This window comes from Mytilus galloprovincialis, chromosome 6, assembly GCF_965363235.1.
Source record: "Mytilus galloprovincialis chromosome 6, xbMytGall1.hap1.1, whole genome shotgun sequence".
Taxonomy (NCBI): Eukaryota; Metazoa; Mollusca; class Bivalvia; order Mytilida; family Mytilidae; genus Mytilus; species Mytilus galloprovincialis.
In genome coordinates this window covers 40818271-40890359 of record NC_134843.1, presented here as the reverse complement: position 1 = coordinate 40890359, position 72089 = coordinate 40818271, and the positions used below count along the sequence as shown (strand labels likewise).

The 72089-nt window shown below is 32.4% G+C and overlaps 1 protein-coding gene and 1 long non-coding RNA gene across 2 annotated transcripts in view; both read right to left on the bottom strand.

The window, feature by feature from the left end:
• LOC143079576 (uncharacterized) overlaps positions 1 to 2481 on the bottom strand; it is a 5418-nt gene extending 2937 nt beyond the window's left edge. Inside the window, exon 1 of the long non-coding RNA XR_012979436.1 lies at positions 2318 to 2481. This is a non-coding gene — a long non-coding RNA (uncharacterized LOC143079576). The remainder of the gene's footprint in view (positions 1 to 2317) is intronic.
• Positions 2482 to 37904: 35423 nt separating this feature from the next.
• LOC143079575 (bestrophin-4-like) lies at positions 37905 to 59647 on the bottom strand. Its single transcript, XM_076254987.1, has 12 exons — positions 59383 to 59647; positions 56055 to 56189; positions 52656 to 52822; positions 51354 to 51508; positions 47943 to 48020; positions 47146 to 47298; positions 45741 to 45821; positions 44791 to 44942; positions 43602 to 43733; positions 42451 to 43077; positions 39101 to 39316; positions 37905 to 38741 (listed from the first exon to the last, which is right to left on the bottom strand). The coding sequence occupies exons 1-12, from the start codon at positions 59559 to 59561 to the stop codon at positions 38660 to 38662; spliced, it is 2157 nt and encodes a 718-aa protein (XP_076111102.1). The 5' UTR covers positions 59562 to 59647; the 3' UTR covers positions 37905 to 38659.
• Positions 59648 to 72089: the final 12442 nt, after the last annotated feature.

The following is a 72089-nucleotide window of genomic DNA, read 5'->3' as shown; positions in this document are numbered from 1 at the left end:
TGAGTGGTGCTTTATGTTTGAATCTTTAAAAAAATTTGGTTTTAAAAAAGAATTCATAAAATGGGTTGAAACTATGTATACAGACATAAAAGGATGTATTTTACATAATGGATGGGTGTCTGCCCCCTTCAATACATTTCGTGGGATTAGACAAGGATGTCCGTTATCCTCGTTAATTTTTGTATTGTGTGTTGAAATAATGGCAATAAAATTAAGAGAAAATAAAGAATTAAAAGGATTTGAAATCAAATTAGATGGAAAATCTTGCTCACTAAAAATATGTCAACTGGCAGATGACACTCAATTGTTTTTAAAAACACGCAAAGATATAAGTATTGCCCTTAATATCATTGAAACTTTTGGAAGCCTTTCTGGGCTCAAACTGAATAGAAACAAAACAGAAGGCTTATGGCTTGGCAAATTTAAAAAGTCAAAAGATAAATTTGAAAATATAAACTGGAAACAAGACCACATTAAAAGTCTAGGAATATACTTTGGATACAATTATCAAGAATGTCAAAAATTAAACACAGAGAAACAAATAGATAAATGTGAAAAATTGATTCAAGGATGGAACAAACGAAACTTAACATTAATAGGAAAAATTACTGTAGTAAAGTCACTAATTTTACCAAACCTAACATACACAGCATCATGTATGATAATAACACATGAAATAAAACAAAAGTTCAAAAATTTAATATATAATTTTATATGGAGCGGAAAAAAGACAGAATTAAACGCTCTATATTATGTAAGCCATACCTTGACGGAGGATTAAAAATGATTGATTTAGACTCCTATATAAAATCCTTGCAAATTAGATGGGTTTCAAAACTAATAAAAAACGAAAATGATAACTGGAAAATTATTCCAAGATTTTATCTTAATAAATTTGGGAAAGATTTTCTTTTATTCAGAATGAATTTAACAAATGTAAATTTGCTTAATAAAATAGAGTATAAATCCTTGCCAGAATTCTATAAACAATTAGTTAAAACTTGGGTAGAAGTAAAAGGAGGTCAAACTATCACCCCTAAAAACTTTCTTGAAGTTAGAAAACAAATTATATGGGGAAATAATCTTATCAAAGAAAATGGGAAATGTCTGTTTTTCAAAAATTGGATTAGCAGTAATATTTTGTACATCAATAATATAATAGACGAAAACGGACACATCTCATCAAAAACTGTATTAAAAAATCTTAAGAATAAACAAGATTGGATTAGAGAATTTTCTTTAGTTAAAAATGCTATACCAAAGCACTGGCAAAATATTTTAAAACAAGAAAGCTCTTATAAAACTGATGTCAATATAAAGAAATCAGTAAACTTAAATATCCTACTAAAACATGAAATTTCACCAGACTCGAGCAACAAAGAAATATACACGTCCCTACAAAGTCAATTTACAAATGATAAACCAACAGGAATTTTAATATGGGAAAGAATTCTGCATAAAAAAATGTCAACAAAATTTAAATCCACATTCAACTTTATTTTTAACTACCTTGAAAACAACAAATTTAAAATGTTTAAATGGAAAATGATGCATTATATATTAGCCTGTAATGAATTACTTTATAAATGGAAAATAGAACCGAGTAGTTTGTGCTTCCATTGTAAACAACATGATGATTATGAACACTTCTTTTTTTCCTGTTCATATAATGTTCAGAATTGGCACAAAGTTGAACAGCTTTTAGCATTATTAAAAGTTGAAAAGCATATATTCAGTCTTGAAAGTTTAGTAACTGGCTATAAAATTGAAGATGAAGATTATTTTGATATGAACTATTTATTAACTATAATTTACTTTTCAATTTATAAAGCATATTACATGTCTGACAAGAAAGACAAGGTCATTGATATTTTTAAAATATTCCAAAATGAAATCAAGGACATAATTAACATAAATAAAATTAGAGGAAAAAAAATAAGAGAATCATACTTAAAACTTTGGAATATATCGAATTTCTATAATTGTGAATGAATTCAAGCTGTGACCTAGTTAGTTCATGACTGCACATGACATGCATGTGTCGGTCAGGTGATACAATTTATGCATCAAATGAAATTCGCTATTCTACTCTTTTATTATGTTTATATATAATTTATCATATCTATTATAGCTACACTGAATTAATACTGTTATTAGTTTACACAATACAATGCTTGGATACTGCATTCATGTATCGTTAATTATACCACGTGTACTTTCGATCTTTTCTCTTGATCTTTGGTTTGATCGCAAAAAATACCATTTACTGAAAAAAATATGTTGTTCAAATAATGTGTGGAAAAAACAACGGTCTTACCTAATCATTTAAGACTCCTTTTCATAATTACACGGAGTAAACTAACAAAATATTTCGAAATTCTACTGTCGGCTGAAAAGTCATGCTGTCAGTATCAAAGATCATCATCAATTTTACGGTTCAGTGAAGATTCAATAAATAAATCATATACAGTTTAGGTTAAGAAACGTACCGTATTCCGGTATGAAATTATACTATGTAGAACTGCTATTATGTATGTAATAAATACAACTAACTTTATAGATATACTTATTGAATATTTTTCCCTAAATATTCAATGACTAATTTAAGGGATACTTAATTGAAGCTGTAGATTGAGTAAATTGTTAACAGCAAAAGTGCAATAAAACTTTGATTAATTAAAAAAAAAAAAAAAAAAAAAGTAATATGATTCTACATTGGCTGTCTTTGTAATTCATTACGCCATGACGTCATATATTGAAAGGCGTCATTATTTGGCAATGGAAAAGTGTAACGCAACGGTACCCAAATTGCAACGAGTACTCTAATTGCACCTATTTAACAAAAATAGCAGCGGAAATCTTACAAGATTCCTAGAGACTAAACATTTTATGATTTGATGCTATGCACATCTTTCAACATAAGTAAAAATATTTAGATATGCACAAAACATTCATAGTATTTTTCACAGATGAAGTGTTTACTGAAAAAGCAAAATGTACTGAAAAGTCACCATGCGACGTCATCAAAACGTCATCTTTTTAAAATGAGCAAATACAATATGTTGCAAGTATCCTTTTCTTAAAAAATGAAGAGTAAGCATGGACTTATATCCAATTGTTAAAAATATTTGAAAAAAAACAACAAAAGCTCTGTTATTAGACTTTTAACGATGCCAATTTAAGTACAGATGCAATTTGGGTACTCCTCATTTCAGAATCATTGATGGTTTGGAGGTCAGTTTTAGACCAATTTTTCTATGATTCGATATGGATTTAAAATTAAATTGGTGAAACCATATAATAAATAATGATACATCTACAAAATAAACATGTAATGAATACTTTTGTCTGAAGTATGAAAAAACGTAGGTTAAAAAACTGTCAAAATAGGTGCAATGTGGGTACCCTGACGTAATAGTTATTCGGTATTCAAAAGAATGCAGCTACTACTCGGATTTTGTAAAACATCACCAGTGTATGTGTAGAAAGTTGATGAACCAGGCCCAGCTTGCGGTCATAAAACTTGACTCGACTCCAAAGTAGTTCCCATACTCCTTGCCCGAATATATTCTCCATTGAGATCGTTCTCGAATCGCGGTCATAAACTTCAGTCCAAGAAAGCTTTTCTTCTTCGTAAGGGGCCTTAATCCGATCCTCTTATTTCCGGTTACTTTTTTGTTTAATGAAAAAAAATGATTAACACACCATCTTCACTGCTTTTCCAACTCTCATCACGCTAACCCCCATCAAATCTTCAACCTCTCTATAGAAGCAAACTGTGGCAAAAAATCGTAGACAGGTCAAGACTTGTATTATTGGTGTTATGGCTTTGTTCCTCTTTGATTTGATTAAGGAATTGTATATTAGTAGTAATGTTAATGATAGTATCTGGCCGATATCTTTCTCGAGAAAAGACCTCCTCTGCTGACAGGGATTCCAATGGATTTGACCTATCTGCAAAAAATCGCGGACGAGGTGCTAAGCGTCTCCTTTGTCGCTTTCTTATGTCTCTATGTCCGGCAGCGGGCATTTTTGCTTGAACACGAGATTCGAGACAGATGCTTGCCATTCTCAATTTTATGGAGTATACTCAAGTCTTAAGCACGATTATCGTACTCCCAAGTTTATTACCCCATAAAGTTTGGAGTACAAATTAAGGCAACAGTAGTATATACCCCTGTTTGAAATTCATAAATTGATTGAGAAAAAAAAGTCCGGGTTACAAACTAAATCTGAAGGAAACATCAAATATAAGAGAACTACGACACAACTTTAAAATGTAACACACAGAAACCGAACTATAATATAACAATGGCCATTTATTTTCGAGTACAAATTTGAATTTGGAGAACATATTTTGTACTCTGAGGACTGAAAAAGCTTGATAACCGCACGGCCGGTGGTAGGTCAAAGAACGTCTCGTCCTATTTCTTAAATGGTTTATTGAAAGGAACCAAGACCTTGTTGATAAATATTCCGTTTCTCATTTTACTAACGTGTTTTATTACTTTTTGGTGGCTCTGTACTTATACATCCCGTCATTGTTTTATTGTTCTTTGATCATGTTTGCATTCTTGCCATTTATGTTTGCTGAAATGCTCTGTCTATATACCTTTTTTTCTTCATTTCTATATCCCGTCATTGTTCTTATAATTTTGTATTCTGGTCTTTCTTTAATATGTGTTTTTCAGTTACAGATGACGTTGCTCTGTACTTAGGCATATCGTCATTGTGCCATGTAAATCTTTGCTTACACATTTCATTGATTTTATAGTGATTAAGGTAATACCACTGTTTTTCTTTGACATTTTTACATATTATATTTGTTTGATTTGTTCACACATTTTGTTATCAACACAATGGACGATTTTTGCTATTGTCATACAGATGAGAGGTTTAGCTAGCTATACAAACAAAGCAGGAATATGACAGTTGTTGTCAAGTCCTTTGGTGTGTTTTAGCTTTTAATTTTGCCATTTGATTATATACTTTGCGTTTTTGAGAATTTACTATTTTTAAATTGATACAAGATTCGTGTTAATTGAAAAATTCGCTGCATTGTTTACTTTGAGAGATTTTCATTTGGCCACTTGATAAGGGACTTTCCGATTGAAAGTATATATTTTAGTGTCGGTATTTTCTCATTTTACTTTGTTTGCATAAAATATATATATATACGCGAGGAAACTATGACATTTCAGTGTTTTGAATTATTATACCTGTTGGGATGTATAAATACACCGCCACGTCTACGTTAAATTTGACGCGTTGTGTAAATATTACTGTACCACGTCATGTGCAGGCTAAAGGTAATTTGAGGGAGATTAAATAGTTAATTCCTTTTGCTACTGATGAATGAAGAATTTATTCTAAATTGAGCAACTTCTTTTGGAAAGCAGAATTTAGAGCACGAAAGTGTATAATAAGAAACATTTTCATCCAGATATAATACATTATAAATATTTGATAGTTCAACAAAACGTTTGAATTCAGGGATGCGATAATAAATATTTAAAAAAATGAATACTTGAAATTAATTTCTATTCGAACAATTAGCTTCTAGCTTATTACTGATGGAGAAACAATGAGATCTCCATACAAATAACCGATTAAGTGTAATATTGACGATTTAATATTAGGAAACCATTGATCATGCATGATTAACTTTTATTAGAGAAACAAAAATGATCACGTCAAAATGGTTTGACTACAGGAAAATCATACTTGAAAAAATAATTGATGGTGCTTGCTTAATTTTCAATCGCAATTTGTTAGTGTATGTTAAGAATATATAAAATTTAATTCTGGTTTCTATGATGAGTTTATTTATACATCCGCCTCAGTCAAATGGGCGGAACTGTAGAGTATGACTGACTCGTGTATTGTAGATTATGATCCACACTGTTTTTTTTTTTATCAGATCAGAATAGAACAAACTGAAGTCACTACATGCGATTTTTTTTTTATTTAACTTCATTCAGCCAAACGTATTAACTAACGTATTAGAAACGAGAGATATCAGTGAATCAATGGGTTGCAATGTATAGTTAAACAGACGAAAGTAAAGTAACAAATAAACCAATCTCCATGGAAAAATTCAACTCGAAAACTCTCTTATCAAATAGCAAAATCTAAAGCTTAAACACATCAAACGAATTGAAAACAAACTGTCATAGTAATTCCTTACAAGATACAGGCATTTCCTGGTGCAGAAAATAGTGAATTAAATCTGAATTAAAAGCTAGTTAATTCTGTCATCAAAGAAAATCAAAATAGTATTTTGACAAAGCACATAAGAATAAATGATAGACAACATTACAAAAAATTACCACACAGCACTAAAACATTGACGGATGCATAAGTACCGAGCCTCACACAAAGGATAATATCAATGAAGATAAATAAATTCCAAAGACGTGGGTAAAAAAAAAAACCCAAAAAAACAACGTCATTTCCTAGAATATATTCTTACACATTTTCATGTATTAATTGGGAGTTGATACGGAATATTCATCAAAAATGGTTTTTTTTTTGTGTCGATAAATATTCCGTATCTTCCAATTAACTTTTTTTGAAAAATGACGGGACGTTCTTTGACATAACCCTGGTTCATCAGCTTTTTGTTAGAAACTGGTGTAATTTTATAAAGTCTTGGTAGCAGATGCAATTTCTTGAATATCGAACAACTTTGAAATGTATATCCCATATGCAGGTGAAGTTTTGTCTTTTGCTACTAAAAAGTAAAATCACAAAATTACTGAACTCCGAGGAGAATCCAATCCACCATTTTCTACATTTGAAAATGCCTGTACCAAGTCAGGAATTTTAAAATGTAACACACAGAAACCGAACTATAATATAACAATGGCCATTTATTTTCGAGTACAAATTTGAATTTGGAGAACATATTTTGTACTCTGAGGACTGAAAAAGCTTGATAACCGCACGGCCGGTGGTAGGTCAAAGAACGTCTCGTCCTATTTCTTAAATGGTTTATTGAAAGGAACCAAGACCTTGTTGATAAATATTCCGTTTCTCATTTTACTAACGTGTTTTATTACTTTTTGGTGGCTCTGTACTTATACATCCCGTCATTGTTTTATTGTTCTTTGATCATGTTTGCATTCTTGCCATTTATGTTTGCTGAAATGCTCTGTCTATATACCTTTTTTTCTTCATTTCTATATCCCGTCATTGTTCTTATAATTTTGTATTCTGGTCTTTCTTTAATATGTGTTTTTCAGTTACAGATGACGTTGCTCTGTACTTAGGCATATCGTCATTGTGCCATGTAAATCTTTGCTTACACATTTCATTGATTTTATAGTGATTAAGGTAATACCACTGTTTTTCTTTGACATTTTTACATATTATATTTGTTTGATTTGTTCACACATTTTGTTATCAACACAATGGACGATTTTTGCTATTGTCATACAGATGAGAGGTTTAGCTAGCTATACAAACAAAGCAGGAATATGACAGTTGTTGTCAAGTCCTTTGGTGTGTTTTAGCTTTTAATTTTGCCATTTGATTATATACTTTGCGTTTTTGAGAATTTACTATTTTTAAATTGATACAAGATTCGTGTTAATTGAAAAATTCGCTGCATTGTTTACTTTGAGAGATTTTCATTTGGCCACTTGATAAGGGACTTTCCGATTGAAAGTATATATTTTAGTGTCGGTATTTTCTCATTTTACTTTGTTTGCATAAAATATATATATATACGCGAGGAAACTATGACATTTCAGTGTTTTGAATTATTATACCTGTTGGGATGTATAAATACACCGCCACGTCTACGTTAAATTTGACGCGTTGTGTAAATATTACTGTACCACGTCATGTGCAGGCTAAAGGTAATTTGAGGGAGATTAAATAGTTAATTCCTTTTGCTACTGATGAATGAAGAATTTATTCTAAATTGAGCAACTTCTTTTGGAAAGCAGAATTTAGAGCACGAAAGTGTATAATAAGAAACATTTTCATCCAGATATAATACATTATAAATATTTGATAGTTCAACAAAACGTTTGAATTCAGGGATGCGATAATAAATATTTAAAAAAATGAATACTTGAAATTAATTTCTATTCGAACAATTAGCTTCTAGCTTATTACTGATGGAGAAACAATGAGATCTCCATACAAATAACCGATTAAGTGTAATATTGACGATTTAATATTAGGAAACCATTGATCATGCATGATTAACTTTTATTAGAGAAACAAAAATGATCACGTCAAAATGGTTTGACTACAGGAAAATCATACTTGAAAAAATAATTGATGGTGCTTGCTTAATTTTCAATCGCAATTTGTTCGTGTATGTTAAGAATATATAAAATTTAATTCTGGTTTCTATGATGAGTTTATTTATACATCCGCCTCAGTCAAATGGGCGGAACTGTAGAGTATGACTGACTCGTGTATTGTAGATTATGATCCACACTGTTTTTTTTTTATCAGATCAGAATAGAACAAACTGAAGTCACTACATGCGATTTTTTTTTTATTTAACTTCATTCAGCCAAACGTATTAACTAACGTATTAGAAACGAGAGATATCAGTGAATCAATGGGTTGCAATGTATAGTTAAACAGACGAAAGTAAAGTAACAAATAAACCAATCTCCATGGAAAAATTCAACTCGAAAACTCTCTTATCAAATAGCAAAATCTAAAGCTTAAACACATCAAACGAATTGAAAACAAACTGTCATAGTAATTCCTTACAAGATACAGGCATTTCCTGGTGCAGAAAATAGTGAATTAAATCTGAATTAAAAGCTAGTTAATTCTGTCATCAAAGAAAATCAAAATAGTATTTTGACAAAGCACATAAGAATAAATGATAGACAACATTACAAAAAATTACCACACAGCACTAAAACATTGACGGATGCATAAGTACCGAGCCTCACACAAAGGATAATATCAATGAAGATAAATAAATTCCAAAGACGTGGGTAAAAAAAAAAACCCAAAAAACAACGTCATTTCCTAGAATATATTCTTACACATTTTCATGTATTAATTGGGAGTTGATACGGAATATTCATCAAAAATGGGTTTTTTTTTGTGTCGATAAATATTCCGTATCTTCCAATTAACTTTTTTTGAAAAATGACGGGACGTTCTTTGACATAACCCTGGTTCATCAGCTTTTTGTTAGAAACTGGTGTAATTTTATAAAGTCTTGGTAGCAGATGCAATTTCTTGAATATCGAACAACTTTGAAATGTATATCCCATATGCAGGTGAAGTTTTGTCTTTTGCTACTAAAAAGTAAAATCACAAAATTACTGAACTCCGAGGAGAATCCAATCCACCATTTTCTACATTTGAAAATGCCTGTACCAAGTCAGGAATATGACAGTTTTTGTCCATTCGTTTTTTATATGTTTTGTTATTTGATTTTGCCATGTGATTATGGACTTTCCGATTAGATTTCCCTCCAAGTTCAGTATTTTTGTGATTTTACTTTTTGCTACTCTAATTATCTTGTTTTAACAACTCAGAATCAAATGAAAATAAGAGGCCTAGAACGAGAGGCGCATAGTTCATCGTTCTCGGACAACTTTTTGAAAAAGTCTACCTCCAATTTGAACAAATATCTGGTCAATAAAAAAAATCAGGCATATTGTTGACCAGTATCTCACTTCTTTAGGAAAACTTTTGAATAAGTAACTGAATCGTTACACTGTTTTTATTTCAGAATAAAGATCAGCATTAAAAGATTTAAGAGCAACAGTTATCAGTGGTTAACGGGCTGTTTAATAGTTACTGGCTTTGTCTTTTCTGCTGCTACATTTAATTTTTTTTTACTTATGACCTTATAAAAAATCCTTTGAAATGTCTGAAGTCACTTTGCCATTTTAATGCCTGGTATGATATTTGAGTTATTCCGTTACGATAGTCGGAGCCGTTAAAGGCTACTTGGGCCATTTGCCAATTGGCGTGCAGATGTTCTTTATCCAAGTTAAACGTAATTGCTTGTAAATCTACTTTTGAACAGTATTTTGGAATTTTGGATCCTCAATGCTCTTCAACTTTTTACTTGTTTGGCTTAATAAATATTTTGATATGAGCGTCACTGATGAGTCTTATGTAGACGAAACGCGCGTCTTGCGTACTAAATTATAATCCTGGTACCTTTGATAACTATTAGTTGCTTCTCCGCGTTTCTGCTGGGCTGTATATCACCTAGATATCTACACCTGCGGATATAAATTGTAATTTTATTTATATAAAGTTTTTTTGTGAAATTTGAAATATAGGTGACAATGTCAATGTTCCTCTGACAATCCCCATTTATTACCAGCAACGCCTTCAACCATTAACTGTGTTCGTACTTTTTTACACTTGTCCCGCTTTCCCGGTAATGGAGTTACTATAAGTCTTGCACAAGCTGTATAATACGGTGTATATCTTAATATACCTTGCACTCTTCTGGATATTTACATATTTTACTTCCATTATGTCTTATTTTTTGTAGTTTTCTTTTGAGGTAGTTGATTCCAGTCTGATCTTTTTGTTATATGCAACTTCATATTTTACTTTATGGTGATATATGAATTTCCTTTTCATAAATATTTTAAGCATGAAATGTTTTATTGGCTGTTGTATTGTTACAAAAAATAGATTTCCTTTTTGATTGTTTTTGTTTAAAGGGTTCGCATGAATATTATGCATGGTTTTTTAATGAGTTAAGTTTGCGTATTTCTTTTTACATATATTACACTTTTTCATTTTTCCCTTTGGTTTTGGTCCGCTCCGTTGGTCTGTTTTTTACTCTATTTGTTGATTTCTTGCAAAACAAAATGGGGGTATTCAAAAAAACAAAGCCATTAAAACCTGACGTTGCTGCGTATTTATGCATCCAGATACAACATTGTACTTATTAAACTGATGTTTGCTAAATTACATTTAAATTTAAAGTCCTGATGCGAATGTCGAAAAATAATTTGTAATCGGAGATGATCAAAAATTGAAAAGTGTAAATTGAAATATAATATAAATAAACTCATCATAGACACCAGGACTAAATTTTGTATATACGCCAGACGCGCGTTTCGTCTACTATAAATTCATCAGTGACGCTCGAATCCAAAAAAAAAAAAAAAAAAAAAAAAAAAAAAGCCAAATAAAGTACTAAGTTGAAGAGAATTGAGATCCAAAATTCCTAAAAGTGTTGCCAAATACAGCTTAGGTAATCTATGCCTGAGGTAAAAAAAGCCTTATTATTTTGAAAAATTCAAAATTTTGTAAACAGTTAATTTATAAATATAACAATATCAATGATAATTCATGTCAGCACAAAAAGTATAAAAAGTATATTGTGAGAGCAATGAACAAGAATAGCGGGGTTAGGTTTGTTTCGTCATGGTTCTCAAAATGATAAATTTGCTGATCACAGTTAACAGAAAACACATTTATTTAGCCAAAAATTAACATAAAGAAGATGAAAACAGGTGAGGATCAAAATCCCAGCAACACCTCTTTTAAATTGTGTCCGACCGATTAAGCGTTTATCCAGTAATTATATCTTGCAAATTAGAACCTTGCATAATTTCTGCTAATTATACTTCCAATGGTGTTGGGTTGTAATAGCTATGGTATTTTGGCACACTACAGAAAGTGCTAAACGCTTAGATATTAACAGATGTTATCTGTACCCGTTTCCTCTAATGAACCAATTGCGGTCTACACCTACTCGATGGGTCAATATGAAAATGAAAACCTCTAAAATATGGTTCATATAGGCTGCCAAGATGAATCATTGATACATAACATACCCGTATAACCATGTTGGACTTGCGGATCTGGTTATTTTGTAGCACTTTACCAGGAACCAGCTTACGCCAATTTGGCGCTACCTTAACTACTAGTTCCGAAATTTGCTTTCAATAGTACATGACAATTATAAAATTTTAAAAGATAATCTCTTAAGGTAAATTTGGGTGATTTTGATTTTTAAAACCAAGGACGATTCATATTAAAAAATGAATTAATCATTTTCAAATCTCGGATAATGAGAGTACAAACATATATTTATATGCAAAATCACTACTACTAAGTACTCGTAGCAAATAATGAAAATACATTTGTAAAAAAATAAATAAATACTATATACTTACTTGTCAGTTATTATCTCCAACAAAGCTGGGTTTTTTTTTTATCATTTGTCATTGTGGTAGACAATTTAGACTATAAACTGAATGTTACAAGAAATCTCCTCCACCAGTTTGTTTATTTCAGCCGATGACCAGTTCGGTTTTCTCGACATTTTTCTTTATTTTCCGGAGAAGCAGAGGGCGATTTACCAGGATTTATCAATCGTCAAAGCGCACTTTTCTCTCCTTTAGCCCGAGGACTTGATATTGGTTGAAGGTTGTGTCATGTATACCATTGTATGTCTGTTTGTCCTTTTCATTTTTAGCCATGGCGGTGTCGGTTTATTTTCGATTTATAAGTTTGTCCCTCTGATGTCTTTGTCCCTCGTTTGATACCAGAGCCTATATGGAAAATGATTCATTTATCACATATTTTCAAGCTGGAGAAAAAAGAAAGCGCATATCAAATTATGTTTAATATTTTCAACAAAAATTCAAATGTTATTTGATTTTTTTTTTAAATGTATCACAGTGCATCAACAAAATTAGTATGTGAAAAATTCAACAATACATTATTTGGGACTGTTATACCACTGTCCCAGGTTAGGGGGAGGGTTTGGATCCCAGTAACATGTTGAACCCCGCCACATTATTCATTTACGTGTCTAACCCAAGTCAGGAGCCTGTCATTCAGTGGTTGTCGTTTGTTATATTTGTTATTCTCATTGGATTTTGTCTAATGCTGAGTCCGTGTCTGTGTGTTACATTTTAATGTTGTGTCGTTGTTCTCCTTTTATATTTAATGCGTTTCCCTCAGTTTTAGTTTGTTACCCTGATTTTGTTTTTTGTCCATCGATTTACGAGTTTTGAACAGCGGTATACTACTGTTGCCTTTGTGTTACATTTTTGATTTTCGTTAATTTTTTATATAAATAAGGCCGTTAGTTTTTTCGTTTAAATTGTTTTACATTGTCATTTCTGGGCCTTATTTTTCAGAGTTATAATGTGTATTGTAACATTTCCAATAGAAGCTTGTTGAAGAATAGAAAATGTGGAACATTTTTAATTGGTTATTTTTACATTTTTTCCTGCAGATTCAAAATTTTCTATTGTTTACAGACTTCATTGAGTTCAATACTGTCAAAAATAACATCCTCAGGAAAATCTGCGGGCTTGGCTTCAAAACAAGTTTTTGCAGTTGGTTCTTGTCTTCCTGAACCAATATCAGATAAAAAATTAGACATGATAGATTTCTGATGCTGTAAAGATATCAATGAAATTACTGGTATCATCATTCGATACTGTGAAACCCAGTCATCGTCTGCTTCAGTTACCATCTTGTTTACAAAAAGTTTTTGATTGACAGGTTACCAGAAATCAAACTCAGGGGCACGATATGGATTTTCGAGGACTAATAGCCATCCTTGACTTCCGGCTAATATTGGCAATGCAAAAACGTACATATCAGTACAAAATATGTGATAATGTTTATTAATTTCATAAATTCAGATAATCGAAAATACTGGTAGCTACTCTTTCGCAACGAGTAACGCGAGGTTTCCCGTTAGTATATTTCTCAGTCAAAATGCAGTGTCCGTATCTCGCCTTTTAGCCATTTGCTGTTGAAATATGTCAAAACCACTATATCCGATAGCATTTTTGCCCTTGTCGTAACCACGCTTCTCTCTTGCAGGCTTTAATGTAAGCCGTCTTGCCTTTGATACCATGTTTTGTTTTAATAATAGAGCATATGAATTGGTGGTTAAAGATTATGGACTTAACTAATCGATACTGCATCTGGAATATTCAACCAATTCATTCAGAATTGTACATCAGCTGATGCATTATGAGCACTAGTTTTGTTACGACTGCAAAAAAAAAATTGCGTCGTATAATGCTATCATGTCGTCGCAAGAAGACGCATTTCGTTTTCTGACAATAACTTTAGTTTTAGTAAATGGAACTCAATAAATTTTTACCAGAAGGTCAAATACTACTAAAGGAAGGTTGTGATTGATTTTGGGGAGTATGGTCCCAATAGTAAGTTAATTAGGGGCCATAAAGGGGGCCCACAATGAGCATTTTTGCAGTTTTCAAACAATAACTTGTGTTTAAGTGTATGAATCTCTCTGAAATTATTCCACAAGTTTCAATACCATGAAGGGATGGTTAGTATTGACTTTGGGGGAAAAAAGGGGGGGGTTATGGCTCAAAATGTTTTGGAATAAGGGGCAAAAACTAGGATTTTCTGATCAATGGACAATTCAAACAATTTAAAAGCAGTGTAAGAGAGGTAATTCAAAAACATTTAACATACAATGTTGGGTATGTTCAGATATACCTCCTTTACACTTCTTTTAATAAAACTAACGGTAACAATTTTCCTGCACCAGATGCGCATTTCGACAATACATGTCTCTTCAGTGATGCTCGTGGCCAAAATATTTTAAATCCAAAGCTTATATAAAAGATGAAGAGCTATAATCCAAAAGGTCCATAAATTATGTGTAAAAGAATGTCAGGTTTTGGTGTATATATCTCCCAATTGATACGGTATTCCCGTGCTCGCATTTCCTATCATGATTTTCTTGATAGAGGGTTGTTGCTCTCAAGGAAGCTATTAAATCCAGAGTTCCGAATGGTGAAGTTGAAATCATCTCTTCGTAAATTTCACGGACGCAATCACGACTTGGTTGACCGTTATGGATAACCGTTTCACAAATGATATCGGATATGTTCCTTACGTCGTAACTACAATCCCCTTCCCTTTCATGAATGTGACCTACCGAATTAGACTATTTACCGGATTTGTTATCTTATAAGCAACACGACGGGTGTTCCGGAGCACTTAAGATTAACCCTAGTTTTTGGTGGGGTTCGAGTTTTCTATGTTGTGGCATGTGTACTACTGTTTGTCCTTTTCATTTTAAGCCATGACGTTGTCAGTTTATTTTCGATTTATGAGTTTGACTGTCCCTCTGGTATCTTTCGTCCTTTTTTTGGACTAATTGCAAATAAAGGGCTAGTAGTAGTTTTCAATTTTGTTTTGCAAATTTCTCAACTTCAAAATTTTTGAAAAGTTTAAAGAAGAAAACTTTAATTGAATAATATTGCGCAATAGATTTGTAAGATCTTGACATCTGTTTTGTGTCAGAAACTCATATTATATATATGTCAAAAATTTGATCGCAATCCAAATTCAGAGCTGTATCTAGCTTGAATGTTGTGTCCATACTTGTATATATATGTCAAAAATTTGATCGCAATCCAAATTCAGAGCTGTATCTAGCTTGAATGTTGTGTCCATACTTGCCCCAATTGTTCAGGGTTCGACATCTGGTCGTATAAAGCTGCGCCCCGCGGAGCATCTGGTTTTTAAAAAGGTAGAAAGTAGCACTTCTTGTTTATGCGATTTCAATTCAGGAAACTGATTTCGGACAAAAGGGAGCGTATCAATGAACCCAAGAACCTTTTCCTCAAACGATGAGTAAAGTTAAAATTTCTGTAAACAGAGAACTAGTCTAGGTGCATCAAACAATTTAGAGTTTTTTCCGAACACGATGCACTTTTTCTGGTACATTTTCTTGCAACCAAAGGATGAAATTCTGTAAATCTTTTTGTGGTGTAGACCTGTCGGCCATTACAACACAATATGATGTTACAAACAAATAAGTCAGTTACCTCATGGGTATATTTTTCTCATTCCCGAAAGAAGGGTTACTAGTATATACTAATCAAAAACATGTACTGGTATATCATTTACTGACTAAATTTAAATGAAGTCTCAGTTTAGAGATATGGATCTTGTTTCAAGATCAAAATAAACACATGGAATAGAGGTCTGGATATTTTGGACCAGATTAAGCTCTTCTACAACCAAAGGACTAGATATGATGTCTGTTTATTGCATGTTTTGACAAAGCATGCATGTGCAACTGTACAATTAACTCGTGCTTCTAAGCTTGACGTAGCAGAATTTTTTTTTTATTTTTTCGTGCTTTTGCTGTCAACATGTTATTTAATAACTAATTCTCTTGTTCAAGCACAAAGGACTAGTTTATCTATGTTTTCAGTATAATCACGAAATATCGTGTTAAGCTCAGATTTGAAATCCAGATTTGAATTCTTGAGGTATGATTCTTGTTAAGCTTAGATTTCAAATCCAGATTTGATTGGTTGAGGTATAATTCTGAGGATTTCGTAAGTACCTACACCATCGTGCATTGTAGTTTTCGTGTTCATTAAAACTATGGCAGACAAATCTTTTTTCATTTGTTGTATATCATTATTATTACGTAAAACATTTCATTAAATGTGCTATATCATCGCTTCTTACGGATTTTCTATCTGATGTTAGTGCATGTAGTAAGACAGGGTATTCTGTACATACTTAATGTCACTCTATTTTGTGATGTCATAGTCAATATGCTGGCAAATTGTTTACATTGTTATGGCATCGTATAATTTAAAAAATAAAACCAACTCGGATGTTTTGTAACATATTTGCAGAATAATGGCACATATACTCAACAAAACGGTGGTGAACTATCGGGAAACCTCTTATATGACAAAGATGCCAGAGTTATTCTTATGGAATTTCTGAAGTTGTAACGAGTTCTATCGGATAGGATCGAGAAAATAGAGAAAGAATTACAGAAAATCGATTTTATGAAGGAAGGCCTGTCAAACTCATCGCTTCCATCTGGTCTTTTATCTCGGATACCTCTTCAACATTTGTTTAATATTGATCAACCATGAAGTATTTACGTAATGTCCCATTTTTTTTCTACTTATAAAAAGGATGTGGTATGAGACAACTGTCCACAAGAGACCAAAATGACACAAACATTAACAACTATAGGTCACCATACGGCCTTCAACAATGAGCAAAGCCCATACCGCATAGTCAGCTATAAAAGGCCCCGATAAGACAATGTAAAACAATTCAAACGAGAAAACTAACGGCCTTATTTATATAAAAAAATGAACGAAAAACAAATATGTAACACATAAACAAACGACAACAACTGAATTACAGGCTCCTGACTTGGGACAGGCACAGACATAAATAATGTGGCGGGGTTGAACATGTTAGCGGGGTCCCAACCTTCCCCCAAACCTTGGACAGTGGTATAACAGTACAACATCAGAACGAAGTATAAAAATCAGTTGAAAAAGCTTAACTCATCAGATGGACAAAAATACAAGTGGACGTGGCCGGGTATTGTACATCCCGACACAAAAAGACCCAATGAACAGATCTGAGAGTACTCGCAGTTATCTGACAGCTAGTTCAAAGCCAAAAACAATTAATAAAAAAAAGCATGCATCTAAGACTAAGCCTATTGATTTTTTGAATTTCGAAGACTTTTCCTTCATTTTTTTTGTACTCTTCTAGACATGTTTGTTGTTTGTCTTCATTTTTGCTATGTGCTTGGTCTATATGCCTTTTTATGTTTCTTTGTTACATATATGACGTGGCTATGTACTTCTACATCCCGTCATTGTGTTGTTGTACTATGGTACATTTGTATATTCATGTCTTTTTTTGTTGTTGCTTATATGCCTAGTCTATATGCCATCTTTTTCGTGTTGAAGATTAAACCACGATGTTAACTGCTATACCCTATCTTTTGACATTTTTACCTATTGTGTATGTTTTGATCACACATCGGTTGTCAATATAGTGGAATTTGATGCGACTCGTACATCAGTGAGATGTTAAGCTAGCTCTAGAACCAGGTTCGATCCACTATTTTCTACTAAAGAAATGCCTGTACCAAGTCGGGAACATGCCAGTTGTCAATTCGTTTGATGTGTTTCAGCTTGTGATTTTGCCATTTGATTGGAAAAAACTATCATCTAGAAATTGACAATGAGGGTCGGTTGCAAACAAAATTTTACGACAAATAAGAAGATTTAGCTTCTCAATTGGGACCTTTTCATTTTTAAACCAAGAGTTCCAAATGGTGAAGTTAAAATCATCACGATTTGGTTAACCGTTATGGACTGTCCGTTTCAGATCTGATAACGAATATTTTCCTTATGTAGTAACTGGGTCGATATCCCTAATGCGCTTAAATTCGAGAAAAGTATATAAAAAAGTATTATTGGAGAAATCCTTCTACATACAAACTTATCCAGTTGTTATCTGTCAGAAATATTAAAGAATTGAATAACTTAGGTATTTTTTTAAAATCTGCAGAAAAACTTAGAATTTAATTGCAGTAAATATTTGTTTTTTCTCACTTTATTTAAGTGCTTATATCATTATATCATTCTCCGCTCGTATTTCGTATTTTGTATTATGTATTATGTATTATATGTTCTTTCATGCACACCTTATATTTATATATATTATATATCTGGTGTAAAATTGTGTATATGTATCCTATAAGCTGTATTGCTTTCGGAATAAAGTATTATTATTAATAAAAATGAGGAACTCAAAAGTTGTGTGTGTACACACTAAAATAGCTGCGTAGTGATATAAGACGTTTCTATCATAAACAAGCTTATCTACCGAAAAAGGACATCTCACTTCGTACCCCGACAATTTAACAACATGAGAAAATGTTTCAGCTTCAAAACGAGCCATCATACATATCTAAGTTTACGATATGGACTGAGCAACAGAAGAAAACGTGACCATTACCGCCAATGGAGAAACAATTGTGAATGTGATCTACCAAATAAGACTATTTACCGGCTTTGTAATGACATGAGCAACACTACGAAAGCCACATGTGGAGCAGAACCTGCTCATTCTTCCTGAGCACCTAGAACACCTCCAGTTTTTGGCGAGGTTCGTGTTGCTGTTGTACCCCTATTTGTGACATTTTTATATATTGTGTCCGTTTGTTTAGTTCACACCTCGTTGTCAATGGAATGGATTTTGATGCGACTGTCATACAAGTGAGAGGTTCAACTAGCTTCAAAACCAGGTTAAATCCACCATTTTCTACATAAGAACATACCTGTTCCAAGTCAGGAATAATGACAGTTGTTATCCATTTGTTTGATGTGTTTGTGCTTTTAATATTGCCATTTGATTAGGGACTTTCCGTTTTGAATTTTTCTCAGAGTTCAGTATTTTTGTGATTTTACTTTTTTCATCATTTGTGTGTAGGGGTAGGTTCACGAGTGCTCACAAGTCAGCTAACTATATTATCTAAATAGGAACTGGCATAAGAATCAATTTAAATGGGCGCAGCATATATGCTGGTTTCCAAAAAGATACAGTCTTACATCAAAGGTTATGAGAGGCATAGCAGAGAGTGTCTTGGACGAATGTAAAGAGCAGTGATTGCATGTTCCATAAATTGCTAGCGGCACACCATTTCCTTTAGATATGTGACAGAAGACCCCTTGACACTACTACAACTACGAAAGACGTATGGAAATCTTCGGATCCTAAAGCAGATAATCAAAGAATGAATTAAGTGGAATAAATAAAACTCCTACTTAGAAGAAAGATAATGTGATAGTGGCAATAAATAATAAATTCTTTAGGATTTGAGATTGAAAAACTCGTAGTTAGGAAAATCAGTAAGCCTAATGAAGATGAAGAATCAGCATAGACAGTATTGTTGAAAAAAGTAATACCAGATAGTTTTGTTTCTACTGATCCGTTGGGCGAATCATGTGACGGATGAGGATAATAGACCTGGACAGATGAATAATATTTTGAAACATATAACTCTGGACGACGAATCAGTTGCAGAAATTGCTAGCTGTCCGATTGAAAATGACGCATGAACCATTGTGTATATCAGACTTAACATTAGGACAATCAGAGAATATTGGCCAGGTTACGAATGAAAAAGGTTCAGGCTATCCAGACGAACCTGACCAAACAGGTGCACTTGCTGATCCAGAATTAGATACTCTGCTGAAAATGTTACAGGCAGATTCTCATACCAATGTGAAGGGACATTGGGACGAAAGAGACATTACATTTTTCAGTGAAAAAATCAATTTCTTGCGTGATGTAGATCTTAAAGTATTGATACGATTTATAAATAGACATCTGAAATATAATGCTACGCTATCGTAGAAAATATAAAACTCCAGGAATCAGAGGAGAAACAGGCAAAATTCGAGAAATTGTGCACAATGTTAGGGTATGATACAAAAACTGTTCAATGAAAACTACGGGTAAAGGAAACCAGACAAGGATGGTACGGTATTGCTTTTGTTATTGAATGTTTTAAACTACGTTTTTTGGGCGTTGATTTGTTGCCTCGTCTTACAAATTTATTAAAATGTCCCAGCACATTTGCATATTTACTTGTGATTTGCTTAGAGTTCAATTACAATATTTCTTGATTAACGACGACAGCTTAAAAAGATCTTTGAAAAATTGTTCGACGAGGAGAGAGGCGAGATATTTTTCATACTGTCAGCGGAAAATAGGGTAAGTAAAAACATTGAAGACAGAAATTTTCTCATTTACAGGTTATAGTAAGGACTTTTTACAAATGTTCTGCAATTTGTAAAAGTCCGGTTTTCTTCTACTATGGTTGTATATTGACATTTCAGCCGAACGTGGCTACGTATTTATATACCCAGAATGGAAATTCAACAATTGAACACCTGTAATGTTTCAACAGATGTTAGCCAAGTAACAAGATAACAATGTTTATTGCAAGACATCTGATGCAAATGTAAGAAATTAATTTGTTATCAATGACCAAAAAATAAATATTGGAAATTCAAAAATAATATGCGAAGAGCAATGAATCAGATTAACGCAATAACGGGCGTTGAAACCAACTAACCGAGTACACAAGTTCGGAGGATAATCTCGGAATTTTAATAATGTAAAGCGTGTAGTGTTGTGTCGTTGTTCTCCTCTTATATTTATGCGTTTCCCTCAGTTTTAGTTTGTTACCCCGATTTTGTTTTTTGTCCATGGATTTATGAGTTTGAACAGCGGTATACTACTGTTGCCTTTATTTATTAAGTTTATATATAGTGGAAATATTTATAATGCAAAGATAATATAAAATAAACCCTTCTGTCAATACGCAACACAATACATCGTACGGACATCAATCGTTCCTGTTTAAATCGTGGATTTGAGGAACAAAAATAGCATGCATTGTAATTGGTGAAACATTTCCTAATTAGCGTTCCTCGATGCTTTTCATATATTGGTTTTAAATTTCTCCTAATATTTTTTTTGATTGATTTAGCGTTACTAAATAAAGGCAACAGTAGTATACCGATGTTCAAAACTCATAAATCGATAGAAAAAAAACCAAATCCGGATAACAAACCAAAACCGAGGGAAACGCATTGAATATAAGAGAATGAGAACACAACATTAAAATGTAACACACACAGAAACGAACTAAGCATTAGACAAAATCCGATGAGAATAACAAATAATAATAATTACAAACGACACGCATGTTTGTCGTAAAAGATGTTAAGCCTGGTATATTTGATGTGATTTTTTTTTAACTCTCTCATACAATTTACTTGCTATAAAACCTGATCGTGACCTGTTTAAAAAAAAAGTACTCTTTAAATTCTTTGTCAATTTGTCTTGCCTTACAAGCGTTACAACTTCCTCCATGATGAAAACTCAGCAGCCATGGTCTTATATATGTCCTGTTTGCTTTTCATACATTACTTTAATTGCTCTTTTCTTTTCTTGTGTATTTCTAATGATGATAAAAAGTAAAATCACGAAAATACTATCCTTAGAGGAAAATCTAATCGGGAAGTCCATAATCACATGGCAAAATCAAATGACAAAACATATCAAAAACGAATAGACAAGAACTGTCATATTCCTGACAGGAATTTTCAAATGTAGAAAATGGTGACATTTTCATTAACTTTTGTACATTTTTTAGGAGTTGCTGGTAAAATCTTTAAAAAGTTTGCTGTTTAAGTTGGATTCTGTGTTTTGCTAATAAAAGGCGTGTTACTTTAATTTATCGGTTGCGGATCAGAATTTTTAAATTCTTTTGTCTTCTGTTTCAGGCCAAAAAGATTGGGCATTTATTATTTATAGCACATCTAACAAGCCAAACGCACGCGGCTAAGCAATTAGTTCGATCATTGCAAACACGTTTAATATTATCTTGAACAACGAAATTTGCATTTATACGTATCTATTTGAATATCCTGTAATGATCAGTCAGGGATAACATGATAAATCATGATTAATGAAAGTGATGGTTTTCGATCCATTACCCATTAAAAATAGTCATGGAAAACCTTGACTATGAACTGTTACCATTCTTTAGGGAAACAAAAAAAAATTAAATTACACAAAGTTGTTAAAAAAAACCTTAAAAACATCAATTCTTAAATTTCTACACAAATATATTTAAACAAAAATTTGAAAAAAATAAATTGTATTTATATAAAAGTTTATATTTTATATATATATATGTTATATTTGTTATTCTCGTGGGATTTTGTCTATATGTGTTACATTTTAGTGTTATGTCGTTGTTCTCCTCTTATATTTAATGCGTTTCCCTCGGTTTTAGTTTGTTATCCCGATTTTGTTTTTTGTCCATGGATTTATGAGTTTTGAACAGCGGTATACTACTGTTGCCTTTATTTAAAGCAAAATTTAGAAATGGAAAATTACTGAAACTGTAAATCTTTTGAAAAGAGAAGTAACATAACAAAAATGAGAATTAGCGACTATAATTTAATGATAGAAAAAGGAAGACAGTTAAAAATACCTAGAAAAAAAGACTATGCACATCCTGTTATACAATGGAGGATGAAGCCCATTTTATATTTTTGAAATACTAAGGCTTTTCTACCTCAGGCATAGATTACCTTAGCTGTATTTGGCAAAACTTTTAGGAATTTTGGTCCTTAATGCTCTTCAAGTTAGTACTTTATTTGGCCCTTTTAACTTTTTTGGATTCGAGCGTCACTGATGAGTCCTTTGTAGACGAAACGCGCGTCTGGAGTATATACAAAATTTAGTCCTGGTATCTATGATGAGTTTTTTTATTTTATACTGTAAACAAAATGCTAAACTAAGGGATAACTTTATAGATGGAATTACACATATGCCAGATTTTATGTCCTGGCAAGAAAATGAAAAAAAAAATACATATCTTCTTTGCCCATCAACCTCAAAAGAAGTAGAAAGCTAAGGGTCCTTTTTTAAACAGGCATTAGAAATGAGGACAGGGGACCCTTGATTTATTTATAAAATATATTTATATATTATACAGATAGATTGTTTTGCTTTTTTGCTTTTTTATGGTTTTGTTTGTTAAATGTATTTTGTGTATGTTTATATTATTTGTCAAAAACTTATTGTTCAGAGTTTATATGACAATAAATATTTGATTGATTGATATTTAGGGTCAAGGGAGTAATCAGTTTTAAAAAATAATATCAAAGTCATGGCAATCCATGACCCTTTTATTTTTGTCAGTAGTCATAGATTTCCATGACTTATGAAATGAAACAAGGGCATGGGTTTTCATGACTGTTGAACTTCTCAAAATTAGAAGGATTCAATAACAAACATTGAACTTGCACATGTCAATAATAAGCACTCACCAAGGCATAACAAAATGAACACAAGATATGTCAAATTGTGTGGAGTATAACGGGTTACCACCATTTAAAGCTAAACCTCACATAGAGATACCTTTAAATGTTGAGTATGAAGAAGGAAACCGGTTTGATCTTTTCGCAATGAGGGTAATGATGCCAGTCTTAGACAACATACCTCACCATCTCCATGATGCTGTTACCATAGAATCCTCTGTACGCCATTCCGGAAGACAAACTGTACGAGGATTGCAAGTAAAATCAGTGAAAGTTTCATGTACGACATTGGGTTTTTTCAGCAACAGCTAAAATTCGACCAGTATCCGTAATACGCCACGCCTTCCGAAATGAATAAATACGAGTGTAAATATAAAAAAGAAGATGTGGTATAATTGTCAATGAGACAACTCTCCATCAGAGATTAAATGACACAGAAATTAACAACTATAGGTCACAGTACGGCCGTCAACAATGTTTAAAGCCCATACCGCAGTCGGCTATAAAAGACTCCAAAATGACAATGTAAAACAATTCAAATGAGAAAACTAATGGCCTAATTTATGTACAAAAAATAAACGAAAAACATATGTGTAACAAATCAACAAACGACAACCACTGAATTACAAGCTTCTAACTTGGTATTTATAAGGTGCTTGACAACTGATCGGGATTGACACACCTTCACAATGACACGGACGTGTCACGGTACTTGTCTATCCCAAATTCATGTATTTGGTTTTGATGTCATATTTGTTATTCTCGTGAGATTTTGTCTGATGCCGTTTCTGTGTGTGTTAGTTGCATTGTAGTGTTGTGTCGTTGTTCTCCTCTTATATTTATGAGTTTCCTTCAGTTTTAGTTTGTTACCCCGATTTTGTTTTTTGTCCATGGATTTATGAGTTTGAACAGCGGTATACTACTGTTGCCTTTATTTATACAATAGATGAGCGGATACAATAGATGAGTTATGTCTTAGTCTTGTCATACTTGATCAGCTCATTAGTTAAGTCAAAGTTACATACTTAAGGCATATAGCTATATATGATGGATATACAAGAACTTCAGACATTAAGTTGACCTCTTGACAAGACATTTGCAGGATTTGGTGACGTTGCTCGTGAAAAAATAACACATTTTTATAAATGCTTATTCTTATAAACTTTTTTTCATGACGGGTAGACAAGTTGGAAGAGTCCCTGCAAATTTATGCCAGGCATTTAGGATCTTAAAAGATAGAAATCTTGTTACTGACATCGCTTGCTGCTAATATGGTACTTGTGGACCTACAACAAATCCATTTTCTGTCCAAAGGTACAGACATAACTTTTTTAACATCAGACAGGGAGATATTGAAGGAGGTGGTGCAGAGCTGTTAATCCTGTCATGCACTTATACACTGAAAACATGTAATGCAAAGTTTAAGGATGCTATGCATGTGCTTGAAGAACATCTTGGAATAAACTCTTTGGACAATAAACTGTATGCTTGAGTACTTAAATTTGTGTCAATTTGAGTGCTATAGACCATCCATAAAATGTTAAATAAACATTCATTTTATTTTTATTGTTTTTTTCCCTCCCACTGAAGTGTTTTATATAATTTTACGAAGTATGGCTGTAATTTCTACAATTTTTCTTGCAAAGATAAAAAAAAAAAAAAAGAGTTGCCTTATATATATGAGTTTGTATAAGTATTTGAAGTGGAACAATTAAGAAGAAAAAAATAAAGAGAACATTAAATGGATTATCAATTAACAATTATTAGGTGTTTTTTTTGCGCTCAAATGAACTATAGATTAAAATGAACAAAAATTTTGAATTTAAGTATTTTTTATATTCATAATAATGCAATACTGTGGATTCATTTATTTTCGTGGGTATCAATTTTCGTGGATGGAGGAAAACTTGCATATTCGTGGATAATTGATTTCGTGGTTTTTTCAATCTTTGCACACAAAGCCATAGAAAATTTGTAATTCGTTGAACATTTGAATTCGTGGTTCACTTGTACCCACGAAACCCACGAAAATTGATATCCAACGAATAATAATGAATCTACAGTAAATAAATAAATAGAACACTTTTTAACCTTATTTTCATTTCCCCCTCTCTGCCTTTCAACTGTCGCATGAACAGTTGGTATTTTCTTTTTGGTGGCGTCACCAATGATGTGCTGTCATCAATATTCAGGTTTAAGTTTATCAGTTCAATTTGCTGTGAATCAGCTAAATCATTCGGCAATTTTGAAGGGCTTGAGAGTGGGGATTCTGGTACCAAACCAGAAACCTCCCTTCCTGAAGAAGTTATCCTGTCCATTATTTTTGACATATCGACTTTAATACAATTTTTACTTCTTTTTGCCGCTGATGATTTGAGAGGTAAAATACCAATTACACACATACCGAACACCGAAGAAATTCTAAACGGAAAGTCCTTAAAGAAATGGCAAAACCAAAAGCTCAAACTTATCTAACAAACGCATTTTCTTATGTAGAATCTGGTGGATTTAACCTGGCTGGATCCCTCACTTGTATGACAGTCTCGTAATATCACATTAAATTGACCACGACATGTGATCAAACCAAACTGACATAACAGGATAAAATGTCAAAAATAGGGGTTTAGCAATTAACATTTTGTTAAACTAAGTAATCTTATGACTTCAAAAGTAAGCAAATATGCTAACAAAGACGAACAATAAGGCATATAGACAAAGCATATCAGCAAAAGACGAGAATACAAAAAATAACCACCACACGGAACCACGTCAAATGGATAAAAGAGTACAAGACAATGACGGGATGTACAAGTACGGAGCCACGTCAAATGGATAATGCCAAATGTAGGCTAAACAGTGAAAGTAATCCATTACTAAGACACATTAAAGAATTGTATAACATGTGTTATTTAGTGTCTAGGATAATTGCTATTAAACAACATTTCTTTATATTATACTAATACAAACTATTTCTAAGCAGACCTTGAATTGATATTTGAGATAGTGTTGTTAACTTTTATCCTACGAGAATGCGCTGAGCTAAATTGTGAAAATGATGCGAGGGAAAATATTCTTTGTATAAACTTAAGCTCGTAATAAAAGTATACATAAACATTGCATAAAATCTAGTTATATTCGATTTTACAATTGTTGCAAACGTTCTTCGACTATCTTCAATAAAGGCAATAAAGGCAACAGTAGTTTACCGCTGTTCGAAATTTTATAAATAGATTGAGAAAAAAACAAACAAATCCGGTTTACAAACTAAAACTTAGGGAAACACGTCAAATATAAGAGGAATGCGAATTCACACTCAGCAAAACAGTCACAATTTGGAATAAGTCACGTTCGGTAATTAAAAGATCAGACGACTTAATGACAAACCACAATATAATACGTTGTAAAAATGTCCTTAGTTAGTTTGGACAAAGACACATCGTATGGATCAACCAATTCGTGAGGTCCGTAAAATTTACGGAGTGTCATTTTTAATCTGTTCTCCCCATAACTTTATTGGAGCAATTTCTACGTTGAGAGCACACTCATGTATATGAAGTCAGTATTGTGTGGACATGCACGATATCAATTGAGATATGTAGACACCATACGAAGAGGCAGAGGGTATGTTACTGCTGAGAAATGGGAAATTGATAATTGGGAAGTTGAAATCGTCCCGTTTATCTTATATTTTCGTATGAAGTCGTCCATCTGTGTCAATATTGAGGAAAAGATCAAGGTATGAAGCAGTCCTTCCAGCATCAGTAGTATCCTTAATTTCAAGTTCAAGATATATGAGAAGTAATTATTGGCTGATAGTTATCAAAGGTACCAGGATTATGGGTTATTCAATGATAGGACACCATCAATATATCGGAAAGTAAAATTAAGAATTTCGCAAGGTTTTTTTTTCATTTCGTCTTTTAGAAGGTTCTGAATGAATTCTGCTTCATACGAGTACAAAAACAAATCGACCAGTAGGGGTGCACAATTAGTACCCATTGGGATACCGACTGTCTGTTGAAAAATAAATCCTCCAAACTAATATATTGTCGATCAAAAAGTCCAGCATTTTGATAATATCATCTTCAGTATATTTACTGGTCGTTTCAGTGTGGTTCTTCACAAAATATGAATTATTGTAACCCAAGACAAGAAATTTGTATCTACGATTCCAATTTTTATAGAAAAAGTTTCATCTTGGGTATCCGCAAAACTGCTATTTTAAATGAACATGGCTGCGTACTAAAATGTACCTGTACAGCCTGATCACAAAATGTTTTAAACGAGCACGTTTAATGTTTCAATGGATTTTAGCCAAATGTTTAAGTTAATTTCAATGCACCAAATGCGAGTATGGAAAATTAGTTTCTTATCAGTGGTGATCAGTATTACATATTGTAAATTTAAAATTGATCAATAGTTATCGCAATGAACAAGTTAAACGTTATAGAAGTTGCGCACGATGATCCTACAATGCGACGTCAAAGAGGGTCTCCTGAAATTTTGACGTCGATCGGTTTCATTCGGGTTTTTTTTTTTATATTATGATAGTGATTCGTTATTTTTGTTATGACTTTTTATAATGAATAACCTCAATTGTGTTATAGATTGATCAATATTCACTTCGTTGTTGACATGAACTATTTTGATCTGAGCGTAACTGATGAGTCTTATTTTCTTATCCCAGGAATAGATTACCTTGGCCGTATTTGGCACTTTTTTTTCGAATTTTGGGTCCTCGATGCTCTTCAACTTTGAACTTGTTTGGCTTTATAACTATTTTGATCGGAGCGTCACTGATGAGTTTTATGTAGACGAAACGCGTGTCTGGCGTATTAAAATATAATCCTGGAACCTTTCATAACTATTTACATTAACATGCTGTATTGTCATAAGTTATGAAGGAATGGAAAATGGGACGGAAGTGAAGTTGTGATGTATAGATTGTTTTTCTTAAGGGTTTCATGCCGTGTTTGCTAATTTCCCTGGTTTAGAGATATTAGTCATATAATTAATCCTTAAAGAAGCTTCGAAGGTTTATTAAACGATTGTTAACATTTGTATTGTCCATACAATCATAAATTCATTTGAGTGGTCGACTTTCTTACCAAATATTGTTGTTCGTTTCAAGGTTTGGAGCAGCCGTCCCTTTAAATCCGGGCTATCCCGGGGTCACACGTAAATATTAATGTACTCCCAGAAAGATCCGACCAGCCACGGGACAACAAAGTGTCCTGATGGGAAGTACAATATAATTGTAATTGGGGGTCTAGAACGTCAACCACCACACTTCCCCGTTCTTCAGACCTAATGGGCAACAGCCAATGCACACTAGTTCCCAAGAAAGTACAAAATACATTAAAATAAAGACAACAGTAGTATACCGCTGTTCAAAACTCGTAAATCTATGGACAAAAAACAAAATCGGGGTAACATACCAAAACTGAGGGAAACGCATTAAATATAAGAGGAAAAGAACGACACAACATTAAAATGTAACACACACAGTAAGCATTAGACAAAATCCGATGAGAATCACAAATATAACATCATCAAAACCAAATACATGAATTTGGGATAGAAAAGTACCTAGGCACGTCTTATAGTAATGTGAATTCACACTTACTTATAAGAGAAAACAAACGAAACAACGGAAACACAACGCATGCCTTCATCAATTATCACAATTTAAAACAAGTAATTAATGTTCGTCAATAAGAGAAAATACAATGCTCTGTCTCTTCATAACAACGGTTCATCAATATCCAACGTCCTGGTGTTGAATTATACTATAATAGGTAACTATAATTAAACAACAGTAAAATATATATTGTTACTATACAGCAGTAATTGTAACATTTGAAATTAACAGGTTATCATTATAATATAAGACACACGGCACACGATTAACCAGGATGCAGAATTATCAAAGGAATATAGTCGGTGATAAGGTCAATGGTTATTAACAGTAAGTACATGGTGTGTTTTGTAAATTTACACAAACTTTGACGGAATGAATAGTTTATGTTCGAGTTTTTAAAATTTTAAAACAAATGCAATACTGGATTCTAATGGACGATTATGACTCCATCTTGGGGAACAAGTTTTCCCTCTATTTACATTCGGATGATTGTCCCTTTAGTTCTCTATTTTCGGATTCTAGCTTCCTTCCAATTTCTTTCTCTTTCTGTAGGGACGACCCTTTCTTCCTTAGTACTTCTAGTTAACTCTTAGCTGCCCCCCTCCAGTGGCGGATCCAGAAATTTTCATAAGTGGGGGCCCACTGACTGCATAAGAGGGGACCCGCTCCAGTGATTCCCTATATAAGCAACCAAATCCCCCCCCCCCCCCCTAAATCCGCCTGTGCCCGCTGTCTTCCCATTTTGTCCATAAAGTCGCACATGCGAATATGCTACTGTACCTCTTAAAACGTGTCTGGTATAGGGAGAAGATACACTTACTTCAAATCCATGGCATTGGTTTGGGAAAAGTTGTCAAACGAAGTGATAAGAGGTTGAAAGAAGGGTAGATTGCTTTCCTTTGCATGTCTATTCTGATATTCCTCTATGCTAACTCTGGTTTGGTGGTTAGTAAAATCAAAATAAGTGGAAATTACTTATTTATCGGGTCGAACGTGGTTGAAAAATTTCAAAGAACCAGAAGAAATGGTAGCGAGTTGGTGGTTATCGTTGGAAACGCGATGAATTCGTACAATGTCAAAACGGAGCAGAATGCGAAGTTATTAACGTTTACGCAATAACCAGATCACATCTTACCTAATCGGATGCTAGTACATCGTAGACTAATCAACCTTTGCCGCAGGAGTCGATGAAAAGACTACACAGGAGACAAATGTATACAGACTTAAGGCAACCAATTCGAATTGGTTAGGACAATTGAGTTCGAATGAACTTGCTACAGAACGCCAGAACGATGCTGCTATAAGTCAATTAACGCAATTGCTTGAAACGCACGCACAAAAGCCAAAGGTTAATAGTACCAATTAAGAATTCAAATTGGTAATGAGACAATGGCAATCGCTTAAGGTCAACAATGGTCTACTTTACAGAATTTACGAAAACGATGATACAGGTCTACAGTTTCAGCAAGTCATACCACTTCATGAGACGTGAAATAGGATTTGAAATGAGCAGACTCTCATCTTTTGGCTCCCTCTTTGGGGACTGTTAGTGTTAGTGACAAGAAGACTAGCCACCACTGTATATTGTATGTAACTCATATTCAACCATATATGGTTTTTAGAAGTTCAAAACCAATAATTAATCGCAGGCTGTAAAATTTTATAGTGCATGTCATTGTAAATTTTTCATTTCTTGATTCATCCCCAAAACAAATATATCTGATTCTTTGCAAGTAAATCAAATCATTTTTACCCTTGATTAATTACAATTGAATTGCATTTTCCTAGACACATAATTTGTCGAAATACAACCCCTTAATTACTTGAATTCCAGATTTAAAATTATTACCCAATTCATCTAAATTTGCTTGCTTAAGATTTCTAACTTCAAATGTAGTTATCTTCTTCAAGATCGTCCGTAAAAACGGCTAATATAATCCCGGGATGTATCAATTCAATAAAACTATTTTCGTCTTTCAGTTACCTCCATCTCATGAACAAGTTTATATTGGCGTAAAGGTTCGATTTCGCTAGTACAGGAATTAGAATCATAAGGACAGTTGTAAAATGCTAAGCAGGACCAGTTGCGAACTAAAACATTTCGAGGACTTGTACTTTTGATTTGGTAAATACACCTTACTAAAGGGACGACTTTAAATGATCTTAATCTATTCCGCAACATAACGAAAAATTCGCCTTTTGCATATAGAGGACTGTCTTGGTGTCTCTATGTTGTCTAAACAAAAGTTTTACAAATCATTTGCATTCTGAATCAACCATTTTCCTCCAGCAGCAAAATCAAGCTAATTTTTTATTAAACCTCCTGAGGCATCTTGTACTCCTCTGGCATGGGATATTGCGAAATAGTTTCTGACTGTTGAACCCAAAATATTGTTTTGAAAAGCTCAAATCTCCGAAAACAGTGCCTTGATTTATACTGCGTTGCCCAAACGTCAGTAAATTCGTGCATGATTTTCAAATCATTATTACTTCAATGAACATATTTTCTTCGCTGTTAACGATTAGTCTTTCAGTTGCAGTCATAAATTTAATCACGACAGTTATAACAAGAGTAGCAGGACAAGTTGCGAACTTAAACTTTTTGAAGACTTGTACTTATAATTTGGTAAATGAACCTTATTAAAGGACGACTTTAAATGAACTTCTAGTATATCTGTAACACTCCCAAACGTGTCCTTCCCCCAAACGTGTCCATTCCCCCTAAACGTGTCCATAATTTTCAAATTTGCCCAAACGTGTCCGATTTCATACCTCCAAACGTGTTCAATTATTGTTATTCGCCGAAACGTGTTCACTTTTTAACGCCAAAATGTTCGCGTTTTTTTTACGCGAATACATGAATGTTCTAAAGAACACCAATAACGTTTACGGCAATTCTATAATTGGGGACACAGTTGATGAAGTGGTCATTTATTATCATTAGTTTGTTCATTGCCGGTTGTTTACGATAATCGTAATTGTAAATTTAATCTGTAACATATGAATTAACTTTTGACTGTATTTGTTTATTGGCCAGTTGCAAGTATTTCATGCTCATTTTGAGCGAACATACAAATAATTCTTGTACAGTTGAATTAATCGTTTACTACGCAAATTATTTTGTACTAATAAACTCCGATGATGCTTTTATATTAATCCGAATATTGCATGACGGGCCTTCAGAAGAATTGATTTCCTTTTTTTCAACTCTCAGTCTGGTATTGTAAAAGATCTTCAAATCATAAACTGGTTGTTAGGTTTTTTTTTAATAAATTTTAGGTTTCGAGCATCCCTAAAGATACACGAACAAGAGACATAACGTCCAGTGTCAAATATTTCATGTATTATTTGAACGATATTATGTTAGCAAAAATACATTTGAAAAGAAAAACAATCTTTCATGAGGAGTGAATGTTAAGTAACATGTGACATTATGCTGATGATCAGGGTAGGAATCTCCACAGGTATCATTAGTTGTAATCAAATCAAATAGACAGTTAAATCAGCCTTAATAAATTTTGGTTATTATATGGGTGCATACAGATCATAATTAAAGATAAATTTTATCTTTTTATTGTCAAATTAAATATTAAATGTACATAACAGTGGCATTATAGAAGTCACTTTTTACCGATATTGTGTGGTGGAGGATTTCATAGTCAACTCCTTTGGTGTGCCTCCATTGGCAGAATTTATATTGATACAGATACGGATACAGATACAGATTTGTCCTTTTTGGACCTTTTAAAGCTTTAGGTTGTTCAATGCCGGTTGTTAACGATTATCATAATTGCAAATTTAATCTATAAAATTTGAATTTACTTTTCACTGAAATTGCTTATTGTCCAGTTGCAAGTGTTATATGCTTATTTAGAGCGAAAATACAACACAATTTAGTGCAGTTGAATTAATCGTTTACCAAGTAAATTGTTTATTACTAAACAACTCCTATGATGCCTTATATATATTTCCGACGACGGGTTTTTAGCAGAATTTACTTCCCTTTTTCAACACTTCTGATAATAAAAATCTCTTTAAATCATAAACTGTTTATCAGATTTTTTAATAAATTTTAATATGTTTCGAGCATCACCGAAGACACACAATAAAGAGACATAATGTCCAGTGTCAAATATTTCATGCATTATTTGATCGACAACATGTTAACAATAACTGAATACTGTACATAGGTTTTATTTTCATACCGGGAATTTAAGATAAGGACTACATTTTTTATGGTTGTTCGAGATTTACCCTAGTTGGGATTTTAATATTCTAAAAATCAAAGCCAGTAAAGACTAATTTAGTTATAACTTCAATAAGAAAGTACTTCAATCTCCGTTATGTAATAATAGAGGCCGATTGAAATAAAAACTGCGGAAATTTAAAAAAAAATGTTGCCTTATAAAATACTTGTTTCGGCTTTCAAACTTTTGTATCTGGGCGTCACTAGCAAGTCTTGTGTAGACAAAATGCACTTCTGGCATATTTAATTTTTTTAACTTGATGCCTTTTGTTAGCTATTATTCGTGTGTTATTTTGTCAATTGTGTTTTCCTATTTATTTATATTGTAGTCCTGTAATGTTGTGTTGTCATTTTAATGTATATTTCACATGGCCATACAAGAGGGAGGTTTATCATGCCACAAAACCAGGTTCAACCCACCATTTTTTCCTTTAAAAATGTCCTGTACCAAGTCAGGAATGTGGCCATAGTTATATTATAGTTCGTTTCTGTGTGTGTTATATTTTAACGGTTGTGTTTCCGTTGTGTCGTTTGTTTTCTCTTATTTTTGAGTGTGAATTTACATTACTATAAGACGTGTCACGGTACTTATCTATCCCAAATTCATGTATTTGGTTTTGATGTTATATTTGTTATTCTCATAGGATTTTGTCTAATGCTTAGTCCGTTCTGTGTGTGTGTGTGTTACATTTTAATGTTGTGTCGTTGTTCTCTTATATTTAATGCGTTTCCATCAGTTTTAGTTTGTTACCCCGTTTTGTTTTTGTCCATGGATTTATGAGTTTTGAACAGCGGTATACTACTGTTGCCTTTATTTATGGCACCATGAAAGAGTAATTCATCGTCGGCTATTAAGGTTTTAATTCGCATAGAAAGTGATATTCTCCATACACGAGGTATCTCATTTAAGATCTCTAATTAAACAGAGAATGGTTGGTTGCTTTTACATCCAACATAGCCAAACCGTTTGGGACACTTTTACCACTGTTATACTGCCTGAAGTTATTTATTTCTATTTTTTCAATGAAATTGTAACATGAGTATACGTTAAGGAAAGAACAATTACCAAAGACCAACGTATTTATAAAATGAAAAAGATATAAATTATATATGTCCAGAATACTTTAATTTGTCTGAAACAGATAGATTACAATTAATTCTATCTTCATTTGATATTATGCAGCTTACTGTTCCGTTCATTAAAAAGTCATTTGCACTGAGGGGAGTGGACACAACGCCTGCATAAATATTACTGTTTTACCACTTTATATATGATGTTTAATATGTTAATTTTTCTATTGTGTATATTGTATTGTATTGTTTGTATATGCCTTCAACCCCCAGGGGTATAAATGTGCATTTCATTAATAAATAAATATAAAATGGACACGAATAAAAGTTCCAATAAAAGAAGGAAAGATGCTTGATTTGGACACGTTTGGAGGACTGGACATGTTTGGGCATTTATACAAGTCCTACGATGTGTTGCCCTTTTACATTTAGACATGTTTTCTAGTTCAGTGACGTCAAGTGGACACGTTTGGGAGAATCGGATACGTTTTGGAGTGTTACAGCAAGAACAATTACCAAATATGCCATGAAAACATAAGAAAAACGGTAGTCATATAGTCCATATGCAATTACTAGGATTCTGGAAATTGAATAATCATTGCAAAGAGCCATGGTCTGTTCTGACAAATCTAGCCCCGAACAGATAATGTCTGTACTGATTTATAAAGGTGATAACAGCTTAGAGCTCCCTACGTGTGACCGAGTATCTATGTTGGTGTTGATCTAGTTTCTTTGATCCGTATGCAATTATCTTTTCTACACCATTCTGAATATGCGAAAGGACAGCTCCGACATTGGAAGCATCAGTGTCCAGTATATAAGTACTCGTGTCGTGGGGGTAAGCCAGTTTTGGCGCAGTACATAATGCTGACCTCAATGAACAAAAGTGTATTTTCTGCTTTTTGCTATGTTTTTGTATAGTTTTGAGCAAATATATAAGACGGAAACTCTTTAAATTGATTAACTAGTGTTGTCTGTCTTTTCATCAGTCTATGTTCTCCACGGTAATATTGGTAGCGTAAATGAATAATTCGTAGTAAAACAAAATATATATTACGGCACAATTCAACAATATACAGAATAAACTATTTAACATGCAATTTCTAACGTATTCTCGAGATACTTGTCTATAAATAATTTATCATGTAAATTTGCATAAATAGGCGGAGCTGATCTCAATAATAATATTTCGCATGTGTGTTTGGCACTAGAACAAGGATAAGGAACTGCCAAATGATATGTGTATAGTAAATATTTTAGACCATGTGAGGCATACAGCTAATGCGCTACTTCTTACCTCTAAAGGAACCACCCGGGATCTTTGTAACTGCCAAAATGTAAACAGCAAAGACTGAGGAATTTGACCTTTGCACTGGTATTTACTGAAATTACCGGAAGTAAATATTCTAAACCGGAACAGAAATGAAACGCCAAACGCTGACAAAAACATGGTAGTCTTCGATTCGAAATGATTCTTTCTTAGTAAGAAAATAGGTAAATCTATTATGATAAAGCATAGATTAACTTAAGTTTATGCTTCTTGTGTAATTTTGGATCCGTACTTAAAATATTTACCAAATGGCTGCGCTTTGAATAGTACATGATGAAATTGAGTCATTTTTGGCACTGATAATATAGTTAATAACTAAAAATGAAACGTACGCTTTCTGTGCATTAAAAAGTCACAGAAACTATATATACATATTAATACATATTAACACAGTTAACACTCTCAAAACATAAAACTGATATTAAATCATTAATTGGGAACCACAAGTGCACATTTACAACAATGCCCCTCCTTTAGAATTTATTTCGTCCCTGAATTATTTATAATTATTTTATTTTATAACAACGAACTAATGCGCCCATTTGAAGAATTGCATGCATAAACAAACTAATGCGCCTGTTTACGAAACAGTGTTAAACAAATTGATTTCCTTAAAAAAAAACCATTTAAATTTTCAGTTCATGTGCTCTCTTCTCCCTTTCATCATATTAAAATATACTCATCAATATACAAAGAAAAATCAGAACATATTTCTATCATGTGTAACCATAAGTAATTATAAATATTAAAGTCATTTAAAAACGGTATCCCATTCTGGCTAACAAAAAGTAAAATCACAAAAATACTGAACTTAGTGGAAAATCTAATCGGAAAGTCCATAATCACATGGTAAAATCAAATAACAAAACACATCAAAAACGAATGGACAAGAACTGTCATATTCCTGACTTGGTACAGGCATTTTCAAATGTAGAAAATGGTGGATTAAACTTGGTTTTACACAACAAGTCCTTCTTATAGGATTTATGAACTTTGTGCGCAAATTCTGGTCCTCAATGCTCTTCAACTTCGTTCTTTATTTGGCAGTTTTAACTTTTTTTGGGTTCGAGCGTCACTGATGAGTCTTTTGTAGACGAAACGCGCGTCTGGCGTATATACAAAATTAAGTCCTGGTATCTATGATGAGTTTATTTCCATACTTCCACACTAGTTCGGCCATATAACTACACTTTTTAGTCTCTTCATAGTTGGACTAGGACTTTTATTAATTGGTTTTTCAGTTGTATTATTGTTGGTATCTTTGAATTTTTGTTGTATTCGTACTGTTTACTCATCTGGATTATTCCAAAGCTTCTCGGAGCCATATAAAGCATGAGAACTACGTGTACCATATTAGGGTAAATTTTCATACTGATCTATAGTTACAATCATGGAATTAAGGTTTTTAACTTTTCTTCTTTTTGGTCAAGTCTGGTATGTAACCTCTTAATGAAATCTGCCAATTTGTTAGTTGTAATGAACACTGTTTGGAAAAGTCAACTTTTTCTTAATGTAACTTTCTAAATTATGTTTGAAAATTCTAGAAAAAAGCATTTATTTGATAATTTATTTGTTATCTATTCTAAGTAGATAGCATATGATTTTTCTACTTAGACTAGATGACATATGATTTCAATTCAGTTCGATCAACATCTATATAGTATATCTATTCCAGGGTACTCCTAAAACATAACGAAAAATTCGCCTTTTACACATAGAAGACTGTCTATCGGCACCAAATTGTCATTGAAGTACGCAATCATTTCTGTTCCAGATGTTGATCGAACTGAATAGTAAAGTTCATGTAATTCTTCCCAAGTTTCACTGCAATTTTTTTTGTAATTAGCAGAAACATGTAAATTAAGCACATTTGTAACGTCGGAAAAAAGCGTTTGTCGAAATTTTCGAAGTTTTAAGACGTTTGGACTATATGACTACCGTTTTTCTTATGTTTTCATGGCATTTTATTCCTTGGCGATCCAAACATGTAATTAATTCTAATCATTTTGTACTCTTTGTGCAACTGATTTCTGTTTTAAAAATATGAAGGTTACATTTAGGGAAAAGAAGGACGGGATTGTGATAACGACGATAGTAAAAAAAAACCGTCAACAACTGTGAAGCAATTATTTTGCCCGGCCTAAATTACTGATAATTAAATAAGATAGATTTTATTATATTTTTTATTTATTTTATAGTAGTACCTGATAATACATAAATTTATAATCATATATTAAAAATATAATAGTTGCATATACGCACGATGCGTAAGATATGTACCTTAATTTCTCACGATTAATCTTATTTTAATTCCACATGTTGTTAATATGTTATTTTTCTTGGTATCGAAATGATACAAGGTATTTTTATACTGTATGACATAAGTGAAAACAAATATGTACATGGTGTCTGACAACCTTAACTAGCTCCCGAACCGTTCTTACTATTTGAAATTTGAAAGTTAGTGTTCAAATATGAAGTTGTTTTCTCAACTAGTTTTGGTGAAAAATTGCCAAGAAAATAATGTCGGCAAAACGATCGAACAAAATCTGATGAAATTTACATTTTCTCAATAGAAAATCCTTTTGCTACGAGCTGCCACTTCCTACGTGGTCAGCTCAAACGGATAAAGTAATACTGTCAGGTAAAATCACCATTTATGTGAAACACTGAAACATGTTACATACAATGTTCACATTCTAACAGTATTATTGTATAATATCAGCGACCTGGCCGTTGACTTGAATAACAGGGAGTATGAGCACTGGTGGAACATCTCCAAACTCAAATCTACAAAATATAAAATAGTCAATACAATGTTAATAACGTGTTTGTCTAAAACGGAGAAAGCAAAGTAGCAGTGTAATATTGTCACTGGTATAAATATCAATACAAACGATCATGGGTTTTAATTAGATTACCATCCAAATTTCTATTTTTTATATTTCAGCGTAATCCCGACATATGAAATGATGCAATGCTCCTTTCTAGCGAGAAATTTTAAACATATTTTTTTCAGAATAATATTAATAATGATAAACTAATATATTCCCGTTTTATCTTTAGGCTGATGTACTAAAGCTATATATCTTTTTTATTTTACATGCTAGAAAAATTTCGGCAGTTCGACCATGAGTAGAAAAACTTACGGTTCCTCTTCCTCCTGTATTGTAGGTGAGGGTCTAATCACAGTGTCCTCCAACTGTGAAATGCTTGTTATTGTTCCCCCTTCTTCTACTGTCGACAGCAAAGGTGCCCGTGAAACAGCATGATCAGAAATAAAATTCTCTATCTTCTGTGCATTTCTTCTCTGCATAGAACGAGAATCAATATCTGATCCATCTGATATCTTCTCAATAGTAAATCTGCAACATTAATAACTTTCCAACTTAAACATAATCGAACAATTCTGTCAAAATAATTGATCCTTATAAAAGTTCCACTGGAAACAACGTCATAATATCTGTTCATGTTTGAATAAACATTCAATATCGTTTATTTTGCAAGTAAAAATACTGTAACATTTGTGTCAGTGGAAATCATATTAAAGAATTTGTATTTCACTAGAAACTTATATAATGGAAAAAATTAAAATCACGAAAATACTGAACTCCAAGGAAAATTCAAAACGGAAAGACTCTAAGCAAATGGCAAAATAAACAATTCAAACGAATGGATAACAATGAAGGGACTTCTGTTTCATATCAATTCAACTGCATCAAGTATTTTCAACAATGCATTTAAAAAGTAAAATCACAAAAATACTGAACTTCGAGGAAAATTCAAAAAGGAAAGTCCCTAATCAAATAAAATCAATTAAAAGTTCAAACACATCAAACAAATGGATAACAATTTAATGCAGTTTAATAATCGGTGGAGTTTGTTAATGTTTAAGTTTTTGATTACAGTTTTTGATTCTAAACAATACTACTTTTAAAATTTACGAACGCATGTTTTTTGTTTCTGGTAAAGGTAGACAAATCTAATGTTTTATATGTATTAATGCATTTATATAATAACATACAAGTAAGTGTACGTGTATTGCATAAACTTTTTATAATTAAAGGGCCACTAGCTACGAGATATATGAAAGATATAAAACATGGTTTTTTTTCAGTCATAATTGAAAGTTAAATAGTGATATAATAATAACAACCTTTAAACAGCCAGTATGGTTTTGTCATAATAAGCGACGCAACAACGATGATGAGTTATTCACTTGCAAGTGAATAATTCGACATCATGGAATCATTATACAGGTGACCTTCAATTTAACCCCGTAAAGGTTAAAAAAAGAAGTGTGCATGAATTATGCGTGTTCAGTTATTAAAAGGAAAAGAATTTCAACATTGAAAGTGAAACAAAGGTAAATAAATTGATTGTCCCATTCGATCCAAAAAACACTCGTTCTTATGGGTGCAATACCACCACTGACTTTCCCCTATAAGTCTTTGTTAAATTTGCACTTTTCAAAAAAAAATTCAGAATTTATCTTTGTTTCAATTAAAGAAATACTTGGCATCGAGTAAAATCGGTAAACAAGAGTTTGAGTTTGACAGTCAATGTTCCTTTAAATATGTCGAGAATATCCCTACGAATTCTCTACTAACATACTTTCCATCATATTTCTTGATATATTTATGCAATCCGAGCTAAATTTTATGCAATTATGCTGCACTCGAATGAAAACTGCATGATTAGTATAAAATGGTTACTAGCATACAAATTTCGGGAAAAAAGGCATAAACTATCAAATTCAAGACCACCGATTCTAGTATGACGGTCTTCTTTGCTTTGGATACAAAGCCATGTTCTAATTCTAATAAAACATGGGATGCACGTGATTGACGTGACAATTGAAATTGCAACGTCAGCAGAATTTTAAACAACGCCGGAGAACAAAATGGACATTCTAGTTGGTGTTGCTCGCTAGGAAATTAAATAAAAACATTCATAAATTAAGTTAAAATGTTTCTGTTCTTTTTTTTAAATTGTTGATTTTCTATATCGTTTTAGGTTCATCAAATCAACATGGCGACATTTCGAGTGTGTATTATAGGTCCGCTTCGAGGTACAAAAGTTCATAATATTCCTATTAGAGGTTGCACTTTGTAAATACAGCTATTTCTCAAAACACGCCTCTTTTGGGGAGTAATTGAATATTCATAGAAAATTAATTTTGTTTACATACTGGTTCCCAGTTATGCTCTCTGTGTTCCATATCGCAGAGACAGAACTTGGGAATGTTACCAGTAAATAAACACGTGCATATTGTTTACATTGAAATCTGTGGTTACCTTTCATTCGAGGTAGGGGTAGTTAAGAAAATTAGTGTAAGTTTAAACTCTGAGAAGTTCAGGGCATATAAACGTTGAATATATGCCGCACAGCCCTATATTTTGACCTTTGAAAAAAATTGTGGTGCATATGAACTTTCTATTCTAGGATAAGATTTTTTTCAAAACTTCATAGTAAAAGTGGTACAGTTTTAGCCGTAAAAGGAGTTCCAATGGGTAATTGCATTGTCAATATTTACAGAAATGCAACCTAGAATCGATAAAATTCTATCATGCCATACTCTATGCTCATTAATTTTTATCATAGGTATGCATATATTTGTAAACATTTAATACCTTGCTATCACTTGGTATTAAGATATTGAAAACTATAATGCCTACCCATGTTAAAATGAGCATAGAGAATGGCGTGAAAGAATTATTTCTGAATTTAACCTTAATTTTTGGTATTTGACTCCGAACATACTAAAACTTAAATCCAAACTAGAATTTTTTATAAAAGAATCAATTAACAATATATTGACTCGTTTCATTGTTTGATCATTTTGTGCATATTTTAGACTAGACGCTAACTAACAACCGTGATAACGTCAGAATACTGGTGATAAATAGACGGACTTTTCGTACGCATCTTGAGTTTTATGTCATATATTTAAAAAATATAAATCACCGGTAAACCAGTATATGATTGATTTTTCGTGGGCCAAATCAGACACGGATATGGTTTTATTAGTGGCTACCTTTTTCATGCACTTTTCAATGTTGGCAATCTTTTCTTTTTGTAACTGAATACTTAAAACATGCGTTACCTTTCTATTACTTAATTCAAGTTGAGGGTTATAGAACACGCATTCAAATGAGATTAAAGTATTGACCAAATTGAACCAGATTGACTGATTAAAATATTGTTTTAATATTCCGCTTTAATTAATGTTTGAAAAAATAATCGTTTTTTATTTGTTTTGTCTAAATTTTAGCTACTGTACCTTTCAATTATTAAAAATTTAAAGTATATATCAAGTTCAAGAGATGTCTATTTTGGTAAGGGCTCAGTGTTTTGACGTAATTGCCTCGTTGTAATCAAGTTTACTTCTATTAAACTATTGTTAATGTAAATGGAACTTTTAAAAACTTGCGTTTGAAAGCACTGCGTTTAACTATGTATGTATATCCTTTCTATCTTTAGGATTGCGATATATTACCTGGATGTCTTTTCATTGGTACCTGGCGAGGAAAGTTTCCGCTTGATATCGGAAACATGTTCAAAAAGATTTGGAGGACAACTTGTTTTTCTCCTTCTGGCTTTACTTTTACTTTTCACTATTTCATTTAAATCTTCATCATCATTTGGGTCAACATGTGCACGTCTCAGTGGCACGTATTCCTGTGCATAATCAAAGTCTTTTTCAAGTCCTTCCTCAAAGCTTCTCGTTTTTACTGACGATTTCCCTATCGACTTAACAGTAGAATTTGAATCATTTGAAGATTTTCTCGAGTCTGTTCTACTGAAAAATTTAATTAAATGTAAAGGAAAACTGACTTTTCTTTTCCTCGACTTTCTGGAATCTGTATTAGATCTATCTCTCCCTGTAATTGCAACTCGGGCCAAAGTTCGTTTCGTAAGACTAGAATCAGATGACCATGACTTTCGTTTGGTCATTCTAGGAGCTCTCAAGTTGGAAGGCTTTTTCAAATCTGTATCTTCATCCATATTACTCATTGTCTCAGGGTTAATACCATTTGGTATTGGTTGGTAATCCATGTATTGTTTTTCTAGTGGCATATTGTATAAATGATCATGAGAGTTTGTAGAAAAAACCCGTGGTCGTCTACAATTAAAGAAAAGAAAATATATTCTCTGAAATCAACTACATTCAGTCTTCTTTTTTTAAAATAAATTTCGTTCTAAGTATGTATTATACATTTCCAACTGTACGTTCAGTAAACAAACAAAATTGCGGTGACCTATAGTTGTTAATTTCTGTGTCATTTTGGTCTCTTGTGGAGAGTTGTCTCGTTGGCAATCATACCATATCTTCTTTTTTTTTTTATATTTGATCGTCTTTAAAGCTGAGTTTTACTTTGCGTATTGTCGTTTGTTTTATTTATTCTACATTAGTTAGAGGTATAGGGGAGGATTGAGATCTCACAAGACATGTTTAACCACGCAGCATTTTCTCGCCTGTCAGGTTCTGGCCGTTGTTCATCTTGTATGCTTTTTTTTCTCTTTAAGTTCATTTATTTGTTTTGGAGTTAAGTTTGACGTTCATTTTCACTGAACTAGTATACATTTTTGTTTATGGGTCAGCTGGAGACTGCCTTCAACAATGAGGAAACCCCAAGTCTTACTTACGAATACGATGATCTACCGGTAACAATGCTAAGTAACGATCCAGCAGCATTACTTCCAAAAGACATGTGTCTATTGGAGTCTTGGTCCATCACATCACCTAACACTATTCTTGATCCGCGAGTAGACGGGGACCTACATAAATAAAATAACCAATATGCAACAGTGCAAACAAGACAATAACAAAAGAATTTTTTTATTTACATTATATTTGTAAATTTGATGCAATTTGTTTCGTTGTATGATACTAAAATTAATGTGTGTATTTATTATTGTGAAATACTGATTAATGGTAAAAATGCGAGATGTGAAAATCACTTCTGAAATTATAAATGCGAATGCTATTGTAGCATTTTTCTCAAGAATATAAATATTGCAATAATTCACCAAATTCTGTGAATCAAAATGAAAGAATTTTAACTGTGCAAAGTAGCTAAGTAGCGAAATATGGCCTTGTGTGCATCAAAGTTCGGGAGGAATATAAAATAAAACATCTAATAAAGGCAACAGTAGTATACTCGTAGATCCATGGACAAAAAAACCAAAATCGGGGTAACAAACTAAAACCGAGGGAAACGCATTAAATAAGAGGAGAACAACGACACAACACTAAAAAGGTAACACACACAGAAACGGACCAAGCATCAGACAAAATCCCACGAGAATAACAAATATAACATCAAAACCAAATACATTGTTTAACATAAAAAGTCTTATAGACAGTATAATTAAATATATGCCTATAGTAAACAAGCTCATCATATATACAAGGATTAAAATTTGAACGCCAGAATCAAAAAATTAAAAAGACCAAACAAATTACAAATTACGAAGTTGAAAGTAATCGATTCCTAGGGTTAAATAATTGGAAAATTATTCCAGTGTGCTCGACACGTATTTGTTGAATATATCATGTAGTGTCATAATTACTAATGTTACTACACACGAAATTACAAAATTTTGTGAAAAACTTTATGTTATATTACTCATTAAAAGGAAGAATTTTTTTTCCAGCAACATTTTATTCCACATTCTACTAGAGATTATGATCTAATTGTATCGTTTGAATGTACAATTAAAAATTTCACAAGAACCTTTTTTTCAAGAAAAATGTCGATATAGGAACGTCGCATGAAAAAACCTAGAAATGAATCATTTATTTAAAAATAAAATTAAAACAGACGTGTCTTACGCCAGGTTGTATGTTGAACCAAGATACACTGGCCTTTTAGAACCAATTGACGCCTCTGTATATGGTACTTCGGTAAACATGTTTTCAAAATGTAAATCTTTAACAAGAGGAGGACATTGGTCACACATTTGGTCCACTAAAGCCATAACTACCTGTAAAAAGATTCAAAAGTTTGCGTACCATATGTAACAGAAAAAAATATGGAAAAATTAAACAACTACCAATGCAATTGATAATACCGTGATGATGGGTCTTATCAATTTACAGAACCTGCCTATTAGATTTATTGGTAATTATTCGCTTTCTTCATGAATATACATTAATCGGCGTTTAGCATGGATCGCACCAAATGTGATGTACTAATTCTGCCCGGTCGTAGTTGTAAAATAAAATAAATTGAGTATTTATACATCCCTAACAACAAAAAGGACACCTCTCTTAAGCAATAGTTTAAAATTTTACCATGACGTTGTCAGACTATTTTCAAAAAAAAATTTGAATCTAACTTCCTTGCGTATCTTTTGTTTCTCTTTCGTAATGGTTTCTTGCTTTTATCAATACGTTGGTATACAATGGTTGTATAACATGCGTGACCGATGAAAAGCAAGTTGTTTATTTGATTTCTGCTCAGCATACAAACCATATATTTCATTAAAAATTCAAGAAGATAATGATTACGTGATTAATCCATTATATAAGAAAAAAGTGAGTCGACTTGGAGGAGGGTAGTTATTTCAACTGTCACTGAAAAATGCAGAGAAAAAAAAATCCATCTAAACATAAAGTAATAATTACACCAACTATGCAATACAAAACGTCCATGTTTCTAAGCAATACAAAACGTTAACTTAAAAGTTTACGGACAACTCTGAAAAGCAAAAATTTATTTGTTAGCCCTTAATAACTATAGTTCATAGATGAAATGAGGAATAGAAAGTAGGACTACATACAGCAGCATGTCTGTCAATCAACCAGTTTATATCAAAATCATCGTCATCTTCTCCAAACGGATTGATTAACTGTTCTGCTACCTCGAAAGAAAGAAAGAATAATCTACGAATAATACATATTCATTTTCGAGTGATTTTTATACCGAAGTTCGGTGGTTCTCGCCAGGCACTCCGACTTCCACCACAAATAAAAACTGACCGTCACGAAATAGCACAAGTGTTGAAAGTGTCATAAAAAAACAATCAATCAATCAACATTATCAAGTGTGGTCAGATCTGCTACACTTAACACTAAGCATGATAAGTAATTCCATATTATGATTGGAAGATACATTTATTCTTAAAGATTATTAATTCAGATTGTAGTTTATTTTGAATAGTCTTATGTTGTGGCATTCCACAATAACTGCAGGAATTCTGATGTTGACCCAGGACATGTTCTTCCGCCTTTCTTCCTCAGACAATTTAAGGCGTCTTAACCTGAATCCGTGGCAGGTGTATTGATTGATATTTGAGTCGAGCGCTCGAAAAAAGTTTAATCCCTCCAATTTTAATGTGTCTCTACCTGATCATAAGCCTGAAGCCCATTGTTGTTGTTAGATAATAACAAAACTTCTGTCATATTTATTTTTCGTTTAATGTATATCAGGTCGCTAGAATTTTCTGTTTTGTTATCCGAAGTTTTTCTTTTTCTACAAGATATGCATTTTGAATTTTTAAAATCTGATTGGTTTCATAACGGAATATCACTTCAAAACAAATGCATAACTTTTTTTTTTTATTTTGATTTCATAACAAGGTTATAGAAGTTGAATGCTTTTTATTTCGTTTATTAGCTCCCCCCCCCCCCTTTTTCATAAAAAGTTACTGGTCAACGTTTTGCATACAATTTTAAAAAATCAATTTCAGTCTTTCTGTTAACTCGGCCTACGCATCACGATTCTAATGACGATAAGCAACACGACGAGTGCCACATGTGGAGCAGGATCTGCTTACCCTTCCGGAGCACCTGAGATCACACCCGGTTTTTGGTGAGGTTCGTGTTGCTTACTTATGTATTATTATTTGTCTGTTTATCTTTTAAATTTTAAGTATGGCGTTGTCAGTTTATTTTCAATATACGAGTTTGACTATCACTCTGGTATCTTTCGTCGCTCTTTTGAGGGGGGAAGGACCTTTATCGGGACGTCGGGATTGACCCTTTCGGGATCCGGGATTTCTTTTTTCGTATTTCGGGATGTCGGGATTAAATATTTTTCAGGATCAGGACCCCTCTCTCTCTTTTGTATAGAAATGAGGTTTTTCGAACTATTTGTTTTTAAACTATGAAATCAAGAAATACAAATGCAATTAAGCAATTATGTACCTTAAAACTTATTTAATATATATTTGCATCAAAACTTACCTTGAGCCACCCCATATAGAAGAAAAATTGCAGCAATGTGAATATAGGAATATAAAAATCCATTCCATATCCTTTGTAGTTCTTCGAAGGATCAAGGAACTGTTGACTTATTAATGTGGTTGCAAAAAATGTATACACGGCTAATGTTACAACCTAAAAGAGAGCAATGATAAATACTAATTACTATACAGCATACCATTGGAAAATTAATTCCAAAAGAAAATAGTTTAAAAGTGTTCCATGAATAATACTTTGTACTTGTGTGTTTAGTTATTCAGTATACCGTTATGTAAGTGATTTCTGTACTAATTTTCCTTATTTTAACTATTCAAAAGATTAAAGTATTGGAATTAGTTATCAAAGGTACCAGGATTATAATTTAATACGCCAGATGCGCGTTCGGTTACATAAGACTGATCAGTGCCTCTCAGATCAAAATTGTTATAAAGCCAAATATGTACAAAGTTGAAAAGCATTGAGGACACAAAATTCAAAAAAGTAGGTAGTTTCTGTTTTGTGTATGAACTTATTATAAAGGGTTGTTTTAAAGTGATTTTTTTTGTCCATATGAAAGGCATCATTTATGAATGCACATGCTCTCCTTAACAACTTTACAACATCGAATATCTTTAAACATTTTATTCAAGACAATTTCCTTTGCTGAATATAAAAATATAAGTCAGAAGCAATATAAGATGGATAGTTCATTTCATACTTTAAAACAAAAGAAAACCAAACCCTTGTGAATAATGAAGGTTTTGAATGTCGGACTAACGCTACCTGAGTAATATAGTCACCTGGGTGTATACTAAAGGTATTGTTATCCAGTCGTATACAAAACACTTCGAACAAGTATCCCTAATGTCTGCAAGAGGCTGAAACAGAAGTTTTACCATAAAAACATCTTGGATTACAATGGTAATATATCATTGCACGAGGTAACGAATTTAAGCCCCTACATAGACTGGACATAGATATGGCTTCGTATATATGTTACAGTAAATAGGTGAAATTAGGAATTACAGGTAATTACTAAACATTTCAGTAAATACCTGTAATTACTAGCCAATTTAGTAATTACATGTATTTACTAGTTGTTTCAGTGAATACTGGTATTCACTGATTTTTTTGGTCATTTTTACAGCTATTTACTAACATGATATTTTTTTTTTATAAAATTAAAGATATAATTCAAGATACCAAATAAGAAAATAAAAGGGTATTTTAGGGCTTACTTAATTAAGGATTATGGAATATAAGGCACATCAAAAGCTAGTGTATACTATTTAGTGTTTGTAACTGAAACTGGAAAATGGTTGTTTTAACAGTTTTGGAACTCCCTAAAAATCATTTTTCGCACGCAAGACAATGCTATCAATCCACTATTGAGAAATGCACCTCTTTTTGCTGATAGACATTCGATAATGCCAAATTTGGTTGAATAATCTTGATAGTGCTTTTAAAAAATCTCATAATTTCTTTAAATCAAAATCTCCATCAGACATACTTGCTCAATGCCAGAAGTTAAATTCCTTTTACAAAATGGGTTGATTTTAGACTTCTTTGACTTCTTTTGTCAGACTGTTGCGATGTAGCTGACATTCTTCACAAACAAATTTATACACTTTGATGGTGTTTAGAGTCACATTTCATATTTCTGTGTTTCTTTTTTTTATGAGTTTTTCAAGACCTCCAAACTTAAGCTTATAAACCTGCAGCAAAATTTTATCATCGTTTTTACTTGTATAAGAATCGTCTTTTTGTGGATCGTACAAGTCAACTAATTGGTCCATCCCTTTTGTTTTACTTTCAATGTTGTCATTCTGTTTCTTTTTGTCGAAACTGCGACTATTGTCGCAAAAGCGAGACATAGCAAACCATTCTGTCGTTAGTAGCGTCCACACATATTCACTATGTGGTTAAAGTTCTTTATATTTTGATAACTTTCTTATACTATCCTGGATTTCTACCAAACTTGAACAGAAGCTTGTTTATGATCATAAGATAATTTTCAAGAAGTAATTTTTGTAAAAATAAAATTAATTTTTCCGTATTTTACTTATAAATGCACTTAGTTTTTATGTCAGTTAACATTACATTCACATGTGGTTAAAGATTTTAGAATTTTAATAACTTTCTCAAAATATCCTGGATTTCTACCAAACTTGGACAGAAGCTTGTTTATGATCATAATTATATATAAGATAATACCCAGAAGTAGAGTTTGTAAAAAATCCTTTTTCGTATATTTCTTAAATATAAATGGACTTCGTTTTTTCCTCAGTTAATTGTACATACACTCTGCAGTTTTTTTTAAAAACATTTATTAGATTTCATAAACCATCCTGGATTTTATTCAGCTTTGGACAGAAGCTTCTTACAGTACTAGTCAAAAGATAGTATCTCGAGGAAAATTTTAATATTTTTTTTCCATTTTTGTTGATCCTGCGACTAACAGCAAAAGTATATACATCGGTAACATATCTCCAGCTAGGGGTTAAATTGAAGGTCACATGCATACATATTCATTGAGGTCCAATTATTCACTTGCAAGTGCACCAGTACTAGATTGACTGCTAAAAATATAATTTCACTATATCATTTTCATTAATGATTGAACAAAAAAAAATCATATTTTAATTTTTGTATATCTCATAGCTAATGCTCCTATAACAAAAAGGTACATTTTAGGCTAATCACTTTTTAAGAGTACTCACTGATCTGCTATAGTTGGTATTTCCATAACTTTTGATCAGCTGACCATATTACGACATTGTTTTAACATTTAGTAAATAGGTGTAAAAAATCATTTCAAAATTAGTAATTACTGGTAATAACTGGGCCGTTTCAGGAATTACTTGTATTTACTAAGTACATTGGGGATTACATGTAATTCCTAAACTTTAGTAATTACATGTAATTCCTAATTTCATCTATTTACTGTAACATATACACCACCAAACCAACGCCTTTTAATCACGGGTTTACATTCTTTGTCTGGAACAAGAGTTTTGCAAGGGCCCTTGTGTGTCTGGACAGCGAGGTTTATTCCCACACATTTATTTAATTAAATTCTCCGAATTCGAGTGTATAAATATATATGTAACAGGTATCAATTTTTCTTGAAAAAGTCTCAAACGAATGCTCCACGGCAAACATGTTTTGATCACACATCGTTGTCATTTTAATGGAATTTGACCCGACTCATATACAAGTGAGAGGTTCAGCACTTTAAAACCAGGTTTAATCCATCATTTTCTACTTAAGAATACGCCTGTACCAAGTCAGGAATAATGACAATTGTTATCCATTTTTTTTTGTGAGTTTAAGCTTTTGATTTTGCCATTTGATGAGACTTGCCATTTTAAATTTTCCACTAAGTTCAGTATTTTTGTGATTTTAATTTTTACTTATTTTGATTAACACAACAGCTAAAGAAACTTAATTTTTAAATTGCATTTACAATGTGCAAAATATTTCAACTGTACTTTCAACTGTACTTTCACCCCCAATATACAACAGCTAAAGAAACTCTTAATTTTTAAATTGCATTTACAATATGCAGGCCATGATATTTCAACTGACTTTCGCCCCCAATATTGTTTCAGTCATAATTCTTTCACGATATTATGTAAAAAAGCGATAACGACTGAGCCGTTGGCGGGGTCATAATCGCTGTCGCAGTCGATACCACTGTTCTACGGGCAGTTCATGTATCACGATAACGACTAGATTTTCAATAACTATTATGTTTATTTCAGTGAGGAACCATGCTTTTAAAAATTATCATACACTCAAATTTATTAAAGCAAACGCGAGTTATTGTACAATTTCTATAGGAACGAGTGAATAATGTACCAGTCATAGTGATAACCATAGTATCATTTAATAGCAATTTTTCAGTTTATAAATGCATTTTGTAGTTTTCTTTAATTTTATAATTAATGAATCGCGATTGTGTTTTATTAAAGGGACATCACTCTAAACACAATCACAGAAACCACACCTAAATGGTCATTAACATGTAAAAGTCTGTTGATGACCGGTTTTCTTGTCCGTTTTTCTGTTAAGGACCGATGGATTGATTTTACTATAGAATAAAGAATGTCATGTGTTACCTTGTTATCCAATAAGAGAAGATAATTCTTGACCGATATAAATTAATAGTATTTTGAGTGGTAAGGATTATCATTACTTATATAATATACCTCTATTATCATTCTGAGACCCCATTCAGTTTGTATAAGGCCTTCTTTTCTTGCTGTTACAAGTACACTATTAATCCACATGAAGGGAACCCAAAACTTGTTGTATCTGCAATCGATGTTTTCATACATCATTGCTTCCTCTTTAGTAATGAATCCTAAAGAGGAAGTAAAAGAATACAGATTGTTGAAGTATAAAGGATACTGTTAACCATTTTGGAGCAATTTAAATCTTCTTTTTTTTCGGTAAATATATATTTTCCATTGTTCTTAGAACTTATTGTTTACCGCTTATTTATTTTACCTCTTTATATTATCTTCTTTGTCTTCCTTTATCAATACTCACAGGGTTCGTGTTGCTTAGTCTTTCATTAGTTTTCTGTTAAATGAAAACTTTTACCAACATATTTTTTATCAAATAAAAGTCACCTTTATTTGATAAATGGCTTGAAAGAAACCATAATGTTCAATGAAATAGTCTACCCAACTATATTTGACTGGTATCTATTTGATTGTCCTTTGCTTATTGTTTAGTGGCAAATATTTCATGGCAACTAAGGCCGAAACAAAAATTCGCGAATGATTTTGCAAAATACTTCACTACAAAATTGATATATAGTTATCAAAGGTACCCGAATTATAATTTAGTACGCCAGACGCGCGTTTCCTCTACATATGACATAAGACTTATCAGTGACGCTCATATCAAAATATTTATAAAGCCAAACAAGTATTAAGTTGAAGAGCATAATAATATGAAAGTATTTAAAAAAAAAACTGTAAAATGATCAGAGTCTGTTAGCGTATCAATTTGGTAGCATGTGCCATTTAACGTGATCTAATATTGGAACCTGCTATACAAAGATCTAAACATTTTCAATTGTCCAGTGCTAATTATGATTAGGAGTTATCTCTCTGTCACCACGTGGAGATGCCCAGAAATAACATATTACTCGTTAGTCAATTACAAGATTGTTCAAAAACTATGTTTTATTCATTAACAAACTGATTTATTCATTTATGAATGATATTATTGTACTGCACTAATCAATACAACCCCACGTGCACGATTGGAATAATTAAATATATCTTAATGTATTTCACCATGCACGAACTTCACCCATTCGTCAATATGAATAACAGCCATGTTATATTCCATGTGATTGTGTGAGATGTATAAATACGCAAACACGTCACGTCGATATTAAACAAACAATATTCAATCAATCTAAAGTACCATCTAAAATATTTTGTCTTTTGGAAGAAAAAAACTATATGGTAGTTTTTAAGACACCTATTTATTACCTGCTTCCACGATGTGATCCAATGTAGGAAATCTTTTCATGACAGCTACACTTATTGAACGAGCTATTAGTATAATTCCAAACATCAGATATCTTGCAACTGTTCTTCTGAGTACCCGCTTCCTGTCTGTTTGTCCGGGAAGATAACAACACAACATGAATACGGTCCTATAATTGTTTTTCAAAAACTGTTACACATAATTCTTGACCACTTAATACTAGTAAAGAGTCTTAAAATATCAAATTAGACGAGAATGAACCAAAGCGGTTTTCCGGATTTTCTCTTTCGTAGTAATCAGTTATATGTATATAAAAAAAGAAGATGTGGTATGATTGCCAATGAGACAGCTCTCCACAAGAGACCAAAATGACACAGCAATTAACAACTATAGGTCACCGTACGGCCTTCAACAATGAGCAAAGCCCATACCGCATAGTCAGCTATGAAAGACCCCGAAATGACAACGTAAAACAATTCAAACGAGAAAATTAACGGCCTTATTTATTTTTATAAAATGAACGAAAAACAAATATGTAACACATAAACAAACGACAACCACTGAATTACAGGCTCCTCAGTCCTCAGTGACTTGGGACAGGCACATAAATACATTGTGTGGCGGGGTTAAACATGTTAGCGGGATCTCAACCCTCCCCTAACCTGAGACAGTGGTATAACAGTACAACATAAGAACGAACTTAAAAATCAGTTGAAAAAGCTTAACTCATCAGATGGACAAAAATACAAGTGGACGTGGATGGGTACTTGTACATCCCAACAACAAAAAGATACTAGGAACATATTTGAGAGTATTCGCAGTTAACTGACAGATAGTTAAAGCCACTTACAACTAATTGAAAAAATCATGCATCTAAAACTAAATTATCAATCCGTACACATCCAATAGATTTAGTGTAAAGACGCCATAAACAGTCAGAAAAAAACATGACTTTGTGCAATGCCAAGATACAGGTATCGACATCTTGTAGATCCATGAATGTGTATATGTTACAGTATATAACATACTAGTACTATTTGGTTTGCATTTAATTTACTGATAACATAATCAATATTTATACCAATAAAAACAATATGCAATGCTTTTATTACAGTGTTAAATTGGTAAACTTTTGAAATAAGTTAATTTAAAGTTTACCAGGATCATTTTTGAATTTCCGGGCACGGTTAACAACATTTCCGTAGAAATGATGAAGTGCTATTCCGTTTGAAATAAGTTTTCTACAGGTACAACCAAAATTCTAAACCAAATCTTTATATCTATGAAAAAATTTAGTAAAGGTTTTAAGTGATATATGGTAACGATATCCCTGGTTTAATAATTTACCAGTAATACATAGATTACGTTCTTTAAAATAAAAAACGTCACAACATACACGGGCATAGCGAACGAGCTATATAAACACCGTAAGATGGTAACAAAGGAACATCGCCATCTAAAATTTGAAAATTAACAATAGGGAACGAAAAATCGTTCCTTTTGTCGTAAATTTTAGTATAGAGTTTCCCGTTTAAAACCGAAATATCTAAATCTAGCAAAGGACAGTTATTACCGTTTAAATTTGATTTATTTAAAGTTAGTTCCTTGGGGTCAATTTCAGCAGTATGTTGATTATTTAACGAAAAATATCATCAAGATTTATAACGGTAAGTGTTGTTGAATTTATCAATTAAATGCAATTTCTACGGTTCTTTACTGAGTGTAGTCATAAACTATACATATTGAAATGTTAATTCAAGTGTCTGTAACAAGTTTTCTCCAGGTACATCAAAACTTCGAAACAATTAATCTGTAATTATGAATTATTGAACTCAGGTTTTTTAAAGAAATTTGTGGAAACGATATCCCGACTAGTTTACCATTGGTTTAGAGTACCTTACTACAGGCAGAGCCTTATCGAACGAGTTTGGATATATAAACATCGTAAGATTGGACCAAAGGAATATCACCATCCCAAAGCAAAATTAACCATAGGAAACAAAAAAGTCCCTTTTATTGGAAATTGTTTATGTATATATAGCCTTTCATTAAAAATAAAATACAGGAACATTTCTTATAAAGAGGCGCAATTGGTGCCAATGGGAATACATATAACCTCTAGATACAGTTTTAAGCAGAAACATACCGTGAAATTGGTGTTGTCAAGGAGTAAACAGTACAACATTAATTTAATTCTCATTACATTTCAAATCAGTTTATTTAGCATATATTCATTTCTTAATTTGGCGTATAAATATTCGCATACGATTTAATCAGTAATTCGGTTTTCACACATATATATCCAGATTTCGCGCCTTTTCTCTTGTCGAGAAAAAATTACTGATCAGATCGACACGTATATTTTGCATTCATGATATTTAATTGCAGTTATCTCTTTTTCTGATATAACATTTTCATATATGTAGATTTCCTACCATTTTTCGGAGATCCAGAGACCATGATTTACATGACCAGAGTTATTAAACTGATCAGTACAATTTCCCATCCCAAATGTTGTTTTTTTTATTTTATGTATTATTAAGACAATTTTTATGTTCGTATGAGTATAGCGAAGAAGAACATAAGAATATGTTATCAACACTAATACCCATACATCCTATCGATACTCTAGTTTTGGAATTTCACTGACTGATTATGACGTCTTTATACTTAATTCATTGGAGGTATTCTGGTTGACAGTTCAACGGATTTTTATAGTTTGTTCTTATGTTGTACTGTCACACCACTGTCCTAGGTTAGGGGTGGATGTGTGTCCCGCTAACATAATTAAGCAACATGTATGTGTCTGTCCCAAGTCAGGAGCCTGTAATTCAGTGGTTGTCGTTTGTTGATGTGTTGCATATTTATTTTTCGTACATTTTTTGTTCTTTAATAGGCCGTTAGTTTTCTCGTTTGAATTGTTCTACATTTTTCATTTCGGGGCCTTTAATAGCCGACTATGCGGTATGGGCTTTGCTCATTGCTTAAGGTTGTACGGTGACCTAAAGTAAATTTTTGTGTTATTTGGTCTCTTATTGATAGTTGTCTCCTTGGCAATTATACCATAAATTCTTTTTATATTTAGTGTTGGAAGAAATTGTTTCTGAACACAGACAAGGCCGGTTTTTTTCTTTTGAAATGCTTCTCATTTTGTTGTGCGTAAAACTTTCAAATATATAGCTTACTAATTTGTTTTGTCCTTTAGGGTTTAAGGATAGCTTTATCATTAACAATCAAACCACATCTCGTTAAATATGTATAATGATGCTCAACCATCCCCGATATAAGTTTTTTAACTATTGTGTCATCAAATTGCATTTATATATTTATCACTTGCAAAATATCCGATATGTTCTTTTTTTTAAGAAAGCAGTAAAAAATAACTTATGTAATAGAATTACCTGTCTGGCCAAGGAAAATTCTGGAATTGTCTCCACCATCTTGAAACTACCATGGAAACATAAAATCCGAGAACAAATGACAGAGGAATATAGGAAGTATACTGATTACAAGATATCACGACCTTTTCAAATAATCTGATAAAAAAGAAAAGGAAACATTTTAGTTACTATAGATTTCTGTTCATTATATAACATTAGAATGTTTAAAAAACAAAAAAGTAGTGCCGTGAATAGGATTTTACGATAAGTAAAATTTCACTTCTGTAATACTTCTTTTATTACGAGAATATGAGAACTTGCTTATACCTTCTTTAACACACGAATTTACACCTTGGACTCTGTGATTTGTTTTGAATTTGATGTTGGTAATGTATGTCTTGTTGCTCTCGGTCAGAATGTTGTCTATCCTTCCAGGATGTACAAGGATTCTGCCACGTCCGGCTAAAATTGTGACGTTAAATCCGATGCTTCGTATAGTGATAGCGTCAGGCTCTCTGCATAGTCCAGCCCTGGCCTCAGTGACTTTTCAATTTTTTTTATTTTTTTTTCAGTGAGTCCATCTCGCCTTCCATTACCTTCAATGGTGCAAGCTCCCGGTGGGATTACTTGGGCGCTCTAGTATAGTCCCTATCGTCCCCGGGTAATCTACCCGGGCGCTTGAAACATTGAAGGTAATGGAGGGCGAGCTGGACTCAGTGACAACAACAAAAATAAATAATTTAAAAAAAAGTCACTGAGCCCAGGGCTGGACTAGCTCTCTGCACTGTTAGAACCCTTCCAAAATCTCTTCGAGGGAACCGCATATCTGGCCTCTTGCAAGATAAAATTTCTGTCCCTTTTCAAATTACCCTCATTTTCCAGTTGCAGCCAAAACTTCCCTACCATCTATGCCGGACGGCCTTTATAACGCAAACTAATGGTGATATGCATTGTTATTTGTTCTCATCTTTAACCTGAACAAAATATTTGCCACTGGACGTAAATCAACCACTAATTAATCAATTATGTATATTTTGCAATGAACCCAAGGACATATATATTTTAAATGGTTCATGATTTTCAGTCTTTTTTTGTCCGTGCAATGTGTTTGTTTCGTGAACATTTTTTTTTTTGCCCCCTCTTTACATTTCTATTTCTATTTTATGCTCAAAAGATTTTTCTAAAATTTAAGATTTTTATTTTTATTTAAAAAAAAAATCATTTTAGCTCCATCCAGATAACGTATTAAAAACTTTACATATTTGAAATATTTCACTAATATACACCATATACTTGCATAAGACTTACACTATAACAGTACAAATCTACTGTATTTACGTATGTTAATAGTAGATGTCAAAATATGAAGTATATACTAGGTCAGTTAGTTTGACAAGTTATAAATAAAACCGACAGTATGTTTTTTTTTATTTACGTATAAATATAACTGACTTAAATATAATGTTAAAAGGATATTTTAGGTAAAATATAAAAGTAGTATACACGTGTTTAAACATTTCACTAATAAGCTATAAAAATAGACAATGATTGCAAACTTTTAGGTAGTTGCACGAATTCTAAGCTATTGTGTCAACGGCAATAACATAGAAAACATGTAATAATGTCAGATAGACATATTGAACGTAGACAGTATAAGATATGTTACAAGATTTAGTATATTACGAGTTCAAACCCGGTAATAAGTCTAATTCGGTAGGTCACATTGTAAAAAGGGGAAGTGATTTTAGTTACGACATTAAGATCATTTTAGTTACGACATTAAGAACATATCTATCATCTGTGAAACGGATATTCCGAAACGTTCTACCAACTCGTGATGGCGTCCGTAAAATTTACGAAGTTATGATAATTTCATCTTCAGCACTTGGCACTCTTGGATTTCAACGCAACGAGACGAACGTTTATACATGTTATATGCTGTATCAGCCGAGATGGATAGAAGTCTTTAACTGATCGCAAACGGTACTGTTGCTTCTCAAGAGTGAACTTGACAATGGGAAAACTAATTATAGTTAATAACTAATCCGAGTTTTGTGGGGTCTTGTTTTTTTCCCCCCGCTGACAAACCGCGGCTTGATACACTACATGCACTTTATGTCAAATTGTCAAAGAATACAACTTAGGTAATCTATGCCTGAGGTAGAAAAGCATTAGTATTTCAAAAAATTCAAAAATTTGTAAACAGTAAATTTATAAATATAATCATATCAATGATAATTCATGTCAGCACAAAAAGTAAGCACCTGAAGTCTCCAATAACAGAACAAACTCAGAGTGCTAAAGTAATATATAGTAATATGATGTCCAAAAATCTTAGGTCAGATTTAAAGAATTCCAAATAGCGACAAAGGTCTACAGTGTCAACAAAGAGAACCCAAAGATCCTACTGCAAACCAGATTTTAAATGGAAAACCCAGTGACAACCCATTAAGAGTTTCCAAATTAACAATAGGTACACAATGATGTGGCGGGGTTTTACATATTGTGTGTAAACAAGACCTGTACCTTTTATATGGATCAATTTATATGGGGTAGGGTAGGGAAGACAAACATTTTTGCGCCTGTCCCAAGTCAGGAGCCTCTGGCCTTTGTTAGTCTTGTATTATTTTAATTTTAGTTTCTTGTGTACAATTTGGAAATTAGTATGGCGTTCATTATCACTGGACTAGTATATATTTGTTTAGGGGCCAGCTGAAGGACGCCTCCGGGTGCGGGAATTTCTCGCTACATTGAAGACCTGTTGGTGACCCTCTGCTGTTGTTTTTTATTTGGGCGGGTTGTTGTCTCTTTGACACATTCCCCATTTCCATTCTCAATTTTAAACGATAAAAAAAGCATAAAACAAAAATAAAAACCTTTCTAATAGAGACTGTTCCGTCTAGGGGCGACAATTTATTTGACAAGAGAAGTCGGAGTTCCCCATATGTATAAACAGTTCTATTTATATCACCAAAAAGTATACTGCATATATTGACATACATATGTACATTGACAACATGGTCGTTTTTGGAAATTAAACATATTTACATTATCCATCCGATTTTTCTCGATTGTTTCCAATACCGAAAGTATCATCTAATTTATACTTGCCATGAGAAACAATGAGATACTACGAATGGAGCAGGAAATGCTTAACCTCTAGGAGTACATGAGTTCGTGCCTAAGGTTATGTTGTTAAGGTGTTTGTGTTGCCTTTGTCTTTAGTTTAGTATAATTTACTCCTTAATCTATCAATATCTCCGATGTTTCTGTTGGTATTAGTCTTCTTGAAATTATTATTCTCATTTAAAATCATCTTCAAATTCTAAAAGGTTGATAAAGTACTTACGTTCTCTGGTCTACATTAAGTACCAACCGATATATAAGAGCGATACAGGTATAAAGAGCGGAATATATAAGCATTTCTTTATATAGTAACTTGTACACACTACCCCTCCATCTAGCTAACAATTTTGTAAATGTTCCTAGTCCAGTAGTTGCTACTTTGTATTGATAAATTATTGTCATGGTAACTTAAATCCTGTTTAAATCCAGTTATTCCTAGTTTATCGATATGCTGTTACTAGTGACTGTTCAATGTCCGGTAAATTCTCTAAAAAGTAAAACTCAAGTGTAAGACGACAATATTGTAAAAGCATATTTAATAATTCCATTTACTTTGTAATAACAACTCGAAAATTCGTTTCCCGTATAATTATGTCTACTTAATTATAAAAATCTTTTTTTTTACGAACTAACAAATTATTTGCAGCATTATGGAATCGATTTAGATTGGATGATTAATACCAAATAAAGGCAACAGTAGTATACCGCTGTTCAAAACTCATAAATCCATGGACAAAAAACAAAATCGGGATAACAAACTAAAACCGAGGGAAACGCATTAAATATAAGAGGAGAACAACGACATAACACTAAAATGTAACACATATAGACAAAATCCCACGAGAATAACAAATATAACATATATATATAACATCAAAACCAAATACATGAATTTGGGATAGACAAGTACCGTGACACGTCTTATTGCAATGTGAATTTACACTCAAAAATAAGAGAAAACAAACGACACAACGTTATAATGTAATACAAATAATGTGTTGGTCCCATTTGTATTTCAGTGGTTTTTTTTTTATTTAGATTATATATCTCCAGGATAAACACGGCATAATTCTATCTCAGATATGTGTTCAATCAATAGGGAATGGTATAATCTAAATCCTCTGAAATTTTTTACTCCCATTGTAAAAACAGAAAACATATTCTGGAAACATTTGTCCAAGTTCGTTTAATCCATAGATAGAAAGGGGGACTTAAAATAAGAAGTACAATAGGAATATAGAAAACAAAAATGTAAATAAAAGATTAAATACTTAGTTGAATTTTAGGTTATCCTATGAATATACTAAGGCATGATCGTGGAAATGAATACTATATGGTAAAAATGATACGATTAAAAGACAGTCTTCCTATTTGTAAACTTGAAAAATGTGAATTTTCCTTTTGGTAGAAAGATTTTATCTCATTTTTTAAGTAGAAGCCACGTACTAGTATATATGATATATCACTAATTACTATGCATACTTGCGTTAACTTAAAGTTGACATAGGGATAGCGTAGAACACATGCGTAGTATTACGTTTTATAAACTATGCAGCAATTTGATTCAACAAAACAATTGCAAAAAAGTAAAAATGGTTAGAATTTAAATAAGACTTTTAAAACTATCATTTAAAACACTTACCTGTAAAATTCCCTTTGATAGATCTAGTAATAACAACAGGTTGACAAATGGAGCTGTTAAAATATTAACTATGACGCTAGTTGATTTGTCATTTGACAGGAAAAGATTGTAAAACACGTCCTTTACCTGTCCTACGTCTTAACTAGTAAGACCCAGTTTTAAAAAATCAACATATCAAAAAAGACAATTTTATGAAATATATACTTAAATTTTATTTACATTTTTTTTTTAGTTGCATTTAAAGAAGACGTCACAGAGTACAACCTTGTCTTACCGGGCTATGAGATATTTTGCTACATTCCTCTTTTAGCCTAATACAGAAATCATGTGCTTCTGTAATTTATATAATATATGAATATGATATTATAATCATTGGTTAATGGACTGTCAGTTCTGCCAGTTTTCGTCCAGTAATCAGCGCATGGCATTTGGTTTTATAATTTAAAAAGTACCATTCACTTAAGTAGCCATTAAATAACCAGTGCTACGATGGCTAAACGTTAATAACTCAGTTTATATTATATGCCATTGACTACCTAAGGCACAATAGTGTTGAAAGTGGCAGTAGACACCCATCATTAATTTTTTAATTTTTCAAATCTTGTAAAGAGCGTACCTAATGAATGCTATCACAGAAAAACGTGTCGATTATTATATTTCAATGACCTTGACATTCAGGATACCTCATTAACAAGTTCTTCTAGCTCAAAAGCTTCTTCATGAAACTGACTCTATCACCATCTCGCACTAGTTGATTGAAACGATGTGTTCATGTTTTAACTCACTAGATTCATGTTTTCGTGGTCTAATTTGTTTTCCTTAGACAACATAGATAAAGGCAACAGTAGTATACCGCTGTTCAAAACTCATAAATCCATGGACAAAAAACAAAATCGGGGTAACAAACTAAAACTGAGGAAAACGCATTAAATATAAGAGATCAACGACACAACATTAAAATGTAACACAAACAGAAACGGACTAAGTATTAGACAAAAACCTATGAGAATAAAAAATATAACATCAAAACCAAATACATGAATTTGGGATAGATAAGTACCGTGACACGTCTTATAGTAATGTGAATTCACACTAAAAAAATAAAAGAAAACAAACGACACATCGGAAACACAACGTGAAAATGTAACACACACAGTAACGAACTATAATATAACAATGGCCATATTCCTGACTTGGTACAGGACATTTTTAAAGTAAAAAATGGTGGGTTGAACCTGGTTTTGTGGCATGCCAAACCTCTCTCTTCTATGGCCGTGTGAAATATAACATTAAAATGACAACACAACATTACAGGACTTTTAGCTCAAATTTATAATATAAATAAATAGGAGAACACAATTAACAAACAAACACACGAATAATAGCTAACAAAAGGCAACAAGTTTAAAACTTTAATACGCCAGAAGTGCATTTTGTCCACACAAGACTTACTCGTGCCGCCCAGATATAAAAATTTGAAAGCCGAAACATGTATAAAGTTGAACAGCAGCATCGAGGACCAAAAGTTCAAAAGGGTTGTGCCAAAAACAGCCAGTCAACTTGAAATCGAATACTTTTCTTCATTAGGATGTTTACTTTTAATTATAATGTATGTATGAATGCATGAATGTAAACATTTTATAGATTTCGTGTTACCAAAGCGCCTTTTTTATACGACGTTAGGAAACAAAATTTATTTTTTGACCCAGATTTCGCGGTTTATGCACTGATGGGTTTAAAGTTATGTTTAAGATAGGGTTAATTTTTGGTACCATGAAGTTGTAGTCATACTAACTTTAAACTTAGTGCAAATGATTATTATGGTGTGATCTTTTAAAAAATACATGCCGAAATAATTTGTAGAGACAGCATTCTCTTTTCACTGAAAAACAATATTATGATTATTGGGGAGCCGAACATGGAGTTCTCAGTTCACGGGGTGTTGCTAAACAAAGATGATATGCACGCTGATCTACTGTCGAGCACCCGCTTGTTTGACATCGAGCGACCTCCAGATTGAATTCGTCTGAATTACATGCCAGGTCAGTCTCGTATGTCTCAAATACTTGTGTGAAATTTATTCGTTGTTTGTATTTCCTATAACACGAGGAAGTAGATACAGCGCACAGAAGCGATTTTCTTATGATATCAAACGCGACTCCGGCTACATTATCGTGTGGTATATAAACAAATTGTAATTTTCCAATACTATTTTGTCATGTTTGCAGGGTGAACTGCTCTGGTAGTCTGTCGACCTCTTTGCCGCGGCATATTTTCAACGATATCGAAGAGTTCGGATTTATCTAATGCCGATTGGTACTTCTAGTTCCAAACAGATTCATCGCTTCGTTCAGCTCGTAACAACTCAATAACAGTTCTTTCATTCTTGTAGCCTCCAACAGATCACATTCGATACCTTGCAGGTATTTCGACAGATACACATACTCTTTAAAATATGCTCCGAATCAACAAGAGCTAAAACAAATTCACATCTTGTAATAAATGCAAGGTACTGTCCAGCTTTTGTCATCTCCATGATCTCGCAATCGTTCCAACGCATAATCCACCACCAGAAACTATGTTTTAAATCTGTAAAGCGCGTCGGCTCGACTCGTCCATCGTGTTTCGCAAAGGGTTCGCAATTTGGTCTGCTTTTCAGTACGTCATGCTTTAATTTAAACTTTCATTTTGAAACCAAATGCATTATTTAATGAAATTTCATCAAATAAAAAAGCGACAAACACATAATGTGTTTCCTTTAAACATGTTATTCGTATTGGTTTTTTTTACCTTTTTTTCAGAATGCAGTTGTTGGCGTACACATCCTTGTTGTTTCATGTTTGCAGACCACGAATGATTTAATTGTATTTATAAAAACTTTGATAAAATTCACGCTGCCAAAGTTGACCTTAGACATTTTTCCTTACTCTATTAGGGCCCATTTGATTTTCATGCTTCTAGTCAAGACTCTTAGTCTCTATGATACGTTCATATATATAGAAATGTGAAGCAACCGCTGCTAGTGAACTGTAAGGCGCTTCCTATCCACCAGTTACCGGGTTGTTTAGCATAATTTGAATAGTACTTTTGATTTTGAATAGTCAGTCCGACAAATAGTAGTGTATTTTGATTCTCCTTTTATTACTTTTTAGTTTATTTAGATTTCCAAACTGGTTCGATCTGGGGCTAACTTTCTCAATTGTTAAAAGATGTTTAGAAATATTGTCACCCATGAACTTCCCCTCAGCCGGAGGTAAAAATTTTGCTTAAAAGAGGGGTCCGTTTGTAAAGTGTTGTTTGTATGAATTGTAGAAACTAAATTAGTTTACCAATTATATTTATTCATATCCATGGTGTATAAGCAGAATAAACGTTACTTTTCTTTTATACAGGCAAAATATGAAATCACTTTAATTATTTCCTTGCAGAACTAGAGAATTATATAAAAAAAAAAAAACACCCACCGCTTTCTCTGCTTTATTTTATACCTCAGTATTTGACACAAGCGGTCATCTCTGTTCCAGAATCTATGACCACCGAAACGGTTTTAATTTTGAAATTATCAATTTTCTCACTTAAGAAGCGATATACCAAATTCAGCTGCAAATGGAATATGCTTTTCCCTGAATCAATCTATAGTCAAGACCTACTCAGACTTTGTAAAACGTCACCAATGTGTGGGCAGAAAGTTGATGAACCAGGGGTATGACAAAGAAAGTCTCGTCCTTTTTTCTCAAAAAGTGTATCGGAAGATACTCAGACCTTGTTGATAGGTATTCCCTTTTAACTTCACAAATAATACATAATGGTCTTGAAGTAAAGATTATATGGACTGACGTTGTTAATCATTTGAATAACGTGTTATAGTATTCTTTTGTTTGTCTTTGTAAATCATTATTTCCACTGTTTAGTGTCTTACTGTTATTTTTTGTATTCTTTTCGTTGGTTTTTGCTATATGTCTTTTTGTTTTTCTTTGTTGACATATTTGTTTGTTTTTATCGTGATTAAGATTATTACACAACGTTGACTTCTGTACCCCTAATTTTGACATTTGTATCTATTATGGCTGTTTGTTTTGTTAACACATCGTTGTCAAAATACTAGTAATGGAATTTTAAGCGAATTTCATACAAGTGAGAGGTTTAGCCAGCTATAAATACAGGTTTAATTTTTGCGAGCAGTTAATCGGCTTTGCACGGACTAATCTAGTACTTGTTTCTTCATTTGTTAACTATCAATGTGTGGTTTCGTGAAAAATCGCGCAATTGTATAGTTCACTTGGCCGTTGAAAAACTACATTGCTACTTTAAATCAAAAGAAAAATGATAACTGAAAATAGAGTTAGCAAATTCATTACACAACAAAATTGATTAAAGTTTTTTTTATTGGGAACGGACAGTCGAATTTGAATCCGAAACGCAATAGAAAAATATATTTGATGAACGTATGTTCTTCTTAAAGAGATTTTTAAAATACAAGTCGTTCCAGAATTGATTGTTTTAAGCTTTCGAAAAGTCTAATGGGATTTTTAAAAGCACATTTAATCCAAAGAGTTGACTAGAGTATTAGAATTTAGTCATCCTTAACCTTGGATATCTACCATCCGAGAGTAAAACTATAACGTTTGGTTGCTAATCCACACAACAGGACTAAAGTTAAAGGGGGATGTCAAAGAACGCTTGCAAGAACTATCTGAGGGTAGGTGGCATGTTGCAAGGAAAGGTTTCTGTTCATTTCCTACCTACCCTCATTTTCTTATGGCTACTTTAACTTTCCGCTCTTTGTCACATTCCTGTCTTTTAGATCCTACCTTGTATTAATTTTTGATTTGATCTTTTTCTGTAAATGCATAACATACTTGCCACCGGATGTTTAACAATCGACAATCAATCAATTAACCAATCAATCAATAATGCATACGAAGGAAAACTTCAAAATATTAAAATTAGTACATGCATTGCATAACAGAACGCAAGAATTTATTTGTTTTTCTTGATCTGGTTTCTACTAAACGGTCTGCATGTTCATACTATACTTTTTATTTGTATTTCAAATAGTATATGTTTTTGTAAAAGTGTTTTTAGTGGTAACATGCATACAGAGAATCGTTTCTTGTATAAATGACCATAAAACTGATTTTTACTTAAATTACATATGTAAGGAGACCACCTATTATACTTATCTACCCTGACGAGTTGTCGTTTGTTTCTGTTTATCAATTTTTTTTTCATTTATCGTTTTGTACATTAAGCAGTCCGTTAGTTTTTACGTATGAATTATTTTACATTTGTCATTTCGGGGCCTTATAGCTTGCCTTGCGATCGTAGGGAGTTGCCTTATTAGCAAATATACCAAATCTTCTTATTTGTATATTTTTTTCTTTCAATAAACTTGTCTATGCAGTACTTACAACCCTTTTCTCGTGGAATTTCTAAGTACAACTCAGATGATTTATTTTTCAAAAAAGAAGCTATTATATAACATGATAATCAATTCATGCCATTCATAACTTTTATTGATGACATGAAAATTTGCATACATGTACATGTATATCAGTCAATTTTTTTTTATTTTGCTTTAACATACAGTTTTAATGTTAAAATTCGTTCCAAATGTTATCCAATATTTATTTTCATAAAATTGACTTTTAAAATTTTACAAATATCATACATCTATATTTAATGATATTTTACAAATGAAAATGATGGGTTTTATTCTGTAATGTTTAAAGACTATCTGTACAATATTACCATAGTTAATGCTTCCCTTTGATGGGCGCCTATAACAGGGGGAATGAATTGATGTACAAGTGTTATATTAAAATTTTGTCTTTGCCAATTCATAATTTTGTTTTAGTAAAATTATGAATTATCAAAGACAAAATTTTAATATAACACAAGTAAGAAGATGTGGTATATTTGCCAATGAGACAACATAGGCCGAATGACGTAAACGTTAACGACTATAGGTCACCATATGGTCTTCAATGAGTAAACCCATACCACATAGTAAGCTATAAAAGGCCCGAAATAACAAATGTAAAAATAATCAATCTAGAAAATATAATTTTTTTCGAGATTCATCTATGAACTTCAGACTTGAACTACATATAAATACTGTTTTATTTCTGTTGAAATCCAAATATTTCAATGTTGGTATCATCAATCATAAGGGCACAATTTATATAATGTGTTATGGCACTCACTAAACAACAAACTGACAATCATTGTTGAGAGCCGTACGGTGACCTATAGTCGTTAATTGCTGTGTCATTTTGTTCTCTTGTAGAGAGCGGCCCTTTGGAGAGTTGTCTCATTGACAATCATACCACATCTTCTTTTTTTTAAATATACGTTTATCCTTTCATAATTGCTTGAAAAATCAATGTTCTTATATAGTGTTTTAAAAAATAGTCTAATAAGATACTATAATCAGCAATATGACACACAACTACAAAGAAATATCAAATCTGGAGCTGTGGGTAGTAAACTGATGCTTTTCAGTAATAGTTTTGTTCCAATTTTGTTTTCTTCTATCTTCAAATCAATCTTACCAAAAACATAACAAGAAAAATTACACAACTACGTATACTAGTGCTCATCGTTTAAATATAGAACGGGGGAGATATATTTATCTCTATATTCCAAGAGAAGTCTGCACTGAAGTAATCTGAAGAACCATAATTATTTTTCAGTTTATAAACTTTTAAATTCACACAGTATTATTGAATATAAATATTTATACAAATAGAAATAAGAAAAATGTCTTTAAATTATCTGTAGGCCTATAATTATATTATTATATACTACACGTAAAGTTTTGAAATGTTGTTTTGGGCGTATGACATTTGCGCCGATTTTTCAGTGAAATTTCATTCTTTCATTTGCGCCGATTTCACTTTTTCATTTGCGCCGATTTTATAATTGCTCCTAATTGCATTTACAGTTTAACATAGATGTATAAATACTGGCTATACATATAGGAAGGTCAGTGCAAATGATAGCGAGAAATGTATACTTATTTTTTCTACACACCTCAATCTTCAATGTCTTTGCAATGATATATCTCCAACATGTATAGATGAAACTTTTAAGTGCAGCTGTCCGAAATACTTTTTTGATATCAGTTATTTTACTTTACACGAATGTAAAATTGGAAACTGCCGTACCTCTAATTTACGCCCTCTTCCAAGCACAAGTGTTATGAAGTTGTAGAAAAATAATTTGCGATCTCTGCCGTCAAAAACATCTTTCCTTTGTGGCCGAGGTTATGCAGGCACAGAACTTGTGGAGAAAAATCCAGTCTGTTGGGCTGAGCAGAGTATACAGACAAATTATTCATTGTTTTTTTTTTATAAATAAGGCAGTTAGTTTTCTCAAATGAATTGTTTTACATTGTCATTTCGGGGCCTTTTATAGCTGACTATGCGGTATAGGCTTTGCTCATTTTTGAAGGCCGTACAGTTACCTATAATTGTTAATTTCTGTGTCATTTTGGTCTCTTGTGGAGAGTTGTCCCATTGGCAATCATATACCACATCTTCTTTTTTATTGCGTGACATTGGTAAATCGCTATCCGAATTGACTGACAATTCATAACATTTGTACAATTGCTAACGGAAGAGGTTTATGATGATACATGAAAAATAGCATTCACCTGAAATTTACCTGGGAAAAAATCGGCGTAATTGAAAAGAAAAATCGGCGCAAATGAAATGCAGATCGGTGCAAATGCAAAACGCCGGTTGATTTGATTTGTAATGGCTAAGAACACTTATGTACTTTAGTTATCTTAATAATAATCTGGATCTTTATAAAAAAGCAAAACGGGTAATTAAATTTGCAACATTCATACCGTTAAAATTTTCTTAATATACTAAAGAATAAGAACACATTAAGAAGTAATGTTTTGCTTTCAACACGAATAAAAATAGTAATTATATTTCCTTTCATCTTTGCAAAGTTCAACGTGTATTTCATTTACCCATAACTATTGTATTTATATAAACCATTAAATGGTCGCAATAAGATTTGTTTGTCTGATTAGCTTTCATTATAGGATTACAAATTTGTGGCACACGCACCGACAAATTGCCATCTTTGGAATTGAAATAACGGAAATATGATATTTTCCGTCAAGCTTAACGAGGAGTAAATATCCGCTACGGTAAAATGTTTCTAAATAAAAGAAAGGACATTGAAAATCATTTCAGTGAAATCGACCATATGGTCGGCCAAATGTATCATTACTATGAAACTAATTAATAGCTGTAGTTGTGAGAATTAAATGAAACAAGTGAAAATCTTAAACCAGCTTATTTGGAGATAATTGTTAGTCTTGAGTTTCAGCTTCTTATTAGAATTCGGTTTTATAGTAATACTATAAATTTATATATCTCAAAACGAACTTCTGTTTGGTTAAATATCACATTTATTTCAACAAGGATTGTCAGAGTAGCATATATAACATACAATATATTACATTGGATTAATCTGAAATATAATAAAATTGTGAACAAAATAATGGCATAGCTCATAAACGAGGATCTAGACCTCAATTGCTGTAGTCTTTAATTTTTTAAGCCGTTTTCTCTTCTTTATGAATTGTGCTGTAATTCACTATTTTTTATTATTTTTTCTTTTTCTTTTTTATTTATTTTTTGTTGGCCTTTGTTTTCCATTCTCTATATTTTTACTTTTAATTTTTCACATTTAGTATAAAATTTTCTATACTTTAAACACCATCCAGACCCTCGTAAACATGTAAACATTTGTACAAGACAAGATAACCAGTAGGTTGCCCTACAAATAAGTTGACCGAATTGTATAAACATTAAACTACAAAAACATTATGATTACGCGTCCTCACTTTTTTTCTCTCGCAATCATGCTATCATTTTTGCATTATTAGTAAACTTCATTTGAAATATTGAGATTCATAAGTAAACGACAAAGAAAGAAAGAAAAACAGTTTAACGTGTAATTAACGCAGCGTTTCTTTCTATTAATGCGTAACAACGATTTAATCTCACACTATTTTTTTGTAAATAGATTACACCGAGTCCCTTTTCAAAAGAATACAAAACATCAAGTTCACTAAAAAAAAACACGAAAATCTGTACTTGGTAAAGGTAATAATGCAAGTTTACTATTGAGGCATTGTAAATAATACGCCAAACGAGCGAATTTTCAAATAAATACAAACAAATTGCTGAATTGGTTTTTTTTAAAGAGGGGAGGGGTTAACAATTTTAGCTAATTATTTATTCATATTAATCTTTCAACTTTATTTCATATATTGAGGGTTTTGATATTTTTAGTTACGTGCGCATATTCCAGAATACTGTCGGAAGCTAAATGGTATAGAATATCTAAATTAAAAAGACGAGATCTAAACTAAACATTTTATCAAAATCAAATTAGAATAAAACGTTTATGAAGTAACTAATTAGAATTAATAAATAAAAGTTTGTAAAAAAATAAAGAATAAATGATATTGTATAACTCATTAATTAACTTTTGACCCCTTCAGGTATATATAGTCCATAGATACAAAATTCTTTCAACCTAGGTCTAATACGTGTGTCATATAAGATATATAACAAATAGCTAATCTTAAAATTTCAATTTTTGATAATTTTTTATCTGGAGGTAGTGTAGGTAATAATTTTCGGAGCTCAGAAAATGCCACATTGAAAGCCTCTACACGAATTCTTTCCCTAGTAGCATGAGCCGTTCTGTATTTTTGTGTTGCCCTTCTCCTGCGTCTGCGCTCTTCACGGCTTAAACCTTGTTCATGTGAACCGTCGCCATTTTGATCATGACTATCGTGTCCGTCATTACAACTCGAATTCTTCATAAAACAGAAATCGTCCATGTTTTTCTCTTCGGAACTCGGTGTAATACCACAATCTGATTCGTTGAAATCTGATTTCGGTGATAAGTTGTCAAAATTATGTTCTCTGATATATCCATATTCAAACATTTCTCTTTGGTAGTTCTTCATATTTTCTGAAAATAAACAACAATTTTGTAATTAAACTCATAAAAGATTATGATAAAAAAAACTACATAGTATCTACATTTGTTTCCCTAGTTTTAGAAAAAAAATTAATGGAATACGTAAAATGACTTTTGTGCAAAAGTCGACAAATAGGGTATTGATACATGCATATATCTGAAGTCAAATTTATGATCATATTTGATAAATATGAAAAACTGTTATATTATCAAAACTAAAACACCCTTTTGCAAATCAAACACAACAAGTTGGATAGGGAAAAAATATAGTAAATTTATGGAAACATTAGGATCAAAACTAGTATGCACAAATTGATGACAAAATCTATGCCCAATTGCAAATATGAGAATTCTTTATTCAAATACCTGTGAAGTCTGTGAAGGTATTCAAAAGTTAAATCAGACCTTGATTATATGTTCCAAATTTTTGGTTTTAATTTTTTAAATAGCACCGACCATCGTGCTGTAACGTAGGCCATCGCACTTTAGCTTGACCATCGCGTTTTATCGTCCCAATCGCGTTTAAAGTCATATAAAAAAAACTATTTCGGAACGAACAAATGGATATTTTACTTCCACAAGGTCGGAAACCTATAAATTACGATAGTACAATCAACCTTATAGACAGTACTTAGGACCTGGCAGGAAAAAACAATCGCTCAATTGTACAAAATAAATAAAGTTGAAAGTTGATTTTGGACGGTTTTAGCTCGTAAATATGTAGCATTTTGGTTTTCCTGAAAGTAGTTACCAATATATCTGCGAAGATGTACTTTAAGTATAGCAGACGAGTAGGAAAAGACAAATAAATAGCCTGTTCGATCACATTTTAATTTGAAAAAAAATCCCTTATCGTCCATTAACTATGATGGAAAAGAACAGATTTGTTGTTTATTAATTTTTTTCATTTTATTTGTTTTTGCCATAAATCAGGCCGTTTGTTTTTTTCGTTTGAACTGATCACATTTTGTCATGTCGGTGACGTTTATATCGGACTGTAATGTTGACGACCGTACGTTTGGTGACCTCTAGTCTCTGACATCATCGTCGTTTAGTGTTGAAGGATAATTAATAGTCTCATTGGAAATCATACCAATATAAGTTCTATGGTTTGCCGATGACCCCGTACCGTGATCCGTTCAGGTCTAGTAAATCTATAGGGGGTCAGGCCGTAGGACCATGCCTGTACCAAGTCAGGAATATGACAGTTGTTGTCCATTCGTTTGATGTGTTTTATCGTTTGATTAAGAATAGGAGTAAATAGAATG

Coding starts and splice junctions, on each gene's coding strand:
- LOC143079575 (XM_076254987.1), bottom strand. CDS start 59,561: ATGACAATAATTTATCAATACAAAGTAGCAACTACTGGACTAGGAACA. Junction 43,078..43,601: donor ACCGGTAGATCATCGTATTC/GTAAGTAAGACT, acceptor CTTTAATTGTAG/ACGACCACGGGTTTTTTCTA. Junction 39,317..42,450: donor ACCAATGAAAAGACATCCAG/GTAATATATCGC, acceptor TTAATGTTGCAG/ATTTACTATTGAGAAGATAT.